Genomic DNA, 56198 nt, shown 5'->3' on the forward strand with positions numbered 1-56198 from the left:
GAGCTGGGAGTTGGACTCAATGTTCCTTATGTGTTCCTTTCAACTCACAGTATTCCATGATTCTGTTCTATGGTAACCTGCCTTGATCATTTCATCTTGCAGCTTCCTTTCATCTTGCAGCTTCCTTTCCAAGCTCTTGCAGATGGAAGTACTGGGGGGACCTCTTCTTTGAGAACTATCTCCTCCTGGCACTGCTACCTCTTCCTCTTCTTCCAAAGGTGGCTTTAGTTTCTCATTGGGGCCACAGATCCCCGCAGTAGCAGTTAATTGAAATATGTGGTGCCAGCGGGCTGGCACGAAGAGAGTGCTACCACAGGCTATGCAGGGGCTGCATTCCAGTTACAGGCTGTTCAGGGCCCACAGCGGAAGCAGCATTGCCAGCTGAAGCAATTTGACTGGGAACGTCACAATTCCCATGTGTTCCTTAAGGTCTGTGAGTATCAGGGCTAAAAAACAGCATGGCTTCCAGGGGGGTTTTCTAGCTTTCCTGGTTGCAGAGAAACACTTGAAAATCATGAGAGATTTCCTGGCTCAGAAGCTGGAAGGAAGGAGCTGAGGGTATATTCAAAACAAAAATCCAGTGTTTTCAATCTATGTGTCTCCTCCAAAAAACAAAACAAAAACCTTTGGGAAAAGAAGTTAAAGCTCCTTATGTGCCAAATGGAAGCAGAAATCTGTGGGTCTTCTCTGGAGTGAAGCTGCAGTTCTCCTTGATGACTTCACATGTTGCGGGTGGTCACTCGAGGAGATTTTCTTCTTTGCTTCTTCGTGTGCTTTGCCACACTAACAGTTGGAGCAAGGGCAGGAATTCCTCAACGAAACAGGCAGCACTGATTCATCGTGGAAATTTATCTGCTAGGACAAAACATCTTTTTGGACAGCACATCAGATCAGGGTGAAATTTGAGAGCTGCTTTGCCCAGTCTCCAACAATTAAGCATCTGCATGGCTTAGATGAGATCCAGACCCAACTTCTTGCCATCCAGCCTCTCTAAAGCAAAGCTGCTGAGTTTGCCCCCCTCCTTTAGTCTCCCCTTGGTGCTGTTTGACTTTGTGTAAATAAGAATTCACTGCCCAGAGTGCGGAGGGCATCTGTCTGCTCTGAGTCAGAGCTGAATTCCAGCGCCTGCTCCCTGCCCACTGGCCACAAAGCTGCCGGCTGTTCTGCTTTCCCTCTCGTGCTTTCGAAGAATGCCAATAGGACTGCGTTTCATACCCCAGCAGAAGGACAACAGGCTTTGCAACGCTGACATTTTACCACTGTAAGGAAGCCTTGTTTTCTTAGCAGCGGGGCTGCCGTGAGGTTTGCTCAAAAAGTGCCATTGCTTCTCTGCCAGTTCTCCTTCAGCCTCATGCTGCTCTCACATCTCTTTTCTTTAGGATTTAAATGTCTGGGTGTTGCTTGATCCCAGCTGAAATGTACAACCCCTGCTGGGTACCTTTTGTTCCCTTGTTACCTTTTCAAAGGAGCTAGAAGAAGTGTTTAGCCAAGCACTAATTGAGCGTGAGCCATGGCAGCCAGTGCTATGTACTTGTGCTCAAGGTTCAATGAGCTATGGCCTGGCTGAATGTCAGCCCCAGCCTTTGCCTCTTCCCTCACCCTTTTAAGAGCAGTGGACTGTGGCACCCTATTTCATTTTCTTTTTTCTTCTCCTTTCAGACAGATGCTTTCAAGAGTTTTGGAACCAAGGTTTCCGTGATTTAAATGGCAGGTGCTCTTCTTCCCCTCCAATGGGATGTGATGGCCGCAGCAGCTCATATGCCAAATCTGCAGTGTCAAGATGCTTGTCTTTGGGCTTCACATCCTGAAGACCTAATAGCAGCCTTTTGGTATCTAAAGGGGGGTGTAAGAAAGAAAAGGGACAAGCTCTTTAGCGTTCTGTTGTGATAGGACAAGGGGAAATGGTTTCAAACAGTAAGAGGGGAGATTTAAACTGGATGTAGGGAAGAGTCTTTACAGTAAGGGTAGTGAAGCACTGACACAGGTTGCCCAGGGAGGTGGTGGATGCCCCATCCCTAGAGACACCCGAGGTCAGGCTGGATCTGGCTCTGAGCACCTGATGGAGCTGTGGGTGTCCCTAGTCATTGCAGGGGAGCAGGACTAGATGACCTTTTAAGGGTCCCTTCCAACATAAACAATTTTATGATTCTATGAAGAACTGGATTCTCAGTGGGATTGAAGCGGAAACAGCCCATGCTGGCCATCCTACAGGATGGCTTTCTGCAGCATGTCTCAGAGCTCCGTCTGGATGAGCTTTCTATTACCTACGTGATGGGGTTCCTCTTCCATGCCTTGGCAAGTCGTTCTGTGCTCTAAAATAAGCTCCACAAGCAGAGCCGTTCCTCGCAGCATGAAGCCTTCCTGTTGTGAGGATCCATTATGTGTGTAGCATAATGAAGTGCAATGGACGTGGGGAGCAGCAGCAGCCTTCCTTTCTGACAGCCAGCTTCTGCAGAGAAACAGAAGTGCCCTGAACTCTGTCTTTGGGACCCAAGGGACTTACTGTCTTAGTTACAGTATGGGCCTGCTTAACATTCAGCAGCCTGGACCATTGCAAAGGCTGCAGGCATTCATCCTGGCCAAGTGGCAAAGCAGCTTAAAAAGTTCTTAGGATATCTCATTCAGGGTGGAAGGGAAATGCTGTTAATATGCCCCATTGGTGGTTTTTTTTTCTTCTTCTTTTCTTCTCCTGTCTGCTTTGCAAAGGCATCTTTGAACTTACGTGTGCAGACAGATTTATTTGCTCAGCGTGATCCGGACACATTTTGGCTGCACATTGCAGTACGCCTCAGTGGTTAGAAATCAGCAACAGACAGAATGTAGCATTGGGAAACCGTGTTGGTTTGATTTCTCTTGCAATAGATGTTTTCTTTCTTCTTTTGTGACCAAAGCAGTAGCCCTTTCTATTAAGAGATGCTTCACCACCAGGTCCAGACCAATGCAAAGCCATTATGGAGAAATTAGACAGCGAGCCTGGATGTGAGCGAGCATGTGGGCTAGGTGCCTTTCATCTGTTTCCTCTCTCCCTATTTATAGAACGTGGGAGAAGCAATTGGGATCCATGTCCTTGTTTTGCAGCGTCTCTGCCTGACTGGTAATACAAAGTTTGCACAGCTGAAGCAAAAGTCAGGTTTCGATTCCGGTAGGAGCTTGCAACACTGCTGAGAAAGGAGCGGGCTCAGCGCTCCCTGAAGTCTGAAAGCACTTTTAATTGCATGCTGTCTTTGCTGTAGCAACTAAAAATATGTTTATTGACAGCATTGCTTTTGTTTTATTCTTGGAGAGCATTCCCTGGTGGCCCCATCCAATGTTAACTCTCTGGAGGCATGCTAGTAGCAAGGCTTGCTGCGTTCTTACTGTCTCTGAGGGAGTAATGTTTGTACAGTCATTAATGAGAGACAATTACAGGTAAGATGTGAGCTGGAGACATGGGGATTTGAGCCCTTTGGGTGGGTGCTTAGGAGATGACATAACCACTATTGGGATATTGGGAGTGAAACTTTACAGCAACTTTGTTAGTTATAAAAAGGAGGTGCTGGCTCTGAAGTCAGCATCATTGCTTTCAGCATGGATCTTCTGGTCTCCCGCACCTTGAAATCATTTCACAGAGCAGAAAAGGGGCTGGCTTCCATTTTATCTTCCCATCCTAAACAAAAACAAACACGCTGCTACTTTCCAAGCCATCAAAGCTCAGTCTTTCTTTTTTCCTCTTCTCAAAATAGCCAATGATGAGGCAGGGATTTCATTTGGACCACGCTGTGGGGCATGAGGTGATTTCATTCTGTGTCTGCTTTAGGACAACGTTTTGCTTGTGCTGGATTTTGCTTTGCAGGGACATGATTCCATGAGTGAATTTGGCTTCTTTCCCAATGCAAACTCAGCATCTTAAAAATAAATAAATAACCTGCAAGTATGGAGAAGCCTGGCCACAAATATTTCAGCAGAAAGCAATATCCACCCCCACACACCTTCATCTGGCTCTGCCACAGGTGCTTGGTTCGGTGATTGCAAGTGATAATGCCATCTTTCTGTCGTGATCCATTTCAAAGGTCTCCACCAAGCGTGTGCCCACGTATTGTCACTGCTCATTGTGTGTTTGGGAAGGCATAGCCTTCTAGCATGGCTTTCCAATATCCCCATATGCAATGTCAGCTACATAAACATGCCAGCGCCAGGCCCTGAGCCAGCTTTGTCCTAAAGAAGTCAAGAGTATACAAATAGCGCTGCCTGGACTCTGCTGAATTCTGTCCCAAGAGCTGAAGAAGTAAGGGAGATCATCAGAATAGATCTTCTTCTACCCAGTATTCTCTGGTCCTTTTGGCTGAATGCGGTGTCGTGGTTCAGCTTTGGTCCCACCACAAGGTGGAGGTGCAATAAGAACCCCAAATTTGTTGCTGGTCAGAAAGCTGGAGCCAAACAAACCCAAGACTCGTCTCTATGAAACACTGCAGCAATGCAGCTGATGAAAGCTCATTGATTCCAAATGTTGAAAGAAGGGGAAAAAATAATCTGGGAGAGTGTCTTCTTATGGACTGGATATTAATATGCATCATCAGGGCTGTGGCATCATTTCTCTGCTGTTACACCCTAAGGAAGGATGTACACAGATGAATGAGGAGCACCTTCCCTTGGTGAAGCTCTTGAGACCCCTGTAAGGTAAGTTCTTGCTGGGGAAGCAAGGACTGAGGCCCAGCTCACATCACACATAGCAGCACTACAGCTCAGCTTAAGCCCAGCAAGAAGTGGATAAGCTGGTGTCATCTGCTAGAAGCAGGGATGAGTTCTAAGCACCTGCTATGGGTGAGATGCTTCCTGGATGCATTTGGGATGAATGCACAGAAAAACATGCACTGAATTTACCCAGGATGCACAGACACTGTCAGCTTTGGCTGAGATCAGGCAATGTACTTGAAAACTAAACAGGGCCAAGCAAGACAGGATTTGACTGCAGACATCTCATTTCCTTAGGAAACTGGACTAAAAATAGGAGAGGGACACAAGGGAAACTTCTTCATGCCATGACACCCCCCCTCTCCAGCTGGGTTTTTTGTCCTGAAATCTGAGGCTTGGAGTTCTTGCTGATGTCTTCTGGCCTCCAGATGGAATCAAGCTGCAAATGTGGTTCCTGTGAGCTCTAGAGTAGTGCTGGAGGGGCATGGACTGATGCAGGGAAGCACGTGCCAGCTTGTTGTGGCAAGAGCAGCGTAAGTGCAGAGGGAATGGTGCTGGGCTCAGAGGTTACAGGGTAGGAGCTCCATGTTGAAGCCATGGAAGCAATGATTGCCTCAGTGTTTTCTATCTCCACTTGCTCATTTCCCTTGTTTTACCAGCACCCTCTTCCATATGAGAGCTTCAGTGCATCCCACACTTCTGTCATTGGCAGCAATTTGTAGGAAACCCTTCAAGAGTTTGGGTGCTGTGCATGCACTGGTGCTGTTTAGCTCCACCACTCATTATGGGCTGTAAACATGGGATTTTGGGTTACCTTGAGTGCTGGGTAAGGCAGTGCAGGTGACCTGGGTTCCACTGCAGAGGAAAGCGTATCGGGCAAGGAGAGGCTCATGTGAGGGATGATGAAAGCCTTTGGAAGGGAGGCTGGAGCCCTAGGGTGGACGTTTGACTGCTCTGCACCCTTTTCTCGTGTCTGTTCTGGAGTTTTAGCGTTGCTGTAATCTGTGCCGCCCGTGCAAGCGGCGTCCTGGAGTTTGCTGAAGGGGGCCGAGATGCTGCGGGGTTTTTCCCTCCTGCTTCCCTACAAGCCTAGCAAACGGGAGTTGATCGTTAACTGGGGGGGCGAAGAGGAGGAGGAGGAGGAAGTGGAGGTGAGCATCCCCCAGCCCGCCCGCACCCAGCCCGCCCGCACCCAGCCCTGCCCGGCCCCTGGGGCGGAGCTCGGAGCTCCGAGCTGCTGAGAGCGGTACTGCGAGGGACGGAACGCGGAGATCCGAGGCACGGAGCCACAGCCCCGGCATGAGCTTCCCGCGGCCCCTGCGGCGCTCCATCAGCCTGAGCCCGGCCCGAACCCTGCGGCTCGTCGTGCTGGGGCAAGGCGCCGTAGGCAAGACAGGTAGGACCGGGGGAGGGATGGATCCCCTGTAAGGACTGGGGCGGGATGGGGAGTGAGTTCCTCTAGTAGTGCATCCCCTCGCAGCGTGGGTTTGGTTTTCCTTCCTCCCTGCGCTTTGCTCCACCGTTCCACCGTCGCGAGGATTTGGGGCAGCCCTTTCACCCATCCAGGGCTGGCAGTTCTCTTTGCAGCACTCAGGGCTGCCAGGAGCACAGCCGTCCCAACCAGCTCTAGGGATGACATTGGGGCTGTCGTGTCCTTGGGGGCAGAGTGACGTTTTCCACTCTACCAAGGCACAACCTCTAAAACTGTGCGGCAGTGGCACCTCCACCGGGCTTGCTGCCAGCTGTCGGGGCTGTCCGAGCTGCGTTTCCATATACAGTAACCGGCTGGCCTCTTGCTTCCTTCGTGTTATCAAAAAAAACACATCACAATTTCCCCCTCTTGCCCTGAAGGGAGTAACGCGGAGATCTTGCTTAGAGATCAGGAACTTGCAGCTCCAGAAATCAAAGGGAATATTGAGGTGAAATGCCTAAAGAAGGACTCCCTGGTGGTCTCTGTGGGGAAGTAAAAGCACCGTTTTCTCGCCCACCTCTTCTGCATTCACCTGGATGAGCCCAGCTGGGAGCAATTCTCTGCTCTCCAGAGCAGATTTGAGCAACTTTAAGTTCTGGCCTCATGGGAAGGTGTTGCAGCAGCTCAGGCCTTTCCATCCTTGTGTCCCAACCCTCTGAGGAGGGCTGAGTTTGAGTACAGGTCTATGGTTGAACCCCATCGATAGCTCCAAGATTAAAACCAGCATAAATCAGCCACGGGAGGCTGGAAGTGCAGCCCTCCCTTGAGCTATCTGCTGCTTTCTGCTTCTGATCCCAGTGTAAACTTCAGAGGGGAGCTCTGCTTACAGAGTGCCAACTGAAGATGGATTGATGCTGTAAAGCTCGCGAGAGGGTGTGCTGTGCAGCAGGACAAATGCTCAGCACGTGGCTGCATGGGGCTGTGGAGGTGACCTGCAACACAGCTTGGTCACACATCACAACATCCCCTTAATCATTGATAGAGACCAAATTAACCTTATCTGCACCGGAGTTCTCAAAAGAGAGCCCTCTCTGAGGTCATTTATGTTCAAGATGGGGGGGGGAAATAATGCCTTATATGGCTGCTTGGATGTGCTTGTGCCTTGCTGCCTTCATCTTAACAGGCAGATCCTGCACCCGAGCCAATTTTTAATTCACTTAATTGGCTCCTCTGCTTGTCCAACACCACACTCTCCAGCACTAGGTGGCTGTCGAACATAATGTCACGGTGCTTCCTAGAAATCAGGACTGCTGTGCCCCAGTTTGCCCTGACCATTTGGATCCTACCTGAAGGATGCTGCTGCACACCTCCTGTGGGATCCTTGGTTATCACTTCAGAAAACAAATGTCACCTCAGCATCGAAGCACGTCAGTTCTGCTTGCTGAAAGCTTCACATTGATGTCTTTCCTTCAGGAGAGTTTAATGCCATATTCTGGGTTTGACGTGTTTCATTCTCCCTTTGCTGTCCTTGCTCTGTTTTCTCCACCTGCTGTGCTGACGTCTCGTACGCAGCCTCCTCGTTTTGTCTCTCTCGGGGCTTTTTATTTTCCCTGTCCTCCATTCCCACTCATTTTCCACCGATTTCACTATCTGCTTCCATTGCCTCTCTCACCACCTCTCCCTCCTGTCCATAATCATTACCATCATAACCTCCTTGAAGTGTTAAAGTGTCACTCACATTAGCCCTGCTCCTTCAACCTCCAAACCACTTCTCTGCTCACACCAGATAATATACCAACAGTGTATTTTCAAAGATGCTGCCTACAGAAGACAGAGTTGACTGGTTTGCTTTGTCCACCTGCAGCTGGACATGTCTGAGCTCTGCCCCATCCAAGAAGCCTGGATGGAGAGAGGTGACAAGGGTGAGGAGAAAGCCCATGCTGTGTTTGGATAGCCCTCCAGCATCAGCAGACCTTGGGCAGCCATTTGAGTGTTATTTGGGCTTCACATCTCCCTGTCTTGCAGGGAGAGCTGGTAATCGGATGAGAGGTTTAATTGCGCACGCTGCCTCTGCAGGGCTCGTTTTGCTGCAGCACACTGATGCCATATGGAAGACCTTGCTTAGGATTTCTCCATGCATCCCTCCAAGTTTGCCATGCCCTGCAATGCTCCAACTTGGGAATTTGGGTGAATTTTGCCACGTTTGCTGCCAATGGCTTTTATTCCTCCCTGTGACGTGCCTGGGTCAGGTTAAACAAACAGGGCTGAGATTCATGAGACCCATCCAGGCAGTCATAGCATCAGCAGAGGTGATATAGAGGGAGAGCCTGGCCCTACAGCTTGCCTACGCGTTGAGCTCATGTTCACTCACCATAAAACTAAGCACGTGCATAAATCTCTGCAGTATTCAGGGCCAGAGAAAGCAATTTATCACCCCTGACCATGAACTACATGTACAAGGAGCTGTGTGTTACAGGTTTACGATGCCTGGCTTGCTCTCTGTTCCCAGCCACCAAGCAAGATTCACTTCCCATCCACACGTTCTGAAGAGATGTTTCTGACAGCAGAGAGGCTCCTGGCAAGGCGAGAGATTGAGTTAGCAGAGTCCCAGGGGTCTGTTGCTGCTTTCCATCCCTGTTCTGCCGAGTTTCACTGACGTGAAAGGCATTTACACTGCTGAACAAGCAGGCAGCTTTGGGGTGGTGGAGGTGTTTGGTGTGCAGAGCTGAGTAAGACCATACTTTCTACCCATAGCATCCCACTGAGCTTTGGTCTTTGATGTGAGTGATTGCAAGAGCAAAATCCATGTTCCCAGTGCTTGGGTTAATTAGATATTGGACTAATTCAGGGGAATACAGGAATGTGAAGCATTGCCAAGGCAGCTGATGCAGTGCTGGAAGGCACTTCCCAAAACCTGATCTTCGTGGGGCTGGGTTTGCATTGTGGCTGCTGTAATATTATCTTCCGCCTCCCATAGGGGCCTGTCTTTGCTCCCACCCTCCTGCCTCCATCAACCAATATTTCTCTATATTTTGTTCCGATGATTATAACTGAGTTTGTTGCTGTTTTGTTTTGTTTCCTTTTTTTCTTGACAGCACTGACTGTCAGATTCATCACCAGAAGGTTCATTGGAGACTATGACCCAACTCTAGGTAAGCAAAGTCCGTTTCCTTGCTGCTAATGCTTCTCCACTCCCAAACTCACCATATTCCCTTGTTTCACCTCAAGCAGACCAGCAGTGGTCAGAGCCAACAGCTCCTATGATGAAAGGTTGAGGGAGCTAGGCTTGTTTAGCCACACATTCAAATAAAATAGAAAGCAATGGTGGGAACTGCTCACTGCTGTGTTTCTCTGTTGGTCTTCCTCCAGAAATGATTTACAGGCACATGGCTGTCATTGACGGAGAGATGGTGCACTTTGAGATCCTCGATACAGCAGGACAGGTAAGCTCACACAGACGGCTGGTCTGGGATGATTGAACTTGGCCATCCCTGCTCTTCCACTAGCTTTAATCTGTTATGGCTGAAATACCAGTTGAGTTGTTTATCTCAGAAAAAAATAATGCTTTGGAGAGTTTATTCACTGGATTGCCAGTGAATTGCACCAGCCCTGCCTTTCTGTAACCTCTATAGAAATGGCAGCCACACCAGAGGTCCGTCCCAGCTGTGCCATTCCTACCTTGATCAATGGGTGCAGGTTTGGATGCCACAACATAAGGACATAAAGCTGTTAGAGAGCACCCGAAGGAGGTCTATGGAGGTGGGGAAGGGTCCGGAGTACAAGAGGCATGAGGAGCAGCTGAGGTTTTATGGTTTGTTGGGCCCAGAGTGCAGGATGCTGAGGGGGCACCTCATGGTGGGATGGTGGTCATGGCCACAACGTGCTGGAGCTTTAGGAGTGTTTAGACACTGCTCTCAGACCGAGGGTTTGAGTGGTCCTGTGTGGAGCCAGGAGTTGGACTCAGTGGTCCTTCCCTTCCAGTGTGGGATATTCTACAGTTCTGTGATGTTCAAGAAACATTTAGATGTTGTACTAAGGGACGTGGTTTCATGAGGAAAATTTGATAGCAGGTGGATGGTTGGACTGAATGAGTTTGGAGGTCTTTTCCAACCTTGGTGAACTGATGATTCTATGGCTCTCTAGTTCTATTGCATTCTTCATCCATCACTTTTCACAGCCTAGCAGACTCCTCTCCTGGACTTGCTTGCAGGTCAATGCTATGTAAGAGCCCAGGCCAAAAAACCTTCAGGAATAATGATGATGGGTCCCCGTGAGAGGTTTTATGGGTTACAGTGTGTGCATTTAGAAGATGTTGGAGCTTCTCATACTAACGGCAACTTCTCTGCCCCACCAGGAGGAAGACTCCCTGCAGATAGAGGAGAAGATCAAATGGGGCGATGGCTTTGCAGTGGTCTACTCGGTGACAGACAGGTGCAGCTTTGATGAGGTGATGCGGTTGTGTTTCCTCATCAACCACATCCATTCCAGCCCTAAGCGGAGCGGTGGGAGCGAGCAGCCGCCTGTGGTCATCGTGGCCAACAAGAAGGACTTGCAGTTTGACAGGATGGTGTCCACTCAAGATGGTGAAAACCTCTCCAAAGCTTTGAAGCTTCCTTTCTATGAGATTTCCACTCGGGACAGCTACGAGGAGACCGTGACAGTGTTCAGTACCCTCTACCAAGAGCTCATGAGGCAGGGGCATTTCTCCCCAGGCTCCTTCAAGAGGAGGACAGTGTCAAAAGTGATGGAGAAGATTCCCAAGATGCAAGCCAGCTCCACCTTGAACTCAGCAGGCCGGAGTCTCAGCTTTAACTCCTTTAGGGACTACATCCCTGAGTGAGCTTCCCTGGTGCAGAGGAACAGGACCGAGGGATGGATCCCCCTGCTGCTGAGGCACCTGTTATGTAGAGAGGAGCTGCTTTTTGGGGGTTGGAGAGCAGCATGTAGAGCAAGAGGAGAATGTTAAGTGTTGCATTGGTGTTCAGAAGCCTCTGAAGGCTTGGTTGCTACAAACAGGCTTTGGGTCTGCAGGGAGGATGCTCTTCCTCTGTCCCACCCATCCTCCTCCTCCTGCTTGTTGAAGTCAGCAACAAAGGTTGCTCCTATTGACTTCAGATGTGTTGTGTCAATGCTTGTGGGTCCCAATGGGCTGCACTGGGGATCAGACCCAGCACCCACAACTCCCCATGGGATTTCTGTTTCCCACAGAGAGCTCGCTGGGTCTGTCCCTGTCCCTTCTCCATGCTCCTGGGCTGGCAGCAAGGGCATGTTTTAAAGCAGAGATCTGTTTACAGTAAGGATAAAAAGTCTGCTGATGGCTGGCTTTTCACAAAAGCCTTTTTTTTTTTTTTTTTTTTTTTTTTTTTAACATCTGAAGCTCCTCTGCACTCTCCCTCCTGTAACATCACCATAAATATAAGCCTGGGTGAAGGGCTGTTTGGTGAGGCTGCCCCTTGTTTGACATTTCTGGGGCTGCTAGCCTTTAAGGGGAGGCAAATTGGATGGCATCACTTCTGTGTCCTGTAACCTTAGGCTAAGGTCATGCTGCTCCATCCTGGGGAAGAGTGTGATTCCTGATGCATGCCCTGGAGCTCAGCTCAGTGTGTGTCTTGGAGTGCAAGCAGTGGATGTAGATACAGAGGGGCAGATACTGAGAAGTGCAAGTGATTCTCAGTCCCTTGTCTGCATTTTAACTGCCCCATCCCTGTGGCTGGATGAGTTGGTGGGTTTTTTTTTTTGCACAGATTGGCTTTGTTATGGGGCAGCAAAGGCAAGGAAAGGAGCCTGGCTTGCACCTTTTTGCTGCATCATCATCAGTGCCATCACACATCCTCTTGCTAAGCTGCTTCTGTGTAATTTCTCTCCGATGCAGAGCTCTGCTTTGCCACCCAAGGTGAGTTCTTTTGGAAGACGTGTGGCATGCCACTTGTATGTCGTCTGAGAAACAACCGTGTGCCACTGTGCCCTGTGCCAATAAAAGCTGAGCTAGAGCCTGTGTGTGATGCTCTCTTGCCTGGATGTCCCCACGGGAGTGGGGAAGAGATTGTTGCACCATGCTAAAGCAGATATATCACTTTTAGGGAGAGCATGGGTGGGGAATAAGCCTTTACATTGGGGCTTGATGTCTCCTGTTGCTTCCACCCCTTTGTGTGTGCTCCCCCTGTGATGGTGCAAAAAGGAAGAAGCTGGCAGAGATGCACACCGTATGGGGAACTGGTAATCACAGCCTGAACCTCTGATTAATCGCTAAGGTGAGTGTCGGGTCAGCTGTGGGAGCACAGGTGAGAGTGATGTAGCTGTGCTCCCCGAAGGGGTGGAGCTTGACTCCACCTCCTCTAAGACCTCATTTAAGGGCTGAGCACCACTAAAGTAGCATCTCTTGGAGATTGCTCCCTGGTGGCGATTGCTTCATCATTCCATACTGGTGAGTTTTTCCTGTAAATAACCTTTTGGATATTTATTATCATCTTTTCATTATTGTCACTGTACACACACCCAGGATTTACAGCCTGAGGATATGGCTCATTCTCTATCTCTTTCCTGCCCACATGGATGGTCTTTGATCCCTTATAGCCCCAAAGATGCTTTCTGGGGTTGCTGGTGCCTAACCAAGAGCAATAGTTCACCTATGGTTTAACCCATCCCTGCCTTCCTCCGTGCTTCTCCACACATCCATCCCGTGGGGTGAAGATGAGAGGGTTTGGGAATGGTCCTTCTCTACATCTGAATTATCTCTAAAGCAGCAGCAGTGGGAAACACCTCTGGGAGCTGTTTGTGGCCAGGCAACTACCTACCTTGAGAGCAAAATTTAGGGCTTAAAGCACTGGGGAGTGCTGAATATGGGGAAGCAAGAGCTGGGATTTTTTTCTCGCTCACTGACTCCAAGCAATGGGGTTTGCACCCAGACCCAACCAGGATGCTGAGCACATGCTTGAGTCTTGCTCCGTGCCAGCACGCAAAGCCAGGCACAGCAGAAGTCCACATTATTCAGTATGAATTACTCAAAATGAGTAACAGGATAGTGACAGCTTGTGGAAAGCAGGAACCAGAATGTATGTGCTTCCCCTGGGAGAGGGGCACAGCAGGGATAGCTGTCCCGAGCTGACCCCAGCGCATCACTGCGTCACCAGGATTCCAAGCAGAGTGTGCACTCGCTGGTTGCAAGTCAGCCCCCTTGTGAAGGACAGGAGACTGTTTAGCCTGCTATAATTAGCAAGAAACCTCATTTATTCAACTGTACTCAGAGAGACCAAGGGGAGCTCATTAGGGCTAATTGCTGGAAGCCTTGAGGGAGGTGGAGTTTTCCCCTCTTGGATGCAGAGTTGGGAGGGTGGCCCTTGGGGTGGTCCCATGGTTGAAGATGTCCTTGGGAAGGTTTAAATAGGGTAGACCTATAGATCCTAAATCTGTTTGCAGAAGCTTGGGTAATGAGAGGAAGGTCTCTGCTTTCCTTGGAGCATCTTCTGCAGACTTTGGAGGCTCAGGGAGGAAGGCTTCAAGTCACGTTAGTAGCAGACTTCAGGGCTGTTTAATAACACAAGGGGGAAAACAGGGATGAATGGAGCTGTGTTGTCCCATGCCGATGCTCTGGGGAAGTGCTCCCATACTTTCCTGTTCTGCTGTAAAATGTCAGCCTTCTGGGGACAAGCGGGTGTCTGGAGGGCTGTCCTGCACCTGGGGCCTGTCAGTCCTTCCAGATTGATGTCAGGGATGGGATGGGAGCCTGATGGTTGGGCCACAAGTCCAGAAGCTGAAGAGTTTGGTTTTCATCATCCAAAAGGCATCTCCAGGACAGCAATTCAAATTCAATGAGCACATAGGCTGCAAATCTGCTTACCAGATTTCTGGGAAGCTTAGAAGAGGAGAATTAAATGAAAGTGTTCTTTCCAAATGCTCCTTTCCCTCCCAGTCACCAAAAGCATCTCCCAGGCCATCCTGCAGTGCTCCCTTTGAGCTTCCTGAGAGGCCTCCTGAAAAAGCAAGATGCAACCATTTGGATGTCTTAATTACCCTACATTACACTTGGGTTGAGTGGGGTGGGTTTCTGCATCCCTAACCCAAGTCCTTATGGTACCTGCTGCTCTGCTTGAGCTCCTCGTGTGAGGAGCTGTGGTCAGAAAGATGAAGCTGTGCTTACATGTGTATGAGAAAGCTGATTAATACAGGGGGTCCCATGGTGGAGAAGCTGCTTTCTTTCCTGGAGTGCCACAAAGGGATGGTTTCTATCCAATGCAAAAATAAATAAATAAATAAATAAAATAATAAAATGCAAAGGGGTTAAAATAAATACATTAAAAATAAAAGTGAGACAATAGTCCAGAGCAGTTGTTTCCAAATGCTGCTGCTATTTATATGCCCACATCCTCCATGTGGGTCTTGCTGCTTGGTTTACTGCCATTATAAATAGCTACTGTGTTGCTGGGGAGCTGAGGGAAACTCAGGACTGCTCTCCAGGGGGGAAATTAGGGGCTGAGGTTTGGGGTTTTCAGTCACCAGATAAGCCATATCACTCTCTGTTTCCTTCACTTCTTAGTTCTCTTCAGACCGTTCGTCAGCTCTGCTAACTTTCTCCAGATGCGCCCCCTGTATGGCACGGAGATGCACAGTGCAGCTGAAGGCTTTTGCTGACACTGCAAGGAAAGTCTGGGAACTGCAAGGGGAAGAAAAGCAAAGGTTGTGTTAGTGAACATCAGGGAGAAAAGCCAAGTCCTGGAGATGCTCTGCTGCTTCCATCCTTCTTTTGTTCTTGGCAAGCCCCAGCTCCTCTCCCTATATATATTTAAAGAAAAACAATGAAAAGAATAGCCCAGCATTGCTAGTGTGGACTGAGAGTGCTGCTGAGAAGCTGTGGCTCTCATCACTTGGTGCTTTGGAGCTGTAAGAAAATATTAATGCTAAGGGCTGGTCCTGGGCCCTGTGGGCAGAGCCCCACAGCTCCCCATGCTCTCTTGTTTTTCCAGCCTGAAGCATAACAATAGGGTTTTTGTAAAGGAGGCTGTATGTAATCTATGGGTATCAGCAGCCATGGGAGCTGTGTCCCCTCCATGCCCCAAGGGTTATGCAAATCCCTGTCAACCAGAGCCTTGGGAAAGCCCCAAGGGAAAAGAGAAAATGGGTGGTTTTGTAACGTTTTGGTGTCTTCAAACATGCAAATTTGGTGGGAAGAAATGGGATTATCAGGGCACGGCTTCATGTGCTTGGCCCCACTGCCAGTCCCCCCTTTTCAGATCTGAAAGTGGGGAATAGTGTGTCAAACCATTCAGGAGGGTGGGCTGGCTGGCTGGAAACCTCATGCAAGCAGTCAAGGATAAGTGATTTTTCTTGGCAATGGAGGAAAAATGCTTGGGATGGGCTAAGAAAGGAAAACACAGAACTGGGGCTTTGAGCTGCCTGCGGGATCTGGAGTGTGCTGAAGTTTGGGATAGGATAATAGAATTGCTTAGATTGGAAGGGATCTTGAGGACAACCCAGTGCAACCCCTCCTGCTGTGAGCTGGTTGCCATCCACCAGATCATGCTGACTATGATCCCATCCAACCTGGCCTTGAGCATGGCCAGGGATGGGGGAATCCACAGCCTAGGATGGATGGGAAAACTTCCCCAAACCATCACTTCTACCCCAAGGATGCTGATGGGAGAGGGTTCAGATCAAGCCCTTGCGGGCAGCCTGCTTGGGGTTGTGGGTTCCCAAGTTTAGCAAAATATTCTCAGGCTGGGTGGTGAGGAAGGAAAGCTGCTTTTTAAGAAAGGCTTTTAAAAATAAACTCCAAGCACCAGCATTGTGCTGGGATGCAGCTGCTGTGTGTTGCCACCGCTGTGCTAGCAGCATCCCCTGGGTCTGCTTGTGCACAGTTCCTCTAATCCTCCCTTGGAACCCTTTGCCGTCCTGTGGCTGCTGGGATTTAACCATGTGCCATGTGAGAGAGCTTTTCCCCAAGCCGATCTCGCTGCCAAACATATCAGACAACCCCCTCACCCCCATCCCCCAGCCTTGTGGGTGCCAACAAACCAGCTGCTTTTCCTGACATTATGGAGCATCGTGCTCCTACCCTATGGGCTGAATTATATGGTGGGTTGATTTCTTTTTAGGCTTTTCTCTTTATTTTAACCAGCTTTTGGCCCACAACTTTGATTTTTTTATTTATTTAATTTTTTTAAATTTATTTCTTTATTTTTTTTTCCTCCTGGTTCTCTCCAGCTCCTCTCAGAAGTCTCAGTGAGCTCTGGCTGGGAAAGCTGTGCCCTCTTCCCTCAGTGCTTGGTACCCATCTCTATCACTTTGCCATCCTCCTCTTCATTGTGGATCAGCCCCTTTCTCATCAAGCGCTTTTTAGGTGACAACGAAGGATTTCCATGAAGATTTGACCATCCTGAGAACCTCCTGAAGAGCAGAATTTCCTGGGGTGAGTAACGCTGTTGTCTTTAGGTCAAGGCATCGGGGTTGTTGGGTTATTTCTTAGAATCATAGAGTCATGAACATTGGGAAAGGCTATTAAGTCCAAACACCAACCCACCACCGCCATGCTCACTAACGGTGTTGCTCAGTGCCACATCTGACCTTTTTGCTTTATGCATAATGGGGGAACTCTTCAAAGTCTTTCTTCCTTTCTTTATTTTCAGCTGGGCAATATTGTTTGTAAACTCCAGGTGATCCCCATTTGCCCATAGGCTGGGTTAAGATTGATGGGCTGAGTGCTTTAGGGGGCAAGTAGCCCTCTGCACCTTGGGCATACCCAAAGTATGAGAAACAGGAGGGGAAATCCCTAAAAGAGTAATAACAAAAGCCAAATCAGCATAGAATCAGCATAGAATCAGCAGAATGGGGAGGCTTAGCAACGCCACCGTAGATTCATAGATGTGTAATGAGGGTTCGTCCAGTGCCACCTTAATAACGTGGTTAAAATACACCAAAGAAACAAAATCTTATGGTTATTTCCATATAAGTCAATGCTTAAAAAAAAATAAATAAAAAAAAATCAGAAAATTCCTCAGCTCTGTTGCTAATGTAAGAAACCTGTGGGGGCCTGGGGAGGGAGGCAGTGAGCCATCCCAGCTTAGATAACGCACTGGCTTTGCTTGGATCAAGTTGCTGGGTCTATAAAGGTCTCTGACGTGGCTGCGAGGTTGGGAGGAACAGTTACCCTTGGGAAAGAGAATCAAGAGCCTCTGCCCTGTGTCACAGCAGCCAAATTTCAGGGTGAGGCGCTGGGTCGGCGATGGTTATGCCTGGGTGCTGCTGCAGCATCTTTTAGGTAAGAGATGCAGCTGTGCCTTTCTGGAGGGGGAGGGATACAAAGGGATGTAAGGGAGGTGGCATGTGGTCCCTAACAGGAACAGCGGGGCAGCGAAATCTGTGTTATCGGTCCCAAAATTCAGCAGAGAGGGTGGAGAGAGGCAGACAAGGGCAGTAAGTTGGTGTCACCCAAACAAGTTGTCTTCACCCGTGTCCCCGTGCCCACTTTGAGCATGGGATGCCCCATCCTCATCATGCAAGGGCTCAGCTAACACAGCCAGACTTTGCTCTGTGCCTTCACCAAATACTTCTGCAAGCAAGGGGAAATGAGGATGGAAAGCTGGTGTCGAGTTACAGAGTCACCTTTCCCATCCCCACTATTCCAAACACCCTGCTAGAATTTTTCAGCACCTCTTTGCAATCTGCAGCCCTTCCACAAGAAAAGCTACGAGGGGCCCCTCCTTCCCCCTTGGAATTTTAACTCCTCGAGTTCTTTCAGAGCAATCCAAGGTTTGAGTGGGTGGTGGTGGGGGATTCTTTCTTGCGCTGTTACAGGAGAAGGGAGAACTAAGGGGAAAGAAGAGCGTCTCAGATCACCCCGCAGCAGCGTGCCATGCCTATTGCTCGCCCCACCGGCCGCATCCCCGAAGCTGCTTGGACTTCTGGCATCAGAGAACTGACAGAGCCCTGGAAAGGTGCCTTGGGTTGTCTCGGCGTGGCTGTCTTCTTCGCCATGACCATCGGCATCATCTCCTGGCAGGCCTTGGAGCAGCCCCTCGAGGAGTGGATGCTGCGAGGCCAGGCAAGCGGGATGCTGTGGGATCGCCGCCGCGGTGCCCTGCTCCTGCGGGCTCTGCCGATGGGACGGCCGCTTGTGTCCATCACAGTGGGGAGCGTGCCGGCTTCAGAGCCGCCTCTTCCACGGGATCGGTGCTGGCAGGACAGCACGGAGTTCTGCTACACGTGGGAGGAGGAGGCTGAGCTCCGCATCTCGCTCCAACCCACCCCGGCCCCTGGCACCGAGTGCTATAGTGTCCGCTGGACTCCGCTGCGCCCCGATACTATGATGAAGGTAATGAGGAGCTCCACACCTTTCTCTTTCACCTAGCTTCTTTGGGGCAAAATGAGCTGGTTTTGGACAAAATGTAGCATTTTGCAGTCTGGCTGTACCCTATCTTGTAGAGCTGGAGGGTGTAGGAGTGGAAAATCCCATTTTTGATGCCCCTGTGCACCCCCTATACCCACAAGGCTGCCTCCTTCTGGTGCTTCATGAGTAGCCACAGGCTGGAGACCAGGTAAATAATCATTGGAGCACACAGAGGAGGAAACAAGGGACAGCCCATGAGGGTCTCTGCCAATTCCAGGCTCAGCCACACTCCTGCTAGGATGAAAATGTACGGGGATTTTCTTTGGGGTATTTAGTTCCTCTATGGGGTATTTCTATTCTATAAAGCCCTTGATTGCCTCTTGGCATGGTTTCATGCCAGTGGATGGCATTATCTGAAAGCAATCACTTCATTAATTCATGTTAATTTATGGGCGCTCAAGGGGATGAGCAAGAATAGATTTGTTTTTTCCCCCCTCAATTTTAATTTCAAAAACCTTAATTGAAAATAGTATCTGTAGGAAAGTTTAGTGTTAAGAGTGAGTTTACTTTTTTCTCCCCACCCCCAGCTGGTGTAACTGGTTCAACTGACACCCAGAGCAGCTATTCTGGGCCTCCAGTATTTCCACTTGAATAATTTACATCTCCACTCCCCACCTCTTGGTCAGGCTTAACCTGGCATTGCCCCTGCAGCAGCAGCAGTAGGATTTGGGCAGTATCAGAGCTGTATGGGATGTAAGGGGACCATCTTCACCCACCCCAACCACCCCCAGAGTTCTGGAGGCCCATCTCCATGCGCCAAGTCACGCGCTTGGCTAAGTCCTGCTGATCCCTCTACTTGGCAAGGAAGGGAAACTCAGAGGCTTTGAAGCACTGGGCATCATGCAACAGCACATTTTCTTTCTTTTTTTCCCTTCTTTATTTATTTATTTATTTATTTTCTTTTATACACACACACACACACACACACACACATATATAAAACTAAGCCTATTGCTTTTGCTTAGAGTTTGCATTCCCCTGCCCAGATGTGTTGAATACAGATGTATCCACATGTGTAATGGGGGTTGGGTGGATGGACAGCAATCCTCTTCAAATGAATGAGTGTGTGGTCTTCAAGGTCTATAACTTTAAGCCTGGACTTAAACTGGGTGCAGGTTCTTCCCCGTTCCATTTGATCCCTTTAATGAATCCACATCCTACAGAAATATTTATGTAGAATTTCATTGATTTTTTTTTTTTTTTTTTTTTTTTTTTTTTTTTTTTTCTTCATAAAAGCCCAACTCTTGTGTGCTTAAGTGGGAAAATCTTAAAGCTTCTAGCAGGTCATACACAGAAAAGCAAAAAGTAATTGAGTGTAAAACCCCAAAATATACGGGTTTGGAGTTGTTCTTCCTAGAAAAAGATGAGGTCATGACACAGGCATGTCTCTCTCCCGCTACAGGATTGCTTCTCCATGGCCAATGTCTCATGGTATGGAGGTGCAAGCCTCTGTGCCCAACGCTGGCCCCTCAACAGTGCTGAGAGCCCTGAGCAGCCCTTTGTCAGTGGAGATTTCAGCAAAAACCCCACTGGGTATGGCCCTGTGCTGGAGAGATACTTCTTAGGATCAACAGGTATTTTCTGCTTCCCCATTTGATTTGCCTATAGGTTTAATCTCTGCGTCTCTCTGTCCATCCCCACACTTATAAAGCAATTAAAAAGCGGGGTTCATATCCCAGAGACTAAAATATTTTAGAATTGGAGTAACTAGTGGTAGTGAGATTGAAGAGATGGATCCCAAACATCCTAATCCTTATGGGAGAATTTGGGATGTTGAACCCAAGCTGTTTTCACAACTCATAGGATCATGAAGGCTGAAAAAGACCTTTAAGATTGCCAAGTCAGAACCCAACACCCCCCCCTCCTATACCCACTGATCATATCCCTCGGAGCCACATCTCCACAGCTCTGGAACACTCCTAGGGATGGTACACCACCACCTCCCTGTGCCAGTGACCCCAGAAAGCCCCCCAGGGGGAGTCTGGCACAGAACAGTGCCTACTGCTGTGTCCTGAGCATGCATTTGGATGTGGACTAGGATAAGGCTGCCATTGCCTATTTGGGTGCATATTTGGATTCTTCCATAGCGTGCCAAACTTTAGATATCCATCCAAAATAATTTGCTTTGCAAAGTGATCATTTTAGGAAGAGTGAACACAAGTGCATGAGCTGAATACAGAGAAAAAAGGCTAGAAATACTGCACATCCAAATGAATAAAAGAGGTTACAAAGAAGAAATGGAGAGAGAGGTTTTCTTGCTTAACTGGAGCTGCTCTGTGGCCACTGATGAAAAGATACTCAACTGAGAACTATTTTCCCCTCTCTTAACCCCAAAGGAGTGACAGTGACAGTGGCACCTGATGTGCCCCTGGTCCTCTCGCTGGAGAGCCATTGGCATTTCTGCCTGGGAGGAGCTAGAGGCCCCCTCCACTATGTCCTCTGCATCAGCCCTGATATCACGACTGCACACCGGCACGTGGGAACCAAGCTGGCAGGGCCAGCACGAGCACTGCCTGATACGACATTGCTGTGGTAAGCCATTCCCTCTGCCCCCATTATTGGGTTGCATTCCAAGCCTAAATTAGCACAAATCTCCATTTTGCTGATTTTTCCTCACCCACTGAATTTTAAGTGCCTCTCTTGAGGTGCCCTTTGCTAGCCCAAGGTGCAGATCCCATGTGTTCTTCATCCCACAGGTCTCCTATCTGGCAGTATGATGGTCCAGCGGGTTCTGCTGCCAAAATTAAGCGGGGTCTGAGGTCGCTGGCCAAGAGACTGAAGCGGCATCGCATGCAGGAGGGGGTTCTGGCCCTGGGGGAGCATGGCACAGCCACACTTGCCACTACGGTACATCCCATCCTGCCAGCCCCTGTGCTTTGAATTCTCACAGAGCAATTTGAAATCTCTCTGAAATGCAAAAGCATTCATTTGGTTGAGTGGGAGATCTATTGACCATCCTTTCTTAGTGATGGAAATCTTGGTTTGGGGTTTTACCCCATGGAGGATGGTCATGAGTGGCATCTGCAAGGGGAACCCCAATGGTCTGTCTTGGGACCACTGCATTTGGATGTCAACAACATAGACAGTGGGGCTGAGTGTACCCTTACCAAGTTTGCTGATGACACAAACCTGAGTGGTGTCCTCAGTAGTAAAGAAGGAGGGGATACCATCCAGAGGGACCCGTATAGGCTCATAAAGTGAGCACATTAGAAGCTAATGAGGTCTAGTCCTCTTGGAAGGAGGTTTGGAGCACAGTGTTCTTTAATGTCCCTTCTAACCACAGTGGTTCAATGGGCTTGTGGTTGGCTTGGGGTTTTACCCATAGAAATAGTGCTGCTGACCTCGATGGCATTGCCATTTCCACAAAGCAAACTTTTCCTTTTTAATTCCTTTCAGGACCATGTGCCTGCAGAGCGGAGGAAGAGGCATGGCGCATCCCATGCCTGGGACCCAGCAATGATCTTCCCACTACAACTCTCCATCACTCTGTCTCCCTACATCAGCATCACTGCCCCGCTCTTCCTGCACTTGCTGCGGGATGGTGAGACCGGCTACTGGCTGAGCCTGCAGCCCCGCTATGGGGGCTGCTCGGTATGGTACCCAGCACCTCTATCTTGTCTTATTTTTAATGACCCACCAGTTTGCTATTCAACCTTACAGGGTGGAATTTTTCACTTCTGTGCACTGCATCGGTGCAAGTTGTGGTGCCAGCCCCACTCCAGCCTTGCACCCCACATTTTTTTTGGGATGTTTTAAGGGTCTTACTGATATTTCTCACCATTTGCTGCAGATCCCATTGCTGACAACATGGAAGGGACAGCTTTGCACCCGCCTGAACATCACCAATGAGGCAGCGCTGAGATGGTACTTGTCCCGTGCCCGTGGCCTACGGCACAAGTTGAGTGCCACATATGTGATCTTTGAGGGTGCTGAGGGTAATGCCTTCCTGGAGCAAGCAATGTCCCCTCCTGCTGAGCTGGCTGGTGACCAATATGCTGAGATGCTGGCAGCAGCACTAGTGACACTGGGGAATGCCACTGTCATCAGCGTCGGTGCCAGGTGGGTTGTGATGAGAAGGTGATTGGGAAAGCATCAAGGTGATTTTCCCATCTCTTTGATTTCTCTCTCTCTCTTTATTTTGGAATAATACTTCAGGGCATAAAAATGCACCAACACAATGATGCTTAATTGCATTAATGCCAGATGCAGTAGAAATCCACTGTAGCCTCTATGAGTATTTAAGGAGGGAGCAAAACCCCGTGGTAGTAAGGGTCTGTGGTGCCAAATGACTGCACTTTTCTGACCTGCATAGCCCATAGCTGGGTGTTTTTAGCCCACTCAAGAGGGGATGGAATCAGGGCTAAATCCTTTTCGGTTAGATGAGCTCCAAGTCTTTGGTGCCAAGTCTTCATGAAGATTTGGACCTGACCCTTTTTGGCTGCTGGAAATGTAATGGCAGTGTTCTGTCTTTTAGATAGGGCTGTTTGCGGACGTGTTCCCCTCCAAGTAAGCCTCACACATAGAAGTGTTACTGGAAAATAATAGTAATAATAATAACATGGGGAAAATAATTTATCCCTCTGGCAGACAGACAAATCCACTGTCAATTATGATGGCCCCTCAATGCAAAACAGATGAGCATGAATGCAAGCCAGGAGGAGAAATACTCCCTGCAGGATACATCACAGTGGGGTTCAGCTTCTGGCTTTGGAGCACCTCATGGACCAGGGCTGAGGGGACACCCCTGTCTGTGTCCTGAGTATGATTTTTGGGGGCTGTTTTCCCATGAGGGTGTGCCAAGAGGATGAGTGTGAGGTGGGGTGTCAAATCTCATGGAGTCAAGCCAGGAGGATGAAAACTTTGAGCAGGAGATCTAGGGAGGTGTTCCAGAATCATAGAATCATTAAGGCTGGAAAAGATCATTAAGATCATTACCCATCACCATCAAGAAGAACTAGAGTGGCTGAATTCAGCAGGTGCAGCATGTGGGTGATGAGTTAGAGAGCACTGGCTTCTCTTTCACAAAGGTCCTCAATGGCTGGGGAACCTGTTTGACCATAGTGACTGCCAGGACAGCCAAGAGCTGTAGGGTTTCAATGGAGATCCTTCTAAATACATTGGGTTTGTGCTTGTTTCCCCCAGATCTAGTCACCTACCATTCTTTGTCCAGATGAGACCGCTGCACTCAGACTGGAGCCACGCTGGACTGAAGGGATTAATTCCCTCCACGCTGCACTACAGCCTTTTGGGCTACAACTTCTTCATCCCTGATACAGTAGGTAATGTCTTCTTCCCTTTCGTGCTTGCTGTCATATTTTCTTGGGGGATTTTTGCAGCATTCTATGTGAAAGGAGCATGTGCTCAGTGACTATAGAGTGGCTTCAAGCACTTTGATCCCAGAACCCCATTTTGGTTGTATTGGAGGTTACTAGGGAATGAGACGAGGAACTGAAAGCACAATACCATGTTGTAAATCTTAACAGGCAGCCATTTCTCGGGGGATGTCCTATATTTCATTGCGTGCATCACTTGGGCTAAAACTGAGCCGACAAAAGCAAACGAGGGAGCCAACAGCTGGAAAACAGCCTGCCTGGGCTCCCAGATGGGAAACAGCTATTCATAAAATGCCAGCAGTCCTGATCCAAGTTTGTATTTCTGCTCTGAAACACAATGGCAGGAGATCTTTAAATAAAAATAATTACAGAGACTGAAACATAATAATCTAATGGGGGGCAAGTGGTTCATTTCTCCCTTCTTCTTGAGGGTGAATGTTATTTGTTTAGACCTCACCGCAAGCACAGAAGTCATCACAGAGGCCATGCTGAAGATGGTCAGAGCCAGCACAGCTGCAGACAGCCCTGGAAAAGGGGCAGTGTTGAGCAATTTTCAATTTGGCTTCCATTTATTGTTGGCTTTCCTTAGAAAACAAGGCTTGGGCGAGTGTGCTAGTGGCATCCTGAACTGATGCTAAATCTGCTGGCTAATGTCAGTGGGAGAGAAAGTGAGGGACTCTGTCTCTACATGGATGGGGTTTTGGTGCACAGACTCTAGAAAAACAAAGCTTTAAGGGTAGTTTGTGCAAGCCCTCATGGAGAAGTTTGGTGATGGGATTTTGTCACCCCTGGAGAAAGCTGCCCCAGACTGCAGAGTAATGTCCCCCAGGGATGCTTCTGTTTACCCACCTCCCCTTCTGTCCTTTCCAAACCTCTCTCTGGTGCTCTGTGGAGGAACCGGAATCTACTTCCACCATGCTTCTGATCAACTAGTAGATACTCTGCCCCTCCACCACTTTCCACTATGATCATGACACAAATTACATCTTTCAGCCTTGTTTCATGGGGTACCAACGTCTTTTCCTTCCAATGTGGGGACAAGCATTATTTTCTGAGGACTGCTGGCTAATTTCCAGCCTTTCCCTTTGCTGTTGAAGTACTAGTCCCTATGCTCTGGTGAAGCATAGGAGTTATGCATATGTATATGAAGTTTTGGAGTTCCTTGCTATCTACCCTTTACATGTCCAATTCCTTTAGGTGATCCTATCAGGTTCTACCTGACTATTTTCCTTTGCTGGGTTGTGCTGTCATCATCTACACTTTGGTGATCACAGTTTAATCCTAGCACAGGATCTGGGTGAAAATTTGTGCCACCTTGAATACTAAATCAGGTGGCAGCATTGAGAGAGTGGAGTATTTTTCTATGATGCTTCTGATCTGCACATCAAATTGGCAAGAAAATACTTTATTTTTATGATACTTCTGCAAAGAAAAATATTCCTTTTTAGTGTTCTACAGTGACTTAGAAACTATCATTTCCTTAGACATCATTCCCAGTGTCTCCCCCATTAAACATCCATCTTCAGTCATTTTAGGACATTCGAAGAGGGGTCAAGCAAGGAAAACCCAGAAATGGGGATTCAGCTGCTCTTGCAGTGGGGTTATGCATCCTGCTTGCATCAAGAGCAGGTTGCTTTGACCCTTCTTGGGATGAGATGTCCCTAAGCAGCTCTGCTCAGCAACTTGTCCCTGGCAGGAGGCAGCTTGGCTGGTGACACCCCAGGGGACCAGGAGCTGTATGTGAGGTGGTTGCAGATTGTGACGTTCCTCCCTGTGATGGCCTTTGGCACACCACCCTGGCTCTGCTGTGACTCCTGGGTACGTACACCAATGTCCCACAGAGGAGGGCACATCTGTTCCTTAAGGAAGAAATCCACTCTAAAAGACATTAAAAAAAAAAAAGCCATTAGTAGCCCCTGTTGGGGAAAGTTGGTGCTAAAACTCACTGTACTAATTATGATACCCATAAAATCCAGTAACAAATCATTGCATGACCTCAACATTGCTTTTTCTTCTGCATAACTATTGTGAGTTTTCACTTCAAGCTTTGGCTACATGCAGCCACATGGCTGGTATCCACAACACCTGCAGGTGGTGGCAGTATCACACCTGTCCCTCATTCACTTTTGTTGCTGGAATTGTTTGAGTATTATTTTGTTAACTAGTTGATAACTATGCTATTGTAAACCCACGTATTCACCTTCAAGATTTGGAGGTGTTCAAGACCAGGTTGGATGGGGCCCTGGGCAGCCTGGTCCAGTACCAGATCTGCGGCCTTGCCTGTGGCAGGGGGTTGGAGCCTGGTGATCCTTGGGGTCTCTTCCTTCTAACCCATTTGACAGCCATTGGGATGGCCATGTTGCAATGTAGTGATCTCTCCCTAAGGAAGCTTCTATTTTCTTTCCTCTTGCTTTGCTGTGGATTCCTTTTACCATGTATTCCTTTTATCCCCCATTCCTGTGTAGGTCCTGAATCTTACCCGGCAATGCATACAGAAGCACAGGGACTTTGTGGTGCCACTCATCATAAAATACAGCAAGGAATGGCTTAGTTCAGGGTACCCAATCTTCCGCCCAGCGTGGTGGCTCAGTCCCACGGACCCGACCGCTTTCACCGTTGAAGATGAATTTCTCATTGGAGATGAGGTAGGGAATGGAGAGACAACTTCCCCAAAGGGTAATCTGGGAAAATACAGAGCGTCCTGCAGTTGTCCAGCCATTCCTTCACACCCTCTTCAGACACAGAGCTCAAATGGAGGGTGAACTGAAAGGTTGGTGGAGTCCCGTTGGCTCTTTCAGGTTTGAGATGTAGAATGTATTCAAAATGGAGAGTCAACGGGACTTTTTGTTTTGTTTTTAATATCAGGGTATTTTTCAGCCATTCATGGCAGAAGGAACCTCCTGGTTGCCACTTTTGTTTCTTTTCCCCAAATCTTTTGGGGCTCTTAATTCCATTTATTGGAGCTACAAGCCAAGGGTTTCATCCATACTTGATGGCTCACAGAACCAAGTCTGGTCTTGTTCCTCCAGGGAGTTTGTCTAGCCTTCTTCTGGGATTTATCATTCCTACATGCCATGCAGAACAGTGGAGGCATAACAGAGAGCACAGACCCTGGGTCCCAAATTCAGGCTGGCACTGACATCTCAACTGGACTACTGTCTGCATGCTGCCTATTTCACACACTTGAATCTGTTTTACTCCAGTGTAGTGGGGTAAATATTATTTATCCCAAGCACTGTAAGTAGAGCCATTGATTTGAATAAGGCTGCCATGAATTAGGCGAACGTTATCATTCAACCACAACTTGATAAGTGCGCATCTAGCACATGGATGGCACAAACTAATGTGATTTGCTGCCTTAAAGGAAAAATGGATCTTGGAAAAGCAGTTGCAGTCTTCTGAAATGCTTCCTTATAGAAAACTGTGCCTCATCCCCTCATTTCTGTAAAGAGAGCTTTTATTCTGTGCTGCTGCCTTGCCTGGATGCAGGATCCCAGTAGCTTAAGAGTTTGGCAGTTGCTACATATACATATGCAGGAATATGAAGACATACTTTATTGTATATATAGACATATATTTTATCTTAAAAACACAATTATTTATTCATACAATAACATTAACTTTGCAGCAAAATCTTGTGCTGCCTTTGCACGGAGATATAGTCAAGGAGTGGGGGGGAGGTACCTAAAACCATCCAATGCTCACAAGCCGGGTTCATCAGGAGCTTGCTGCTTGTTTTAATAAAAGCAACTTCTGTTGCAGAATTATCTATCTTAGCAAGTACTGCTTGCACCCTCTGATCGATGTCGCAATATTAAAATCCAGGGGCTTGAATTTCTTATCACAAATACCGTAGATCTGATTGACAGTTTTTTGGGAGGAGGGTTGTTTTCAAGGAAACTGATAAAATATTCTCCCTCTTCTTTTCAAGCTTGTGTAATCAGGTGGGACATTTTAAAACTACGGGTCTTTAGCATAAGTGAGTTGGAATGGCATCGTTTGGGAGAAGAGACATTTCTTTGGTCCTGATGTACTGCAAGGTATATATTCAGGCAGTGGTGATGGTATTGGTTATAACTGAAAGCAAGCTAAAACTTCGATTCTTCTCCCAGAATCACTCAAATGGAAGAATCCCTGATGCAGTGGAAATAGCCAGGGCAGAAATGTGCTCTGTGTTAACAGGGTGAGATTCCCGGTAAAGCACAAAAAACATCTTTCTGTCCCAGGATCTGCAAAACTATGGCTTGGCTGAGAGCTCCCAAAATACGGTAAAACATCAGGCTTGCTCCATCAGCCTTTCTGATAAAACACCACATGAGGCCAGCAAAACCTCACCTGATTTTGCTTCAAAAGGAGGCCTGAACTGGCAGGGAAAAAAAGCCCAAATGGGGATGTTCTGACTTCCAGGCTGGCTTTTGGCAACTGGAAGAATCCTGATGCAGTTCAAAGCCTGATTTAGTGCCATTTGGAGCATGATTAATAATAACTTACTGGAAAATACATAAGGTGGTTCTGTCCTGGTGCGGGTTGAGATGAGGTTAAGTGTTAGGATGCTGGGATAAACTTTCTGAGCATTGTGTTGCATGCAAGCATTGTCTGCAGGGTGCTCATAAAGACAGTTTTGCACCATCACCAATGCTTTCCTGCTCCTGAGATGTTATCCAGACTTTTTTGGGTGTAACTCTGGTCTGGGAGGATCACCTTGGTTTGATATTTGATTTATTTATTGTTTTTAGGTTGATTTTTACATTCATTACTTCCAGACCCATGTAATCTGAATGTCTTGGCAGCACACTTCCAACCCACTGAATCCTTCCAGTAAAGAGTGTTGAAACATAAAAGTATTTCAGCCAAAAAAAAACCAAAAAAACAAAACCAAAACAAAACAACAACAACAACAAAAAAACCACCAAAAAAACCAACACCAGAAAAAAAACCCCACAAAATTAGAAAACTCATCAAGTGCAGTGTTGCTTCACATAAGAGCTGTCTGAGTGAAAATAGAAGCTGTAAGAGGCTGGGTTGTGCTGCCAACTACACCTATAAAGGCCAAGAGGGTCCCCAGAAGTGTTACCCAAAGAGAGCCTTTCTGCCATTTGCTACTTTTTTCTTCATTTATTGGCTTTCCTGGAGTTTGTTTTTTCATGGTTCCTTTCATGGTTTCCTTTCCATGTTCCTTGAGATACAGTCCATCATGTTGTATATACTGAACTAAGCTCTTCCTAGGCTTTAGATCCAGACTAAGCCCCCCAGAGAAGAGAGCTTTGGAATCCCACCTTCTGAGCAACCCGGAACTAAAGCTCCCACAGAATGTTTCTTTCTAATCAAATTCCAAGTTTCTGCTTGGCTTGGTGTCATATTGTCTTTGATTCTTGATTAGCTCATATTCAAGTGTCTTAAACTGGATCCCCCCAAGCACCAGGTCGGGAGAAAAGAGAAATTCCCATGTCTGCCAGAAATTCCCTCCACAGAATAAAAGGTTGTGTTCCACCAAATGCCTCACAACTCCATAAAATCTCCTCAAAAGCTGCTTTGAGTAAGCCTGAGCCTTCCTGCATCCATCCTGGCATGCTCAACCTCGAGGCCAAAGCTTTGTTTTCTGGAAATGTTAGATTTCTGATATTATTTCAGTTCAGGTGTTCTAAAATATGGCTTGGGTTGATTCTGGAATCTTTTTCTTCCAAAATATGCATTGGATGGAGACTACAGGACTTGTTGATGGTGTTTTTTTTCCTCCCAAGTACAAGTTGGACAGACTCTCACATCTTGATTAAATGCGGGACATTACATCACCTCTTCCCACTTCTGTTTAGTAAACCTTACCCATGGGAACAATGACCTCTGCTGCTTGCACACGTGGATACAGCAGCCAAACTTGCTGATTTTTCTCTGCAGTGCCTCAGCTGACCCTGCGGGTACTGAATTACTTTTTCTTTGCCTGTTTCACTGCAGGTTCTGGTGGCTCCAATAACAGAAAAAGGGCAAACGTGGCGAGATATCTACCTGCCTGGAGAAGGGTGTCGGTGGAGGGACACCAACAGTGCTCGTGTGTTTGATGGAGGCACTGTCATCAGGAACTACTCTGTCAGCCTTGAAGAGATGCCAGTTTTTGTAAAGATCTCCTAAATTCAGACTGAGTCTGAAGCAGCTGATCTCCTTCAGAGATACTATTGATGTGCATGGACATCATGTGCTAAATGCTACCTGTTTCTCTCATCTGATGTTGCAAATGGGCCTCCAAAAGAATTTTTGGTGGTGAGTGAGTGACCTGGACGATAATTGGAAAACTTTGTGAATTTCAGTGGTTTTCTATTGAAGAGCAACTCAGTCAAGCAAAGTAGTGTCACTAATAGAGCCTGAAGTGAATGGACAGGATGGTTGCTCACCTTGGGATAAAGAATCCAGGACTCAGCGTCCCATGCATTACCTACAAGGCAAACTCCAGCATGCCTGAGCCACTACTCTTCACTGCTTGTCAAATTTTATGCTTTTTCCAAATTATTTCTTGAGGTGTCAGTGGAAACCATTGAGACCAGCCTGACCAGTGGAAGATGTTTGGATGGTGTTGCTGTGTGGAGCCAGGAGTTGGACTTAATGATCCTTATGGGTCTCTTCCAACTCAGGATATTCTGTGATCTTCATGGGCAAAGTAGATGTTAGGAATTCTGAATAAGCACTGAAGTGCTCATAATTATGTTAGCTCTTCAATAATAACTCAAGATACAGATTAGCACGTCGTTGGACAAGGAGAAGGTTTTGGAGGCTTGATGTTAACAAATAGATCACGCTCTGTGGGAATCTAAAGGCCCTGCTTTGATTCACTCACTTCATTTGAAACAAAATCCAGCAAGCTGGATCCTTGTTTAGGATAAAGCCCTAAATCCTGCTGGCTTCAGATGGATACAAAATGTGGAGCACAGGTCTCTCTGCACAGGTTAAATCATTGCAAATCCCAACGGTGCTGGCGTCTTTCTCCAGACCTTCTTCAAGCTCAGACTGAAAACTCAATTGATAGCTTTTGCTGTTCTTGGTCTCTAAATAATCACTAACTTGAATCCAGGCCAAGTGGCTGGCTGAAGATTAAAATAATAACAATAAATAAAAAAGCTCACGCATGATGCATGTTTAAGAAATTGCACAACACCATGTGATGTAAAAAAGCCTCCAGCAGCCAATTTGTTTCTGTCTGTTTATAGGGTAGGTCTTGTTTCTAGAGAAAATTTTGCATAATTTGGGTTTCCTCCTCTGTGATGCTGCTGCGTTACAAAGGGTGCTGTCACATCATTGCCAGCTAAGATCATATTGCTAATGCATTTTATACCTTACGAGCAATTGGATATTAAAGACTGTATATGGAGCCATTGTAGTGTTTATGGAGTGTTTACTAATGTATCCTTGATTTAAAATATTGGCTCACCTTAGTCTTGGTGCTTCTAGGCCGTGGGTGACGCATTTTCTATTTCATGTCTACTTCTTTTTATGTGTGTTAAGAGGCACAAATGTTTCCACTTGCTAAAACCTCCAGGACATTAATAATGAAAGCTGACTTATTTGCTGTGGGTGGCAAAAATGGTTAAGAACTATTTTTTCCCCCCCTCTCCTTTATATTAAGCATGTTAATTTTTGGGGGGAGTGAAAGAAATAACTTTTGTATGACTTTGAGATTATGGAATTGGAGGGGACTTCATTGGATGTTTAAGAAATTTCCTGAAATTAATTTCACTATAGCGTAGTGAAAGTTAAGACAGCGAATTTAAGCTCTTCTAGTAGTTATTTCCAATTCTAAGTATCTTATTTTGCTCAACTCTCTAGACTCCTTTTTACTGTGTAACACACTGCATGGGGGATGTATTTCTCAATCTTCCAGATTTAGGTAGGGCAGTAAGGAGTGGTTCAGGTAGGTTTTCTTAGGAGGAGGAAGATATTTTGGTTATGATGCTCTTCTATCTCCGCATAGATTAGAAGGTTCCTTTCCCTGCCATAGACTTTAACCATCTGTGTACCCAAGACCTGATCTTATTGACCTTTTTTTCCTTTGCTGCAACATCCAAGGTGCAATGCTGAATTACAGGTCCGCTGGAGTGGTGTAATGGGCTGTATATCTGCATGGGGATTGCCAAAATGCCAAACAGGTGCAGAATTGTTCTGATATCTCAGTGGCCCTTTGTTTTTGAAGTCCATCTCCATGCTTTTTGTTATTATTTATTATTGTTTGTCTATTTAGATTGTGCTGCCCCAGGGTTTGCCTTGTTTGCACATGAGCCATCATGTCCCCAAAGGAATGATTTGGATGGGTCCAGTCCTGGTACACCTGCTAGAGCAGGAACCTCCAGCAGCAGTGATGGGGAATGTGGATCCCTGAGGAGGTGCATCGGGCCACAAACTCTTCCTGGAAAGGCAGAAACTGCCTTGAAAATTTTGTGTGTGTACTTACAAATATGTATAAAATTACATCATTGTATAATATACTTAAAGATGACTCGAAGACTATCTTTAAAGCCTCTAGCAAAATTCAGCAGTTTCCTAAACTCTACTTTAAGACTTTCCTGAAGTCAACATGTGTCTAGAACACTTCAAGTCTAAAGCTTATTTGAAGATGGTCCTAATGTTAATATTAAGACTTTTGTTCTCACCAGGAGACATAACCATTTCCTATGATCAGATCTAAGCTTTCTATTCTCCTAGATATGTAGATTTAATAGAGTTTCTTCAAAACAACTTTAAGGTGCTAAGCTTGTAAAATACTCTCTGAGATACCCTTTCAATACAGCAGTGGGCCATGGGCAACCCCAGCCCAATAGAGGAAGGCAGTTTGCCAAGCTCTTTGACCCATACTCAGCTTGTTCTGTAGTTTGGGCTGAAAAGCAACTAGCAGCAAAAGCTCAGACGTGTAATGCCAAACACCACAGTACACAAGACCCTGAAGGACATGGAAAGCTCTACATAGGTTCCTCAGAATGTTCATTAAGGAGCCTGGGATGAGGATAAATAGGCAGAGTCAACTGCCTTACTTCTTCTCCTTATGCATCTTTTTCAACTCTGATGAAGGTACTTTGTGGAGTCCCAGAGGAGCACTTCTAGGGATTTTATTACTATTTTAAGACTTAGCATCACAGAAAGTTGCAACTAACAAACTCATCACTGGAAGAACAGCCTACAGAAATATGGCTTCGGTTGATTCTTGTACTTTCGCCACAAAAAAAAGGTGTTTTGTGCAACTCATTTCAGTTTGTACTTACGTGGTTTTCAGAGGTTTCCTGCAGTTCAGCTCTATCAGAGTCTCATTCCCTTGCTGAGGAAGGATGGTAACAACTCCACTGGTGTGTGCCATCTATCCGTAATTTCTCTCCTTATGAAAATAAACCATAGCACGTAATATTCACAGAATGATTCCCCCTTTTGTTGCAGATGATCTCTCTGCCCTCCTCTTCTGAGATGGTGAGTAACCACCCTGCTTCAGTTTGCTGAGTTGTTTTCATCAAGACCCAATCTTTCACATGCACGTGCTCTTTCCTAAATGAGTCCATGTTCATGTGTTACATTCTGCTTTTGTCTTTTCATATCAAGGTTTGCAGTCCTATTTCCGTCTTTGTTTTTGGGTTGTTACAAAGCGGGGCTCAAATGTCTTAGATTTGGGTTTTCCATGGGGCTCATTATGTGATTTGTTGGAATGGATGATGTTTTCAGTCGTGTAGTAAGTGTTGGTTGTTTGTTTATTTGTTAAAAAGGCAAACCCCTCTCCAACCAAAAACTTCATGGAGGGCAACCTTAATGTGGATACTCTACAGCTCATAGAGGATGAGGCTATAAAAGTTCCTTCTAAAACCAAGCCCCTACCCTTTGAAACTCTATTTCCAGCAGCTGCAGAGAGCTCAGCTGTCCTTTGTCCATGAGGAATTCCAGCAGAAGAGGCAGCAGGGACCATGTCCCTGGTGTCGCACCAGTGCTGCAATAAAACCTTCCCACAGCTACAAACCCAGCTGGCTGCAAGGCTGTCCTCGCACCCTTCCCAGGTAGGTCTGACCATAGGGTGGCTGCACGCAGGGACAAGAGATGAAATATCAACATTTAACTGCAGCAGTGCTTCAGTTTTTAATATCATTGAGGTTCCTTCCAGTGCTAAAGCTTAATGCATTTTGCAGGGAGGAGTAGATGACCTTTCCACTGTTTCTGCTGAAGTGAAATGCCATCTCTGAAGGACAGCAGAAAAGAATGTAAGTCATGCTGGATTTCAGCCTGTTGGAGAACAGGTGGAAGATGAGAAAGGGAGAGGAGGGAAGGAAAGTAGTTTAGCAGCTGATTTATTTTCTGTATCCGTGAGAACACCTGTTTTTGAAGTGCACCTGTCTTAAAAGGTTTGACTTGTTGTGGATGGCAAATAAAAGCTTCTCACTGATGCAGTGTGGCTGGGTTTAAGAGAATTCCTCTAACAGGAAATGTGGTCCCCTAGCCCAACTGGTTTCATAACATCCATCCAACAGGGGCTGCAACAATCTCTGTTTCAGTTCCAGGTGGAGACTGCCTAGCTCATTGAAAGGATTATAGCCTGTCCTTGGAGGTAAGAGCAGGTATGCTGCCTACCTAGATTCTTGCTTTGGGGAAATAACCTCTGCCTTTAGCATTTATGCATACCTCTGTGTGTGAAGGTTAAATTAGGCAAGACCTGCAGCCCCTTCAAAGCAACTGCTGAGCTTTTGCTTTGCCTGTTGGTGGCAGTGATTCTACTGGAACTCTGTAGTATTGTGTAAGGTCAGCGAGAGCTTGGAAGTGTCTGTGTCAGTGAATCTGGCAGACCACTTAAAACTCCAGGGTCACCTTTCATCAGGGATGTAAACCATGGCCTTAGACACTCTAGGTCCTTAGAGAGGGAGGGAAGAGGCAAGTGCAGAAGATAGGTCAGATTCTAGAGAAGAGGTCTCGTGTTTTTGAGGTGACCCTTCAGCACATCCTCTTCCCACCTACAGCAGGTGTCTTTGAAGAGGTGATTCAGCTTACTAAGATTTGCTTCTCCAAAAGTCTGGTGATGGAAGTGTGCTGCTCACCCAGTCTGTATTTGTTGGCATGAAATCAAGGGAAACAGGTGACTGCAAATGATGTCTCCTTTAGAAATGAACTTGAGCAGACTCATACTGACACTTTGGCTGCTAAAAAGGGCTGCAAATTCTCCCATCCGGAGAAGCAATGAGGAAAGTAAGCTATATTTTTGTGTATGTCCCAATACAGCCCAATTTATTGCCTCATTTATTTTCTGTATCTATGCAAAGACTTATTTTTGAGTTGCATTTGGTTGCTCATCCTGAAGGGCTCATAGAATTTTCTTGCTGATTTTTTTTTTGCTTGTTTGGGGCTAATTGGAGCAAATCTTGACATTTCAGTTTCATTGTGCTTTTGGTGTACATGGCACAGGAATCTGCCGTTATTTCGGTGAGTTCTGCTTGCATGTCTTTTCATGGATCTCCTTTTGTAAGTAGAAGTATGAACGAAAATATATCCTTTCATGGACTTGGTTTATGTCAAAAGAAGTTGCTTTTGGAAGTTTAAGGTAAATGCATTTGGAAGAATGTGTTCTGTGGCACACATCTGAAGACAGAGTTTAGATTCACTGTATAGCTTGAACAAAAAACAATTACGTGCCCATTAGTTCTAAAAAGTTTCACTGTGGGAAATATTCAATCTATAGTTTCCTTGTTTATTTTCTGTTCAGAAACTGACCTGACCAAGAGAAGAGCCTCCTCCCATCATATTATTTATTCAAAAGGAATGAAAAGATAAGGAGCAACTTGCAATAGAATGTCAACACAGAACCCCATGTCTAATCCCCATGCTTCTCTCAGGTTTGTATCTGCCACTTATTTTACATGGAACGATGTTTTCTCTCAGGTGTGCAACATGTAAAACTCTTATCTGACCTTTTGTTGCTTCAAATGTTTTTAAATCTCTTTTTACGTAAGTTTAATTCAATCTAACTTCTCTAGAATGGAGAACTTCCCATGGAAGTAGTCGTGCAGTAATTCTTGCTCCGTGTCCTTCTCAACTGTTATGTCTGGCTATGTGCTAAGTCACTGCTTGCTCCTTTTGATTTTGTGCATAAAATAACTGTGCTACCACTATGTCTCTTGAGCAACTGATGCGCTGGACAGTGCTGAGCTGGGTGGCCGAGATGAAAGCTGGAAATGCCTGATGAAAACCACACTGCTGTGACTGAGTTTGTTCTCCTGGGTTTCACCGACCGTCGGGAGGTGAAGTTTCCTTTGTTTGGGCTCTTTTTGCTCATCTATATCACCACGCTGGGGGGCAACACTAGCATCATCGTTCTCGTGCGGCTCAATGCCTGCCTTCACACCCCCATGTACTACTTCCTGAGCAATTTATCTTTCTTAGACCTCAGCTATGCCTCCACTGTTGCTCCCAAGCTGCTGGTGAATCTCGTAGCTCAGCGCACCACCATTTCTTTCTTTGGTTGTGCAACACAGATGTTCCTCTTTGCCGCCCTGGTTGATGCTGAGTGCTTCCTTTTGGCTGTGATGGCCTATGACCGCTATGTGGCCATCTGTCAGCCTTTTCTCTACTCCGTTGCCATGTCGCGCCGGGCCTGTACCTCCATGGTAGCTGGGGCTTATCTCAGCGGGGGCCTGACGTCGCTGGTGCACACATGTTTTACATTCACCCTGTCCTTCTGCGGCTCCAACACCATCAACCACTTCTTCTGTGACATTCCCCCATTGCTGGAGCTTTCCTGCTCCAGCACCGTGGTCAACGAGGTACTTCTTATCACCTTGTGTGGCTTCATACAGATCAGCTCCTTCCTGGTCATCGTCATCTCCTACACCTGCATCCTCAGCACCATCCTTCGGCTCCATGCGACAGAGGGCAGACACAAGGCCTTCTCCACCTGCACCTCCCACCTCACGGCTGTTGGGCTCTTCTATAGCTCCCTCTTCTTCATGTACTTGCGGCTTGGCTCCAGCTACTCGTTGGACACAGACAAACTGATTGGTTTGTTTTACACAGTGGTCTTTCCCATGCTGAACCCCATGATCTACAGCTTGAGGAACAAGGAGGTGAGGGAAGCCTTAAGAAGGTCACTAGAGAGAAAAGTGTTTTCACAGTCATTTTCTTAGCTGGAAAAACTGCATCTAAGTTACATTATGATTCTTCACTATCTTTGATTACCAGTTCCTTATGATAATTAGAAGACCCATGGTGTTTAATTGCCCTTGTTAGCCCCACCTGAAATCCCCATCCCTGCAACTCAAAGGACCATGAGCTTTCTTTCAGCCCAAATCTGGGGTGCTGCTTTTATTCTTCTTTTGATCTATGCTAGAGGAGCCCTAGTTTTTGCTTGGCCTACAGAACACCTTGATCCAGATCTCAACCTGTGGGCTGAATTCCTCACTTGACTCTAGCCATGCCTTTTCCCTCTGAATGCGTCTGGCATGCACCAGATCTGATCCTAACCCTGATCTGTGTGCTGACTTCTGATCTGGGACTTGGACCTATCTTATCTATACTGTGGCACTGTGTTGTATATTTGTGTTGTTAAAGAGGACACCTTTAACTTTTAACCTTTAACACCTTTCACTACATACTGTAGTGGAGTAACACAGTTGTTATGCAGTCATCTTAAACTAATCACTTCCTTGTTACAGTGGCATGGATAATAGCATGGTTCTGACATGGGCTGTTAGGTGGTCAGTTTGAACATTTCTATCAATGTGATAAGAGGTATATTGTGTTCTGAGTATTTAATTTCACAGTAAATGCAGATAACAGGAGTCAGTGACCTTTCTGCAGCCTTTTGGTGGCTTGTTATAAGGTCTGACAGTTCATTATGTGTTTACTTGCAGTAGTTTAGTCACAATGGTGTTTGTGCAAGAATGAAAGTCAGAGTAAGATGCAATTTAATGTAAGATCTAACTCCTTTGTCTTCTTTAACTCCAGCAGGTGGTGCTGTTGACTATAAAAATTCCCATATTTCCCAAACTTATGACCTCACACTTGATTTGCTGTTTTGGTCGCTACTGTGGGCTGATATTATGGCTTTGCATAGGAATGAGAATTGCAAGGATTGTACTGTTAGATTTGTGGAAATTTCGTACATATCTTTATATAAATTGGAAAAAGCTTAGTCTATTAAGTGGAATTTAAAAAACAACAACAAACAAACACAAAAAATATGGTATTTTCTAAACCTCCAGTATTTTGTGTATACATTATAGGACAAGTGCAAGGGAAATGGCTTTAAGAGTCCTGGCCAGGTGACTCAAAGTCCGATGATGTTCACTTCCAGGATGGCAGTTAGTTTTTACCCATGGTTAGTCTACCCATGAATGTCTCTTTAATTGAAAAGAGCACCTGTTGAGTCTAAGGAGGCCTAAGCTGTGATATCAATGGCAGTGTTGATCTTCGAAGGTAGAAATTAACTGATAGTAAAGATGCTGGATAATGGAAGAATATCATTGTTATCATGTGTAAATCTGTTTGCTCACTGAGGGTTCTCCTTCTCCCCACCAGGCCCCATCATCTTTCCTGGGGCCAGCAGCTGTCTCATTCAGACAGAAACAGCTGCCAGCCCAGTACTGTTGTTCAAGTTTCCTCTCTTTCCCTCTGAGCTGCCCCCCACGGTGCTCTAATGCAGCTATTTAAAATGATCACTGCCGCATTTTCCAGTTCATTAGTGCTGATGCAGAACCGCCTGCTCAGGGCTATCCCTGAAAATCAAGAATGCTGCAGATGAATATATCCATTCTACAGTTGTGAAAAGCAGCAGCAGAAGCTCAGCAAACACATCTTGCACAGCAAACGAACAGGCATAGCTACAGACCAACAGCTCAGCTCCCAGCTCTGAGCAACCTGCTCCTGCCAAACACTTCCTGAAGTCATATAGAAACCAAGAAAGCAGTAAAGGATTTAAATGCTTTGAAGTGACAAGAGATAATATTAATGCTTGTTAATCAAGCTTTTGAGAAATCTAAATAGTACATGAATTCTCCTGTTCAGAGCATGTTTTCTTTTGACTGACTTAAACTGTTTTGCTTGTTCTTTGGACGTTTGCCTTCACCAAAAGAAACAAAGGAATTAATGTAACATGTGAATTTTCAATGTGATTTCAAATGATCTGACAAATGTTCCCAAGCAGAGTTGGCCTGCCTCTGCTCACTCAGTGCCTTCACCCGGGACTGGCTTCCCTTCTGATGTCTATGGGAATTATGGTTATTTTCATCTTTCCATAGGATTCACGAAGAAAATGACTGTTTCAAGAATAAATTTGTGAGGGATCTTCTTTAGAATAGCCTTGGCTTTATTATACTTCTACAGCTTCCATTTCAAGCTGGTTTTTTTTTTTAATGTGTTTGTTAGTAAATTAATAAGCATAACATAAAGTTTGTCAGCATTTTCCACAGGATGAAAATCATTGTTTAAGATTTATGTACACTTTAAGGAATTCATTTATGCAGTAAACACTAATTCTGGATCAGAAAAGCTCTGTAATTAAAGCAGAATGGTTACACTTTACTGATTAAAGCAACCTTTGGAAACTGATTTTCATCAAAGCTTGTTTTTTTCCTGATTGAGAACAGTGAAATTTCTGCTGATTGAGTGTAAAGGTAAAAGAATATTCACGTTCTGCTATTTATTTACCCTGTTCATAGCTTTAAATGTATGGATGTTAATTCATTCAAATAATGTTCGTATCCATAATGTTCTCCCATTTGGTTTACTGACTCAGGAAAAAAAATCAGCCAAACTTAAAACATTTTAGAGTTAAAAATAACAGCTTTGTTTAAAGATAACATATATTAGTGCCATAAGTATCACCTTCTGTCTACATAGGTAGAAGGGATGGGATGTTCCTGTCTGCATATTCTCGATGCTGGTGATGGCTGCAGATCATGAAGATGTGTTGACCTCACTCTACAGCCAGTGTATCCAAATGGCAGCCAACTGAGTGCTAGAGAGAACTGCTTTACTTTTTGAAATCTGATGCGTAGTTCCATCTAAGTATCCCAACAAATAAATATTGAAGTCGAACAATGAAACAGTAATGCAAATGGCCATTCCACATGGCTTTTTTGGTGCTTTCGTTGTAGCCAGGTGATATTATTTTCTTCCTTTTTGATAACAGAGGATTATAGCTGAATAGAAAAAAGGTAAATTGATCTGATGCCTTCCAAGCTTTCAGTGGAACTGCTTCTTCCAACATATCTGCCTAATAGCCTGGGGAATCTAACAAAAAATGTGCCTTACAAGAAGCATATGTTGTGGAATTATATGGAAATCATTACCTCTATCTTTTCTTTTTAGGTGAATAGTTCTAATGCTCAAGATCTGGATAAATCAAAGGCAGGAAGAATTGATAGTTCACTGCTGAGAGCTATTTGACTGTGCTGTGTGTTCCCCAGAAGCTGGATCATAGCACTGATGAGGGATCAATTTAGTTATATATAATAATGTAACTTAATATTTAAGTTTTCTTTTAATATGGGGAGTCTGCTGTCAGCTTGACCTGTTTTCTCTGCAGTCACCTTCTGTTTTAAATGAAAGGTGGGACATTTTGAGGTAGGATCATTACAAGATGAACAGAAACAGCATCCGTATCGGCAAAATTGAAGGAATCAACCTGTCATAAATAGCAGCTTCTTCTCTAAAGATTTTTTATCTTTTTGTTTTCCAGGAAAGCATTTATCACACGTATCACATGTTTGAGAGAACCATATATGGTTATGATAACCATAGACTGGAGAGATGCTGTCACAGACTGCCCAGAGAAGCTGTGGATATCCTGTCCCCGGAGGAGTTGATGAGCAGGCTGGATGGGTGCTAGGTAACCTGTTTAAACCATGTTGGAAACTGCCCTACTGCAGAGGGATTGCAGCTGGATGATATTTAGGTCCCTTTTGGCCCTAGCCATTTTATGATTCTATGACTCTGTTTTTTTTACTAAACTTGCATTATTATGTTCGTTTAAAATGTTATATCAAACCAGCTGAGAGATCCTCATAGTCAACTCATTTTTATTCATGTCTTTGTGTTGTAGAAAAGGCCAATTTGATCTATTTTGAAATGATAGAAATTCAAAGCAGAATAGCCAGGGAGGTTCTTATGAAAGAGACATTTTGGATTTCCAAGGTTAGAAGAAAACTCTTCAGCAACCGTGACTATATATATATATATATATATATATATATATATATACGTCTTTTCCCCCTATGCTATCATGAAGTTTAGTCTACTTTAGATGGTGACATCCCTGAGCACCACCAGTTGACATTCCTGTGAGCTGGCTGTTCTCCTTGAAGTGAAATCAGCGCCTCTCTGATCTGATCTGCTCATCTCTTAGAAGGAGAAGGAGACTATTGATACTGCTTTCTTAGTTTTTGGATTTGAATTCTGACAAATTGCACGCACGCAGATAAGTGACTTTCTGTGCTGCAGAGAGCTGGTACCATTTAATCAGTGCCATCTTCCTAAACCGACTGTTGGGCACATTGTGCAAACTCATCTTCCCCTTCTCCATCTGTTAAATCTGTATTAATTCAGATGCTGCAAAGGCAGCATCCTTAAAGATGCTGATTTGAAAGAAATGCATTTTCCTTCCGAGCCTGATTTTAACTTTATTTATTTTATGCAGGTATATATCAACTCTGTTTTCCTCATCATTTTCAGACCTCCATCAATTTTCAGACACTGGGGGGAAAATAGTCCATACCATATGTCAAGTTATTTTTCTCTTTAAACGGAGCAGGATGCAAAATGCCATTTCCTCAGACGCCGAGCTACAAGGCATTTACATAAAACTCTTATGCCATGTTTGCTCCAGTTTTTCACTTTGTACCACAAGAAAATAAAGGCAGGAAAAAATACATTAGGTCAGCTCTCTCCAGGATCAAAAGACTGGCTTAAAATCAGTAAAAAAACCACCCACAAAACAACAAAAAGAACCCAAAATTTAAGTCATGCGCCTTCTCATTATTTTCTGGTTTTGTACGTGCGTTTTCATCCTGTGAGGGTCCTGCTTCTATGATGTTTTATTTGAACCTTGGCTTGTAGGATCTTAAGCTGCTGTGATTTTTTTCCCATTGCCTGACAAAAAGGCTTTTATATCAAAGTGAAGTTTTCTGATAGGTCACTGTGGCCTTTCTAGTTTTACATTATGCAGCCTATTAACTGTTCACTAATGTATTTAAAATCATGAATATGAGGATGTATATATACACATATAAGAAATAAGAAAGAGGCATTTTGATTGTTGTGGGATGAAAGCTTATTGTGGTTTTAAGGTATCTCATCCGATATAAAAAATATTTGTATACACATATAGGGCAATGGCTGATAAGAATGAGAAGGTAGCAAGCACTTCCATTTCTTGCTTTATATTTTTCCATTCTAAGGACAGAACTATCAATAATGTCTGGTAGTTTTGCATGATGGAAATTGTTTATAAAGCCATTGTCTAATAAAGATGCGTTTTATCAATTGTGCTTTACAATCCACTCGAGCTTTCAGAGTTTCAGTTGAGAACTTGGATTTTCAGACTCATGGAGTATTGCTATGGGCACTAGGGATTGAAGCAATAACACCACCATTAAATCTCATGGTACTTACTATTCACTCATATTGTCAATTAAGTGCTATTTTAATTCCTCTTTTAAATTAATCTCTTCTAAACTGGAGGTAACTTCTCTTGTGATTTCTTTTAAGGTGTTAGATTTTGAGAGTGTGCTATAAACAATTTGTAAGCTGTCATTAGCAGTAAGCATTGTAACGTAATATCGATTTCCTTACTGCCTTGAAATATCTGGAGTGTTTTATAGTTACAAGTGGCTTTGAACATAGTAAGGTGCACAATATAATGTTTTACTGTGTCTGTTCACATGCATTTTAATGGGATTGTCTGGTTGCTTTTGCATGGTTCTGTGTGGAAGGCTGAGAAGATGGGGCACAGTTGGGCATAATTCTTCGTAAGACCAGAGGAGCCTACTCTTACTCCAAAGGCTGAGGTATTCTCAAAGAATACAGAGAGCACAGATGAAGTGTGTCGTCTTCCAGCAGCCATCTGTTTTCAGCTCTAAGAACTTCTTGGGCCAGATATGTCTTCTGATATATGTAGTGACTGCTGAACTCATTTATCAGCTCTGGGAAGGGATTCCATTTCTTTAGACCTGTCTCATCTGATTGCTTAGATCTCATCACCCCTCCAAGGTTCCTTGACTTTTTCAAAGACAAAGCAGTGAGCCACATGCGAAGCCAAAAATAAAGAGCTTACAGATGGGAGGGCAGCAAGAGGAAAGCAAGACAAGTGAAATACATTCATCCACAGAAAAAAAACAACCTGCAGTGAGAGCTTCCCTTGAGGATACGTGTACAGATGACATCATGTTGCTTTAGCTGCATTTCCTACCGCTATTATAATTCTAATCTACTGACTCTAGCTAAATGCACCTGCAAGAGAAACATAGATCAACATTGCATTTGCATGCAAAGGGGCTCTGCGTACATAGGAAAGAACAAATGGTATGAAAGTAATTTGCAGAAAGGACATGCGTAGGGGTAACATGGAAGTTACTTTTTTTTTTTTTCTTATTTTCCTTTTTTGATTTCTATTTCCACCTGAGTGGCTCAGAAGGAAATCAATCACCACTTGATGATTGACCCACACGACTGCCAGTTTGATTTAAAGTTCCCAGAATACATTTTAACACCATCCAGATGTTATTTTTAATAGAGAACTGTTCTGGTGGCTCACATCACAGAGGTATTTTAGTTTCTGTGTTGGGGTAGCGACAGTGTTAAATGTGCTTTTATACTGTATCAAGCTCCCCTGAAAGGACGAAGAATTCAGATGAGATGTCTTTTCTAGACAGGGCTCTACTTCCATATATACTGAAACTGACTGTTAATTTGTGAGACTTTATTTTTATATTTTCTTCTTGGCTTCTTTCCCTTGTCACAAAAATACATGCATCTCTAAATTTCAATTTTTTGGGGTTGTATTTGCTGCATCTTTTGTTCCATAGTAGCTGTTGGGAATATTTTTGAAGTAAATTGACACTTGATGCAACCATTTTTTTTACCTTCTTGTGCATAAATTCTTTCTCCACTTGTGTACTGAACCAGTCTGTAGTCAACTAAAGGTTCATCAAGCATCCAGTAGTTCCCATGTAGAAGAAAGATGGACTATGCACTCATTGAGCACAGGTTTACCCATATTTTCTGCATTGTTTATGAACACAGGAAAGTTAAATGGGAGTAATGTGGGAACTTTGGCCTGATTCATGATGGAGATTTGAAGTAAGTGGGCTCTGAATTGATCTTAAAACAGCATGTTAATACATCAGAAGTAATGATAAAACCTTTAAGCTAGTATACTGTAATTACAGCAGGAAGTAATTAGTACATTTAAAGGTGAGAAATAGCACTGTGCCTGAAAGTAGTGGAGAGATGAGGCAACAATCTAAAAAACAATCTAAAGTGGCATTTTATAAGACAAATGCATTGCAGTGCTCTTTGTCCTGAGACATAATTATCTTTTGATGAATTAATCTGTCGAGGTGTTATTATTGTAAAAATGTCTGCATCTCGAAAGCTGGAAGTGTTTGACTGTGAAATATGTGTAGCGTACATCAGGTGTGTGATCCAAGTATCTTCCTTTCTGAAAGGCTTCCAAGTTCTTAACTGGTTGGCTAAGGCAAAGTTGAAGCAGCTGCCAACATGGGCAGTACTGGTGGATCTAGAGGGGGGCTGGACAAGGTTGGAGCAGGTTTGAGAAGATTATGTTGATGAGCCAGGCAGCTCTAGTTCTTCTTGAACTGATATTTGGGGTGGGTGGCTTTTCTACTACTGATACAGAGAGTAACACCTTGCTTTTAAAATTTGCTACATTTTATATATTAATGAACGTTTCAGTGAACTATTCCTTTCTGGGTTCAGTAATAAAACATAAAATAACAAAAAACAAACACCTTCCTCTCTCATAGTAGATGCTTATAACGCATCTGAAGATAACTGTCTTCTTAAGTCTCTGAAAACAATTCTAACCTATCCCTTGCTGGAATAAGAAAAACATAGGCATAACCATTGAAAAACATTTTATTTTCCAAGGTGGATATCTATAAAAAATAATGCTAGAGTGTGTTCTAGAGAAAATGCTCTCGGGAAAGTTACTGTATTTTCAAGCCTGAAGACTCAGAAAGAGCAACATTTCATAGCAAATAGTCACAGTGCAATTGCTCGCTCTTGTTCCGAAGTTATTTCCTCTGCAAGTATGTGATTGTATTTTGAGGTGAACTTCCTGTGAAGTGGAAAGAAGAGTACAGGCTGAAAAGAAACAAAAACAAATACTATTTTGAGAACTTAAACTAGTTGTAGGTGTTTTTTGTTACGATATCAGTCAACAAATGTGGTCTCCGCTAGAGTTACAGGAAGAAAAGAAATCTGAAGTTCCTTTACGGTGTGTCTTGGACTCTTTAGGAGTGAAACACTGTTCACGCTACATGATGGCTGAATGCTGGTTGCTCAGAGAGGAAGTGTTTCTTCAGCTTGTGTATTAGGAAAGATGTCTCAGGGACAGCAGTGAGGCACTGGCACAGACAGCCCAGGGAGGTGGTGGAGTCTTGTAATACTAAGACTGAAGAAGGAAGAAAATTTCCTATTTATATTTCTATTCCTCAAGTATTTTTAATGTACTACCAACACAAGAATATTTCAGAATATTCTGAATTATTTTTACATTGCAGAGAGATTGCTTGTGTATTTTCTACCTGTAATCCTTTTTTATGGAAACTTTCTTTCTCTCCGACTATTAAGAACTTAACAATAAAAATTGAAAGCTTAAAAATCTTCCCAACCGGAGTGAAAATCAAATGGGGGTTATAAATGCTGAGATGGCATTCCTTCCCTGCATGCTTCTGAATGAGATACAAAACTGAGGTCCTGTCCACATGTAGTCTTTTAACTGGTGCCTTTTTCTTTTTCCAAGGTGTAGAGGTGAAAGTTGCAATGCCGTGGCTTAATTTCCATCAGATAATTACTTTCTGCCTGCTTAGAAATTCCTCACTGACTTCTGCTTAAAAATATATTGCTCTTTTTTTTTTTTTTTTTTTTTTTTTTTTCCCTCCTATATGATTGTGTTGCACTTCGCTGAAAGGCTTTTGCCCCTTGGCCGGATAGAAATGTTTATTCACAGACACTTCTCCACTAATAGAAGCAATCCTTAATTATCTTATTTGCAATAAAATTTCCTACAGCTTCTCAAATGCTAGAAGAATAGCAGAAATAGGTGGTCTCTTTGCTTCTTCTGGTCTGCACAGAGCACCTCATTGTTACATGGTTTGGAAGAGAGATTGAGAGAGTAAGCACAGAAATGGCTGATGGAACATATTTGTTGGGGAAAAAAACCTACTCTTTTTGTCTTGTATTTAGAATTTTGCTTTGTAGCTCAGGTATGTGCACAGTGTATAGTATGAAGTAGTTTAAGATACAGACCTGTCATGCCACAGGCACAAACGTGTCTCAAAGTGTGGCTGAGCATTATGAAAATGATGCTTTGTGAGCTGAGCAACTAAGTTTGGGATTCAGCCTTGAATTTGCTTCTGCCTGAACAAGGAAAAAACTTGTTATAGTTGAAGGTTAAGCATGCCATTTGTGTGCTCCTATGTGAAGTCTGGCTCCCACTGGAACCAAAAAGCCTGTCAGAATCATAGAATCATTAAGGTTGGAAAAGATTTCTAAGATCCTCAAGTCCAACCCCAACTCACCCCAACCTTCCCAATGGCTCTTTCCTCAGTATCACATCTCCAAGGTTCCAGTCAGCATCCAGGGTGTTCACTGTCCCACAGTTGTCTTCTTGCTTAAGGTCAACTGAAAACCCAGTGCTTTATTTCCAAAGTTAGAATAGCTTTTCATACTAACCTGTTCCATTTTGTGACCTTGCCATTCAATGAATTTCTATTGGCACTGCAACCAGGAGACTCATTTTAAGGAAATTCCATTGCAGATTATTCAACGCTGAGGAAATGACCTATCCTAATTTTCCTACTTCTTCAATTATGGTTGTTTGTTTTTTTAATTATTTTTTAATTTTTTATTTTATTTATTTATTTATTTATTTTTAATGCAGTTGTTGCTTCAGTATCTTCGGAGCTTACAACAAGGAGTTTGAGTAAGAGGAATCTGGAAGTGTGAACAGACTGTCAGATGGATGAGATAATGCAACAGTTTCTGGCTTGCTGTACATGGTACCAGAAGAAGTACTTATTTCCATGTCAATCTATGTATCGTCAAGCTATGTATCCTGTAGTCCCTTCCAACAATGCAGAAATGTGCCAGTCTTTTATGAGATAATGTGCCTACAGGGTCTTCTATTAAATAGCAGCCTATGTGAAAACCTCTACAGTTTTTTGGACTAATGGGGTAATGGGTGTAGTTTTGATGTTTAGCCCAGACTCTGTTAAAGTCCTCAGACAAATCCAAATATTTACAGCTAATTAGAATTTCTCCTTGAATCATCAAAGCTAAAATGACCTAATACAATTAAAAAAACAAGAAAGGAATATATTATATTATTTTAAAGAACAAGCTGTAAGGGAAACTGTTGATCACAGCCTGAACCTCTGATTAACCATCTGATGCAAGTGATGGGTCAGCTGCGGGAGCACAGGTGAAGGTAATTCAGCTGTGCTCCCAGAAGGGCTGGAGCTTGAGTCCACCTCCCCTAGATCCCATTTAAGGGCTGACCACAACTAAGGTAGCAGCTCTTTTTGGAGATTGCTCCTGTGTGGAGTGTTTGTGGTGAGCCTCAACATTGGTGAGCATCCATCTTGACTGAAAGCCTCAGCTTTCAGTCCTCAGTGAGTCTTTTCTTAAGATACTCTCTGGCTGTCTATTTACTCTGTAGTTACAACTACGCTTGTATTATTCCAACTTTACATAGGCTCATAGCACTCGTGGTACCACATAGTGTGAGTTCAGTCCTTCTATTAAATATATAGGGAAAAGCATTTTCTATATCCTCATTATTCTTGATTACTCAAAAAACAAATACAAACTAATGATAAAATAAGTTACTTCTTGTTTCCATCAATTTCTGAAGATGCAGATAAAATTTGAAGATTCTGTGGATTTTCTCAGTTTTTCCTAGGGAACTTATGAAGCCTGCTGTATTGTGGAAGATAGAAGTTTTTTTATCGACTTGATTAAGCTATTGTAATAGTAAAGCTGCACACCCAAGTACATTTTTCTGTTGCTGTAGTACTCAGAGAGGACTTTGATGTTTAATAGAATGGTTGTGGTTGGAAGATACATTAAAGGTCATCAAGTTTTGGTGCCCTGCTGTGGGTAGGGCTGACCCCCACCAGATCAGACTGCCCCAGATCCCATCCAACGTGTCTTTGGCCACCTCTGAGAATGGGGTATCAAGAGATTTTCTGGGCAGGCTGCTGTTTCTCGTTTTATATGTCTGTATGTCACATGTGGTTATTTTCTTTGCTCAGGAGTCTAATGTTTAAAAAGGTCAGGCTTTCTGTTTAAGAATGTCAGCATAGATCTCTATGGTAGTCTGTGTAGGAGCACTGGATTTAGCATGGCAGAAAGAACCTGGCAGCCCTGATAGGTTCAGTTCAACATGCCAAACAGATTTAACAGCGATCCTGTCTGTAAAATCATCCTGAAAAGGTGAGCCACTTGTAGACTGTGTAATACACTGTGTTATTTATGAGGTGTGGGAAAGAACTGGCATCTCTGAGGCACTGCTGCTGTTTTATCCGCTTTCCACTTCCAAAGCGATCAGACCTGCCAAGAGATATAAGCTTCTGTTTGTCTCAAAGGTGAAGCTTTGTTTTCTCCTGATACTACAGCACAAAAAAGCTGTATTTTTTGCTCAGACACCTTCAGGGAAATAGTCTTTTTCCCCATCATTAGTTTGATATTATCTCCACATGTGATGCTGTACATGGTTTGTAGGTCTGTCTGGAGACAGCAGAAAACCCAGGATCTCAGAATGTGCTTTAGACAATTGTGCTAATCCAAGGCTTGGTGGATGCTTCTGAGGGTTGTATTCAACCTAATTCCAAATGGTGACACTCTGTTTGTGTATGTCTGTTATCTCAGGCTTGAGACATAGCTGACATATGGAGCTTAGACTCCCTTTCTGTACAGGAATTAAAGTCCTCTCAAGTATTAGGTGAAAATTACATAGTGGTCACCTACAATGAAAATTTACAGCAGCATTTGAAGTAGATAACACTGAGCATCAGTTCTTATGAAAACTAAATCACAACTTTTGGAGTTTAGGAGGAGTTCATTAAAACTTGTCTTATCTACTTAATTAAAGGCAAGTGTTCCGGTGTAGAGATAGACAAACAAATTAACATAATATGCCTCAGCTTCTCCTGAGGAATAGAATATCCTTATCTTTTGGACACTAATTGCTGCAGTTGGTGTTTTGTTGGAAATGAATTGATATTTGCTAAGAGTACAGATTTGACAGATGTAAGAGAAAATTAATAATGAGAGCAGTGTTCTGATATGCGGATGGAATAATGTATTTAAATGTCAATACAATGTTTTTCCTAATTAAAGGCAAAACATTAGTTTAGAAAATTAATCCCAGTGCATTGGTGTCTTTAAATGGATTGTAGTTCTTTGTTAACCTCTCATGCTACAGAAAGATTCAAAGTAACAGCTATTTCTGTCATAGAGAACCACTGCAACACGTGTAATAACAGGGAAGATTAGTTCCTGCCTACACAATTAGGCAATGTATTGGCTTAATACAGTTTATGCATGTACGTAATGAATAGGAGTTTATTACAATATGCATGTAGCCATCTTCAGTGCACTGATTAGCAACATAATACAGCCAAACATAATCATATGCATTTGCTTTTTGACGAATGCAAATTAAGTTCCCAAGTTCTGTTCTGCAGGCAAACTGTACAGAGACACAGGAATTGATGTTTATTTCAGTAAATGCTTTCTTATGATGATGAATAAACATTCTATAGAGCGCAGATCTCATTAAGAAGCATAAAGGCAAACGGAGGAACAGATAAATGTGTTATTGGGATATATTAATAGTGTAATCTGTAGTAGTCTGGGAAACGACTTACTGGTAGACTACTTTGGGGGTGTCTGCAGCCCCAGAACTGTCTTGTTGGGGTGCACATCTGCACACCTCTTGAATGTCTGTAGGCATGGTGACTCTACCACCCCCTCTGGGCAGCCTATTCCAGTGCCTCACCACTTCCGTCTGAGAAGAAATGTCCTTATATCCAACCTGAATCCCTCCTGGCACAATTTGAGGCCTTAAGCCATGTTCCAGATGGCCAAGCAAATTGTCATCTCGTGTCTGGGTTACTGCACATCTTTCAGAAGCAGAGTTGCCAGAATGCAGCGTAGGCACCTATTAAAACATTATGAAGCTGAAAACAAGAACAGATATATTACACAACCCTGAATGAAAACCTCCAGTGGTGGCAAGTACATGATAATATCCTTTTGTGTGCTGAAATTTGAGCATTATGAATACATGAACATTACCACCAATTAAAAGGCAATTTGAGCAAAGTAACAGCATCCTCTGTGTCAGGGGAGCCTAGATTCATGGATGTAAACTGGCTTTGCAGCTGCATTTCAGTGACACATAATTTACCAAATAAAATCATGAGTTATACAAATGACTCTAAATTATTATTCTGACATCAATAATAGAGCAATGTAAGTAACTACTGATTCTCCTGCTAAGGTCTTATGTAGTATGTAGAAAAGAATGAGGGAGTTCTGCTTCTCCTGGTTAAAAGGGGGAGCTTTGTTTTGTGTGATAAGCCTGTAATGTTCTGAATTTGTCTACAAAGAGATGTCTCAAAACGTTTATCTATACAGCAAAGTGTCTGACCTTAGTAATAAAGATAAGAGTAGTTCCACTACAAAACCCCAATATTATCCCCCAGATAACTCAACTTTTTAATATGGGCAGGATATGCATTATTATTGAGGCTAAATACTTTAGGGGAATTTCTTGAGGGGAAACCTAGTGCCACCCCACCTGATGCTTTATTTAATGGCTGGCTGCCACCAGGGAAGTGTGTCTAAGTGATAGTCCTTCATTTAGGAGTATTTGATGAACCCTGGTCCTTGGTATCAGTAATGAACTCTTTCTTAAACTGGACTGTGACTATCACCGTTTTCAGGGTAATTTAGGCCTGATATTCTGCCATAGAGTTTCCTACACCATAATTCTTCTCAGCAGAGTACAGTGGTCAACTTGGATTATGAAAGCAACACAGAAAATCAACACTTTAAGTGCTTGGATTAATAATGAAGAGAATGAAATCTGAGAAATTCACTAGGTCACTTGTTATTTCTTTATACGAGGATGAGATGAATTCTTTTTGTTTCACATATCTATTCTTTCCTTTGATCTATTGTCAAATATCTAAAGCAGGTGAACTCAAGGAAGTCAATGGCAGCATGGTGACCACATCCCCTTGTGTGGTAGATGGGGTAAAGCCACTTATAGCAGACTGGTGCAACTCAGGTTTGTTTTGTGTGGCCAGAAAATACAGGTCTGGGGTGCTCAACTCACTATTGTGCCAGTATGGACTAATTTAGTGCTTGTAATCCTTTTCTTCTTCATTAACTAGAACAGTTTTTCTATTGATGTTTCATGTAGCCTATGCTAGATATTCCAGTACTGATGAATTTGATTGTAACATGAAAGATAATGAAATGTTCCTGTTCTGCTTGAGATCCTTGGATCAAAAGAACAGAATCTCAACTCTTCTATGGGGAAAAAAAAAACCATGAATGCCCAAATTGGTATTTTATGTTCTAGCAGCTTGCTGCTTTTCTTGTCATATAGCATTAATTCCATCTTGATTTCAAGCTCCAAGCATGATGAATGTATGTGCTCTTGATTTCTCATAAAGTGGTAATCTCTGTAACAGGTAATTTCAAAGCACAATGAAAAGAAAAATGCAGTAAACCATTTTTACAGTTCTAACCAGGCTCGTTCCCCATCGTGATAGAGCAGCATGTTCCTTGTGAATACTTAAGGCTTCTGAAATGGCATTATCTTTTGAAAAGCAAATGCTTTTGAAGCAGCATTATCATGACTGAATTGCATGTTGCCAAGAACTCGGTTTTACTAAGAATAGGGGAAAGTGGTAAAAACTGACAATTTTTATGCATTTTATTTCCTCATTGCTATGTGTTAACACCTGTGTGTTCCTGTTAACCTTCCAATATATTTCTGAAGATGATGTTACATCGTAGAAATAAGTTTGGTTTTACCAGGAGGATGACTAGAGGAAGACAGATGGGCAGACTCTAGCTAGTGGTTTGAACAATATTTCAGATCAATGTTTTCATTCAAAACAGTGTAGCTCCAGATCTTTAAAACTAAACACTTTCTCTTGAGGAGGTCACAAGACTTTAAGGTAAATTCTCCCTAATCACAGTAATATGGGGGTGGGGGTGGAAACATAAGCGGTAAGCAAAAGCTTGGTGTATTTATTTGCATGTTATACTACACAAATTTCAGGGAAAGGAATCATTCCAATGAAACTTTAAGTTTCTGGGTAAGCCAAATATAGTTTGCTCTGTTCTAAAGGGTCTTATTTTAGACACAATAAACAGCCACAAACATTATGCACAGTATTGCAGTGCAGGCTATTAAGACAATGGCTGCAGACTGATCTGATTATTCATGCAGCAGAATTTCTCATTGCACCAGGAGCAGAGTTATCTACAACAGCAAGCTGCTGTTAAATGCAAATAGAGACTGTAGTATCAGACACAGGTTAAAATGACACAAGTATGCTGAAGTCTTTCCAGCCAGGCTGGTTACTGAAATCCCTTCCTGAAGAAGATAGGCACTCACTGACCGTGTCTCTCAATGCCTCATCTCTGCTTTCCCTGAACACCTCTGGGGGGCAATGACTCCATCACCACTCTGGGCAGACTGTGCCAGTGCCTCACTGCTCCTTCTGAGTTTAATTGGTTCCTAACATGCAAATTGAATCAGTAGTGACCCAAGTTTACAACGTCATTAAGGCCAAAGCTTGGAAGCTCAGGATGGACAAGGCAAGTGAAGAATCAAGTCTATTCATCTGGCAATAACCAATATGTTTTATCTTTTCTAAAGCACTGATGTTGTTAACTGTAACTCAGCTTCTCTGAGTTGTGTTTTTTTTTCAAGCAAATGCTACATTTTCTGTCTTACAATCTTCATTTTCTCCTGTCCCTTTAACCTGCTACTAGATCCATAAGCCCTACTGATCGTGCTTTTATAGTCTTCTACTCATCTTCTGTTCCTTCTATATGTGTTGTCCAGCTCCACATCCTCTTCAAAGCTGTATGCTTTCTGTTCCTCCCTAAAAATATATATATCCAACAGTGATTAGGAATGTCACTGCTCACAAGGACTTATCTGAAGCCGTTTCAAGTTAAAATGGGTCCAAGCTTTTTCTTCAGTAGGACTTAGTTTCTTGGAAATGGGGGAAAAGTGGTGGAAGGAAAAATGGAGAAAAAGGAAACCTTCTTGTAGAATCTGTACCTTTATGAATCCCTTGATTCTCTATTTTGAGTGCTTCCTACAAACATCAAATATCTTCCCATGTCTTATCACAAGGACAAATTGCTAGATAATGTCCAAGTTTTATCCCAATGCAAATACACCATGGTTATCTGGCTTTGTTTTCAGAAAACACACATTAATAAATGACTGCTTTTGGTCTACGGTTTAAAAAATGATGAGCAGATATTTCCCTTTCTGCTATACTTGCAGATTTTTGTGTTTTTTATATAGTTCCTTGTGATATGAAAGGAAAAAACATCCACTGTAGTTGTATTCTGGTCTGCAGTGTTTATCGTTTGAAGATTATATAGTCTTTAATTTTGCTATTGACTGCAATGGGCTGGAAATGCTGAAGAATATTGAGTGAGAATTCAGCCATGCACAATGTCCATCTGGTATGCTTAACAAAATAGAAATGCTACCAGTTGCTGCCCTTGGTTATTATATAACTTAAAATATTGTGTATGTCTAGCCAACTTGAGCTAAGTAGTGGTTGCATGTAGGATGGTCTCATGTATTCACCTACATGTATCCACTTCAGCAGCACGTGTAATATATAACTGTTGTTTTTTAATTAGTTAATGACAAAGCTGTGTTGTTGAGAAGGATAAGATGGAAGGTAAATAAGATGACAAGTATACCACCATCTGTATGCAGAGGTATGAAGGAGTTCATTATTCAGTTCATTTCTCATGGATATAATACGGTTCACTTGCTATTTATTTTCCTTGAATACTGTATTATTATGTATTATTATCAACATACTACTGTGTAAATGTTGGAATGCAGAAGGATTAATTTAGAACTGGATGTATATCAGCCTTAAAATATGATAGCTTTCCATTTATTTTGTAAAATCAGCATTCCAGCTACTTTTATAAAGGACATAGCAACATGTAAATTCCTTGCTCAGAGTGCATATATTAAGGCTTAGGATGGAAATGTTTTAGCTAATAAGAGATGCCTTACTTTCAAAGACAATGCTCTTAAAAAGTAAGGAAATGTCGTAAGAGCTTTCCTTAGTCATGAAAACATGATGCATGAGTACAGATGACAGAAGCAATACTAGCTGTGCAGTATTCTATCCTAGTTAATTTGGGATACCTCCACGGGCAATTGAGACATCCAGGATGCTCCACATGGAAATTCATGTCATCTGTCTCAAGAATTTAAGAAGTGGGTGGCGTTGCTTGTCTATGTCAGCTAATATTCAGCATATTCATAGGGCAATGACTTGCTTATCTATTTACTAATACTCTTAGACATACTACAGCACTGCCATTTGGGAAATTACTTGAAGCAAAAGTGATAAATCAAACTTGGTACGGTTACTTCCTCAGTAATGCATCTATTCTGTACCACACACAAACACATCCAATGAAGTTGACTGTATTCAGAAGGTTTGTTTCTCATATATTTCAAAAAGGATGAGAGCTGAGGGTCTACTTATAAAAACATGCTTGTAATTGGGTAGCATCTGTCAAGTAGTTTACCACATCTGTTCGTATTGCAGTAGCGTAGCAATGCAGTTCTTCTTTGGCATGTCATCTTAATCTTGTGATAACCAGGAGAGATCTTTGAAACAAATGACAAAAATAAATAAATTCAGCTAAAATAGAAAATCTACAAATGGGCTGAATCAGCAAATAGCATTTATCCTTAGGTGGTTCTTTTTGTTTTCCTTCTTGCTTCAATTAGAATTCTGGAGCTGACAGAGAAAAGGAATTTAATTTAGTAATACAATAAACCATTCATTTTATAGTGATGTGTTCTTTAACATTTCTTTTTCTCTAAAAGGGTGGTGATGCATTGGCACAGGCTGTTTGGTGAAGTTAGTCTGTGGAGAGGTGGCACTTAGGGACATGGTTAATGGGCAAGGTGGGGGTGGGATTTGGTTGAACTTGGTGATCTTGCTCTGACTCCCCCAGAACTGGATATGGTACTCCATGTGGGGACAGGAGAGCAGAGGTGCAATCACTTCTCTCGACTTGCTAGTTATGCTTCTCTTGATATAGCCCAAGGTATAGTTGACCTTCTGGGCTGCAGGAGCATGCTGCTGGCTTATGTTGAGTCTTTTATCAACTGACACCTCCAAATCATTTTTCTCAAGGCTGCTCTCAAGCCATTCTCTGCCCAACCTGTATTTGTGCATGGAGGTTTGTATGTGTGATTAGTGTAATGAGTGATGTAAGATCTTGTCATGTTTCTACACAGCAGCCCTGTGGTGGCACTTTCCCTTATGGCCCCTCATTTCTAGTGCAGTAGTTCTCTGCATTATGTATGTTTATTACACTCTCTGTTAGTGAGTGATTTTCCTCAGCCAATTATTGTCACTCCTTACCTCCCACTGTGTTCTGTCTGCCTCTCAAAACTGAACAGAACCTAATTTCTTTGCAAGCAGCAGAAAGCAATCCCTCTGCAATTCGGGTTGCCCTCCAACATTATTTGGTCAAATGACCAAAGTACCTGAGGTCCACCACCAATAGAGTTCCACAACATGTAGTAATGAGTCCTACAGGCACTGAGGGGAAAAAACAGATTTCCAGCTGGCTGTCACCCATAATGAATCTACTCAACCTTGCTTACAGAGGATGCACAAATAGTGATCATATTGTAACAAAGCGAGAACTATTATAGGTTGCAAAAGTTGTGCTGGAAGAACCAATCTACACCAGGGAGCAGGCAGTGAAGGCCAGGCTTTACTTTAGCTCATGTGGTTGGCTAGATTATCTCTAAGCTGTGTCTTTTGATAGCAATTCTGTTGATCTTTCTCTGGATTTGCACACATATTGTTGTGCTGGACTCATTTGAGATGAATTCCTTAGGTTT

The 56198-nt window shown here is 43.9% G+C and overlaps 3 protein-coding genes across 7 annotated transcripts; all 3 read left to right on the forward strand.

Annotated features, from left to right (window-relative positions):
- Positions 1-5856: 5856 nt before the first annotated feature.
- Positions 5857-11413, forward strand: LOC140253035 (ras-related and estrogen-regulated growth inhibitor-like). The gene is made up of 4 exons (XM_072338358.1): positions 5857-6067; positions 9178-9234; positions 9452-9525; positions 10437-11413. The coding sequence occupies exons 1-4, from the start codon at positions 5971-5973 to the stop codon at positions 10920-10922; spliced, it is 714 nt and encodes a 237-aa protein (XP_072194459.1). The 5' UTR covers positions 5857-5970; the 3' UTR covers positions 10923-11413.
- Positions 11414-12460: 1047 nt separating this feature from the next.
- On the forward strand, positions 12461-31150 carry LOC140253141 (SITS-binding protein-like). 5 transcript variants are annotated; one of them, XM_072338555.1, is made up of 13 exons: positions 12461-12506; positions 14616-14755; positions 16280-16484; positions 17870-18386; positions 19864-20035; positions 20798-20993; positions 21158-21308; positions 21858-22052; positions 22252-22520; positions 23604-23740; positions 25491-25612; positions 26260-26439; positions 29747-31150. In XM_072338555.1, the coding sequence occupies exons 4-13, from the start codon at positions 17928-17930 to the stop codon at positions 29918-29920; spliced, it is 2055 nt and encodes a 684-aa protein (XP_072194656.1). In that variant the 5' UTR covers positions 12461-12506; positions 14616-14755; positions 16280-16484; positions 17870-17927; the 3' UTR covers positions 29921-31150. The 5 variants fall into 5 exon arrangements, with proteins under 5 accessions (XP_072194656.1, XP_072194660.1, XP_072194658.1 ...); XM_072338559.1 differs by lacking the exon at positions 29747-31150 and adding an exon at positions 27726-27808; XM_072338557.1 differs by lacking the exon at positions 14616-14755 and adding an exon at positions 17278-17333 and having other exon boundaries at positions 12481-12506; positions 16416-16484.
- Positions 31151-35967: 4817 nt separating this feature from the next.
- On the forward strand, positions 35968-36915 carry LOC140252777 (olfactory receptor 5AS1-like). The gene has a single exon (XM_072337833.1). The coding sequence runs from the start codon at positions 35968-35970 to the stop codon at positions 36913-36915; it is 948 nt and encodes a 315-aa protein (XP_072193934.1).
- The last annotated feature ends 19283 nt before the right edge of the window (positions 36916-56198 follow it).

Source organism: Excalfactoria chinensis, chromosome 5 (assembly GCF_039878825.1).
Source record: "Excalfactoria chinensis isolate bCotChi1 chromosome 5, bCotChi1.hap2, whole genome shotgun sequence".
NCBI classification, from domain to species: domain Eukaryota; kingdom Metazoa; phylum Chordata; class Aves; order Galliformes; family Phasianidae; genus Excalfactoria; species Excalfactoria chinensis.

Coding starts and splice junctions, on each gene's coding strand:
- LOC140252777 (XM_072337833.1), top strand. CDS start 35,968: ATGCCTGATGAAAACCACACTGCTGTGACTGAGTTTGTTCTCCTGGGT.
- LOC140253035 (XM_072338358.1), top strand. CDS start 5,971: ATGAGCTTCCCGCGGCCCCTGCGGCGCTCCATCAGCCTGAGCCCGGCC. Junction 9,235..9,451: donor AGACTATGACCCAACTCTAG/GTAAGCAAAGTC, acceptor GTCTTCCTCCAG/AAATGATTTACAGGCACATG. Junction 9,526..10,436: donor TCCTCGATACAGCAGGACAG/GTAAGCTCACAC, acceptor CTGCCCCACCAG/GAGGAAGACTCCCTGCAGAT.
- LOC140253141 (XM_072338555.1), top strand. CDS start 17,928: ATGCCTATTGCTCGCCCCACCGGCCGCATCCCCGAAGCTGCTTGGACT. Junction 20,994..21,157: donor CCTGATACGACATTGCTGTG/GTAAGCCATTCC, acceptor TTCATCCCACAG/GTCTCCTATCTGGCAGTATG. Junction 23,741..25,490: donor CTTCATCCCTGATACAGTAG/GTAATGTCTTCT, acceptor TGTCCCTGGCAG/GAGGCAGCTTGGCTGGTGAC.